General features: G+C 44.5%; 1 pseudogene; it reads right to left on the bottom strand.

Annotated features, from left to right (window-relative positions):
• Positions 1 to 57,727: 57,727 nt before the first annotated feature.
• On the bottom strand, positions 57,728 to 60,143 carry LOC102115832 (developmental pluripotency-associated protein 2 pseudogene; annotated as a pseudogene).
• Between the last annotated feature and the right edge of the window lie 11,946 nt (positions 60,144 to 72,089).

The raw sequence follows: 72,089 nt of genomic DNA, 5'->3' as shown, positions 1-72,089 counted from the left end.
TTACAACCTTGGGGTAGAGCAAAGAGTACAGATTTTTTCTGTATCCCAAAGATGAGATACAGAAAACACTAACTATAAAATAAACATTTGAAAACTTAGACCTCATCAAAATAATAAACTTTCGCTCATCAAAAAGATCCCTTAGGAAAATGAAAATGAAAGCCATAGGCCAAGAGAAAATATTTGCCATACCTGTGTATTAGAAGATATTTTATCCAGAAAATGTAAAGAATGTTTGCAAATTAATAACATAAACTAATAAAAATGAACAAAAGACCTCAATGAAGTTTCATGAAAGAAGACATAGAAATGGTAAAAGCATATAAGAAAAGAGTTCAACATCATAGTCATCAGAGAAATGCAAGTTAAAACCACAAGGAGATGACTACTAAATGCCCATCAGAACAGAACATTTAAAAAGACTCACAACATCAAGTTTGTAAGGAGGCAGAACTATTGAAACTCATCACATTGCTGCTGAAAGTGTAAGGTGGTAGAACCACTTTAAAAAACTGGTTAGCAGTTTCCTAGTTTCTTACAAAGTTAAAGATAATCTATGAGTCAGCAACCTCACTCCTAGATAATGACCTAAGAGAAATAAAAACATATGCCCACAAAAAGTCTTATCCAAGAATGTTTATAGCAGCTCTATTCTTAATAGTCCAAAACTGGAAACAATCCAGATGTCCATCCAAATAAGAATGGATACCCTGTGGGATAGTCATACAACGAAATGTTACTTATAAATAAAAATAGAATGAACTACTAATAATCAGCATCATGGATGAATCTCAAAAAGTAATATTTTGAGTGAGAAGTGCCAGATACAAAACTGTTCATACCGTTTGATACCATTTATATGGAATTAAAGAACAGGCAAAACGAATTCATAGTAATAAAAATCAAAACAGTGATTGCCTGGGGAGGGTTGTATTGATTGGATGGAGGCAGCAGACTTCTGATGTGATGGGAATATTGTAATTCTTAATTACTGTGTGGATTAATGGGATGTGATACACCCAATTGTATTCTTAAAATCTTTACATCTCGGGCCAGGCACGGTGGCTCACGCCTGTAATCCCAGCACTTTGGGAGGCTGAGGTGGGCGGATCACGAGGTCAGGAGATCGAGACCATCCTGGTTAACATGGTGAAACCCCATCTCTACTAAAAATACAAAAAAAATTAGCCGGGCATGGTGGTGCACGCCTGTAGTCCCAGCTACTCCGGAGGCTGAGACAGGAGAATGGCGTGAATCTGGGAGGCGGAGCTGGCAGTGAGCTGAGATCGTGCCACTGCACTCCAGCCTGGGCGACAGAACAAGACTCCGTCTCAAAAAAAAAAAAAAAAAAAAAATCTTTTCATCTCATTGTTTGCACATTTTACATCAAAAAAGTAGTGGGAGTAGTGATGGAGAAGGAGAGCATGAGATGGTAGAGAAACAAAATTAAATTATCCTTTACTTGCAGGTGTGCATACACAACCACCACCACTACCACCGTGCGTGCACACACACACACATACACACACAGAAAGAGGCAATGCAAATATGCGTAAGTGCATTCATTGTGAACGGGGACAGTGTTGTACAGAGCATCATATGCTTTAGGTCCATTTGAATAACTGTCTTCAAATCTCATTATAACAAAGGTCCTTCCTCCATTCATTTTCTGTCTTTCTTGGGCTTTATTACCGAAATACCCACACATGTTTAAAAAGAGAGGAAACAGAAACATTAAATTTCACACTTCTCAGAATCCAAGACAAATTATTCCTTGTTGACATTTTTAAATTTCATTTCCTGCCACAATTCTCTTTGGAAAAGGAAACTAGAAAAGAAATGACTCTCAACTCGTCCCTAGCTTCCCAAACCTGGCCATTTGATTTGAACCTAGAGTTTGATAACAGAAAAATATATTTTTCAAGAATTAAAAATAGCTACTGTTCTAAATATAAGATAACTCCTTAACTGACTTAGTAGCACCTTTCCATTAAGACCAACCAAGTGATATTCTCAACAATGGCACCTCGTTTCATGACTAAAGTGTACTGGTCACATTAAAATGTAACCACATGGAAATGAATGTCCCCCTTTTCACATCTCTGTCCTTGGTTTCCATAGAAGAGGGCTAATTACCTTTTTAATAGCCCTAATTGATGGGCTTACAGATCCTACCTTTCAGTTCCACTTGTGTGCTGGTGAGAGTGGGGGTGGGGCGGCACTCCATCCTCCTGACCCCTCTGCTCCAGCTCTTCCTTGTTGGAAGCAGGTTTGCTGACTCGTGAAAGGCCCCTGCCTTGTGTTTCTCTGTTTGCAAGACTACCTGCCACCCATTGTGGGCTGACCAGGAAGCCTTCGCTTTGTCTTGGCCAATTGACACAGCTGCACACTCGGTAAATAGACTCAGATGTTGAGCTTTTGTTTGAAGGATCTTTTCAGATTAATGCAGAGAGAATTAGTTTTTAAAACTTAAGCCGGAGCCAGGATGAGTAGAATGGAGCTGTGAGCCATTGAATTCACATCCACAAAATGAGGCCAACTGTCTTACAAGGGTATTTATCCCCCGTTCCTTTTGGAGGTAACATTGAGGGGAGAGGCTCCCGCTCTGCCTGGCCTCGGAGTCTTTACTCAGGCCATTGTGAGGAGAAGATCTGACCAGCAATTACACGCTCCAGCTTCATTCTCCAAAGAGAGAGAGTCTGGCCCTTAGTAAGAAGATGCAATTACTGCAAAATGTTTGTCAACAATTAATTTGGGTTTTCTTATTTCCAGATGACAAGAGATTCTGATAAATGATGTAAGAGGATCCACGGCCTCTAGCAAAGACCATTTTAGCAGATTTCCAGACGGGGTCACGGTCTGGACTCAGCACTGATCACCGTCTCAGACTCTTCAGCCTTCATCATTTATACCACCCAACCCATCCCTCGCCAACATACTCATTCAGAACCATTCCCTGTTGAGACACCAGTAGCAGTCATAGGTCTCAATGGATGGCTGGTGTCTAGAGGGTGGGGCCATACCTTGGGGTCCTCCCATACCTACCACTTCACTTCACACAGGTTGGAATTTTAGTCACAGTTTTGTGATTAGAAACTATAGGACTTGATTCTTCTCTGAGACTTGCAGACTCATTTTCTCAAGCTATAAACTGGGGACAACTGTTCTTCTTTACTAACAGTTCTGTGTACTTAGGAGGCAGTTTGATGTTGTGGAAAGAAACTTGACTTTGACTCAGACAGGTCTGAGTTCAAATCCTGCCTCTGCCACTTACTAGCTGTGTGATCTTAGACCAGGCCCTTCTCTGAGCATAGACCTCCTCACCATGACAATTAAGATGTGATTGTCCCATGCTGTTGTCAGGGATTGAAAGAGTTTTCTCATTTCTATGTGAAAATGAGAAGCATATCATGTAGAATATTGTAGTATTCCCAGTATGTTAGCTCTTGCTCTCCAGGTCTCTGCTTTCCAAAGATGTTTGTTTGTTTGTGTGTTTGTTCGTTTGTTTTGAGACGGAGTCTTGCTCTGTCACCCAGGCTGGAGTGCAGTGGCCCGATCTCGGCTCACTGCAAGCTCCGCCTCCTGGGTTCACGCCATTCTCCTGCCTCAGCCTCCCAAGTAGCTGGGACTACAGGCGCCCACCACCACGCCCGGCTAATTTTTTGTATTTTTAGTAGAAACGGGGTTTTACCATGTTAGCCAGGATGGTCTCAATCTCCTGACCTCGTGATCCGCCCACCTCAGCCTCCCAATGTGCAGGGATTACAGGAGTGAGACACCGCGCCCGGCCAAGAATTTTTTTAAGAATTTTTTTTAAGAATAAAAAAGATGGAAAAAGCACCTAGTGAATTACACAGTATGTATATATGAAGCAAGATTCCTGCATGACACAAAGCATGCAATAAATTCTAAAGAACAGCTGTTGGTAGGCACTTCCAACACCAACCCTGTCAACCTCTCGTTTCTCTCCTGCCTCTCCAGTGTCTGAGTGGCTGTCACCCCACCCACTACCCATGCACACCCTTCCCACCGCTCCCCCATATACACGCTCACTAACGGAAAAGAACTGCAGACAAAGCAGAAGAGGTGAGTCCGAAGGATGCAGAGAGCCATGCCGGGGAACACAGGCATCAACATCCGAAAAGGTGACAGTTTCCTCAATGTGTGGACAGGGCGGGATGCAACATCTTTCCCAAAGGAAAATGATGGATGTAGGTAGCTTCCTCCTCCTTGCTCCCGGTTACGGGATTTAAAGAGAATGTTTATTCCTCTTTTACTTTATGGAAAATTACCAATCTGGATTCCATCTCCCACATTCTCCCATACAGCACTTTCTGCTGAAGAGTTGGGACCCCCAAGCCCTGCCACAGGCTTGCTGTGGGCTTATGGACCCCCAGTGGTAAAATAAGAACTGGACTATATGGCCTTACGGACCTCTCCTGAGCCAAGCATCCAGGCTCCTGATTCCCCCACAGCTTCCTGCAAGGAAGGATGTGGAAGCAGAAAACGTGGGCTTTGAACCAGCTCCCACTATGAGGAAAAACGCTGACGGAGCGCTGCGTTGTGGAAAGCTACGTCAACCCGCAGGTCGGGTCAGATTTCAAGTTCTGATCAGCATGCCTCTAGACTCTGAGAAATTAACACTGAAAAATAGGCCTCTGCTTTGGGACCTAATTAGAGAAAATATGGTTGATTGAATTTCAAAGAATAAAATACAGCTTCAAACTGTAGCCTCATGTCGCTTTCTTTTATGACATAGAAAAGAGAAACTTCTTCCTCTGATAGCAGACTCCTCCATGGGAAGAGCACTGAGAAGAAATGGGCCAGGTGCGGTGGCTCACGCCTGTAATCCCAACACTGTGGGAGACTGAGGCAGGTGGATCACCTGAGGTTACGAGTTGGAGACCAGCCTGACCAACATGGTGAAACCCCCTCTCTACTAAAAATACAAAAATTAGCTGGGTGTGGTGGCACATGCCTGTAATCCAAGCTACTCGGGAGGCTGAGGCAGGAGAATCGCTTGAACCCAGGAGGCAAAGGTTGCAGTGAGCCGAGATCGAGCCACAGCACTCCAGCCTGGGTGACAGGGTGAGACTCCATCTCAAAAAAGAAGAAGAAGAAGAAGAAGAAGAAGAGGAGGAGGAGGAGGAGGAGGAGGAAGGGGAAGGGGAAGGGGAAGGGGAGGAAGAGGAAGAGGAAGAAGAAAAAGAAGAAGAAGAAATGCACACGTCAGACTTGTGCAAATCACCCAACCTCTCTGATCCCCAGTTTATTTCTCTGAAACAGGAGATGGAATCCCTCCCCAAGGGCTCTTCTCTTCCTATGAAGAGAAGGATGCGACAAAGAAATAGAGAGAGGTTCGCTGCTGCTGCGTTTCCTGCCTGTCCCCATCCTCGCTATGGAGTGTTCATGTTCCTTGAACAAGCCCTGTCCGTCCACAGGGATACTGAACACGGCTCACCTTGGAAATGTTGGCATTTCCCAGTAGGCTCACATGGGAAGTGTCAGCACCAGGAATTGCCACGAAATGCACACGGAGACGGAAGGCGATTGGGAATAGCATTTGAGAATACTGAAGCAGGGTGCACTGAAGACCAGCACGTTGTGGTGAACGGAAAAGGATGCACCAGGACATGTGAAGGGAGCCTTGATACCAGCACATTCCACCTGCCTTGCTTTTGTCGTCAGGTTTAAAGAAGGCAGTGAAGCAACTCCAGGCTGAGAGGCAGGAGGCCTGGGCGCTGATTTCGCCTCTCCCTGCTTTTGGGTCTCAGTCTCTTCGTCTGTAAGAAGAAGGGGCCATCTCTCTCCAACATGCCAAATTGCTGCAGAAACCAGCTTCGTGTTTTCCCTCCTCATCCAGGGCTCTTGAGCCTGATTTTAACAACAAATTATAAAATCAGAGTCTCTGAGGAGCTACCTTTGGTTTTGAGGCTTTTGGCCTTAAAGCTCAGTTTCTAAATCTTACTCAGGTGGCCAGGCCTGATTCCTGCTTGGCTCAATCTGCCTAGAGGTAGGCAAAGGCGGCTGCGGTAGGAGACCAGGAATAATCAGTGTAAACTGGATTGGTGTGTCCTCTGGTCATGGGAAGCCTTCAGAGCCGGGCTGGAATTTGAGCTGGTCTTCAGGGAGGCATGGGTAAAGTCTTTGTGGACGAGCATTCTAGGCAAAGGCCATGCCAGTTCATGGTGCTGTGTACTTCAGACTGTTTAGTAGCTTCCCCGCTACAAAAAATAGTCCCCGGCCAGGCGTGGTGGCTCACGCCTGTAATCACTTTGGCAGGACGAGGTGGGCGGAGAGCCTGAGGTCAGGAGTTTGAGACCAGCCTGGCCAACATGGAGAAACCCCGTCTCTACTGAAAATACAAAAATTAGCTGGGCGTGGTGGCGCGAGCCTGTAATCCCAGCTATTCAGAAGGCTGAGGCAGGAGAATCGCTTGAACCTGGGAGACAGAGGTTGCAGTGAGGCGTGATTGCGCCACTGCACTCCCGCCTGGGCCAGAAAAGGAGACTCCATCTCAAAAAAAAAAACCTCCGCCAAGTGTACAGTGTTTAAACCCCATAGACATGTATGGTATGCTCACTCACAGGGAAGGGTGAGACAGCAGTTCTTTCATGATTTACATTTTTGAGCTGGCCGCAACTCTGCTGCTTTCAGCGTTTGCCCCAGGGTCATCTTTACCCCCAGCAGGCCGTCAGTGAGAGCAGAGCATGGAGATGGCCTGTGTCACTGCTCCCTTGGCCCGAACACCATTAGCTGGAAAGTCTGCCACACAGCCACATCTAACTGGAAAGGGGGCTAGAAAGCATAATCTACTTTTGTACCCAGGAAGCCTGTGACAGCACAGATTCTAGGGAACTGCCAGCTACCTCTGCCAGTCAGGACCATTTATTTCAGGCCAGGCTCCTTCTGAATAGAAAAGCAGCCAGAGGCCCAGGCGAGGCAAGTGAGGGAGGAAGGGAGGAGCGGTCAGCCTGCAGTGCACTCAAGCCATCCTCACTTTTTGGGTAAAGCCAGTTTCACTCCCGTGGATACAGAGGCCTGAAACCTCTGGGTGAGGAGGGCCTCCACATTTCTCCCTGTCTATGAGAAGGTGAGAGAGAAGGTTCGAGAAGACTTTTTCACAAGCAAACCATCAGGCCCCCCAGGGTGTAATTTGGAAATCCCCTGGCTTTCCCTGGCTTTGCCCTCAGCCCTTGGTCCCTCCTCCTACCCTGTTTTCAGCCCCTTTCTCTAGGCATGCACCGGTGACTGGGACTGTCACGTTGCCTGACACCTCCGCTCGGTGCCCCGCCCGTGGGCCACTTTGGGCCAGAGCTACCGGTGGGAGCTGATTCAGAGCCTGGCCCAGCCCTGTGGCTTTGATGGGATTTCATCATCCGGCCTGTGCTCCTTGGCTGGGAGCCTGGGGAGCTGCGCAGCCTTGCCCCGGGCTATCTGCTTTCAGTGGGAGAGGCCCTTCTCTCTGAATAGAGGAGGACCCAGAGGTGAGGAGGTGAGACTTAGGCTCTCTCGTCTCTGCAGCCTGAGAGCTGAGCCCACGCCAAAGCCATCTGCCGTCACCCAACTTTCCCAAGGAGCAGACAAGATAAAGGACAGACGGAATGAGCACTGAACAACTTGTTGATGATTTTATTGCAGGTTAAATCAAATGTCTCCAGTAAAACTACAGGAGACCTTCTTTAACCTTACCCAGCTGTAAATATGTATTAACTCAATTACTATCAGCAATTAAGGCCTAGTTTGGGAACAGTGGCCTGAGACAAAAAAGACATTATCATCCTGGGAAATGAATCCAGAATAAAAGGAATTTATTCCACCTTAGCTAATGAGCAGCTGTATGGGGATGGAAATGAAGGCCTTTGCCTCGGAATTGCTTTTGACCGTTCATACAGGGAGAGGAGAAGAGGTTCGCCTTTACGTAAAGCTCTTGGAAGCACATTAGGGACATTGTTACAATGCAAATGAGGAAGACTGTTGTGTTTGGGTGGTTTATGGGTTTAGTAAAAGGAGTAACATTTCAATTAGTGGGGAAGGAATGAGAACCTGCCTCAAAGAGGCTTAATTGGCAACTTGGCTTTCCCAGGGGGCTTTGAAGTAGCATCAGAGAAGGAAAGTTTTCAGAGATGGGTGGAGAATAGAGCAACTACAGGGCCCTTGCTGTGCCTGTGAGAGGGCAGATGGGGTGCTCAGAAGGTAAAACCCACAGCGCTACACAAACCCCAGCCCCGCGCGAGCGCCCGCTCCAGTCCTCCTGGCTCCTGAGTGGTTTTCTCCACGCCGCGTCACCCACCTCCCCCTCTGAGAGCATCGGGACCCAGCCGTTTCTAAAGCAGGCAGTCTCCACGAAGCCATCTCGCTTTAAAGACTGAAGCCCTAACCTCACCAGTGTGGAATTCCTTTTTTCCTTCTCAAGAGCCCCTTTTGCTGGGTCTCTAAGTTCAGTCCAGCAAACTGGGGAATTCAACTCCTAATTGCAGTGAGTTATGGGGGAGGGTGCAATATTGCATACAAATGTGTATTTTCTGTGCATGTGCGTTCAAGGACTACAAAGTCTGAAGACTGAAGATTCAAGTATGATTGTACCTTAGGGCAAGGGATTGCGCAGGTGATTCGTCAAGGTGGGGCTCTCAGATTTCACAAGTTGCAAAGGCATCCAGATCGACATTATCCTACGGTCTCATCTTGCCTTGCCATGGTATCCTCATGAGGTCTTTGTCAATGTAGTTCATGCTCACAAGTCACTCAAATCTTCATGTATCTTGACTGATTTGAGATTTTACTTCTTAATTCAGTCATTCACAGTGTTTGGCAAACTTTCTGTTTTCTAACATGGAGGAACTCTCCAAAGGAAATGTTGCAGATAATATGCCAAGATAGTTGTTTGCAATGAAGTTTGGAAGAAAATTCAGCTAACCCTGTGTTTTAGCTGCAAGATAGCACTCTGACTAGGGGTTTGGAGAGCTGTCCAAACCAAGCCTCTAAGTGGTATGCTGGTCTTTCTGAACTTGAGAAAAAAAACAATGAAGAACGTCCAAGTGACTCCACCAGTCCCTCAGTTCTCCGGATGTTGACTTTGGGGGAATGAGTTCAACACCCTTCCCATGTGCGCATCCGCAAACATAGATTGGATTTTGCTTGAGATCTTAGCATTGAACCCTGAACTAAAGGAGGCACTAAGCCACCATCTGAAGCAATCAGTCCCCAAAGCACAGGACTCTGAGCCAGGCTCTCTCCCTTTATCCTCCCCTCTCCTACGGGTGGCTTCTCCTGGAAGACTGGCTCATATCTCTGGAGCCTGTGGTTTGGGGATTGCCATTAGCCAACTACAACAAAGCCTGGAGAGTTTACTTTGGGTCTAAAATGAGAACTGGACCCACTCTCTGAGTAATGCTCATCACTCAGCAGGTCTCAGCCGGTGGCCTACAACTTTACGACTGACCCCTCTTCCCACCACCATGGGTTGCCGGGTAGAGCGATCACTTCCCTCCTAAGCCTCATCTGCTGCCTCCTCAAAGTTGCGATGGTTAGAAAACATGGCATCTGTATGCACCCTGCACGTTCTCGCATGCTGGGAAAGCTGAGCCGTGGCATGTTGCGTGGCATGTCCGATCCATCATGCCACTGTGAGGAAACAGGACGAGGACCAGGGAATCAGCGCAGCCTCGTAAGTTCCCGACTGCTGCTGTGAGTGGACCGGAGATGCTGCACCCGTGACCCAGTCTCTGCAGCAAGTAGAAGCTGGGATTGACTGGATGTGTTGGGACAGCACAGAATCCATTTCAAGTGCTGAAAAGGACCTTAATAATATTCTAACCAATATATGGATGGGAAACGGAGGCCCAGAGAGGGAAGATTCCTACCCAGGAAGCTGCAGGGAGTGAAGGGAAGAGCTGAGACCCAAATCCAGGTGCGGGTACTGAGGCCAGTGCCCTCCCTTCTAACATGGCTGAATCTCGGCTTCACTTTCCAGTGTGTTTTTGCCTTGGCTAGGGTGGACATGAGTTTGTAAAACTCTGCAAAGAGAGAGGTATGCTGAGGGGCTAAAGCCCATGAGCATTTACGATAGATCTCCCTAAAATGGATAATCAATCAAGACACTGTTGTATACTCTTGCCTCCTTGAAGGGGCATCTCGTGTACTTTCTCCTTGTTTCTCAGACCCCTTTACTGTAACCAAACCTGCCTCTGTGGTGCTTTGGTTAATGCTCAGGAGAAAATTCTCACATTAGAGCATTATTTTCAAAATGCTCTTTTCAAGGTCCAAAATATTTCCACTCCCAATAGCTCACGATCTTTTTCATTTTTTAATTTTAATTTTTCTATAATTTCAACTTTTATTTTAGATTCAGAGGGTATATATGCAGGTTTATTACCTGGGTATATTGCAGGATGGTGAGGTTTGCGGACACAATTCATCCTGTCACCCAGGTACTGAGCATAGTACCCAATAGTTCGTTTTTCAGCCCTTATCCCCCTCTCTCCCCTTCCGGTAGTCCCCAGTTTCTATTACCATCTTGATGTCCATGAGTACCCAGTGTTTAACTCCTACTCCTAAGTAACAATATGTAATATTTGATGTTCTGTTCTTGCATTAATTCACTTAGGATAATGGCCTCCAGCTGCATCCATGTTGCTGCGAGGACATGGTTTCACTCTTTTTATGGCTGTGTAGTGTTCCATGGTGTATATGTACTACATTTTCTTGATTCAATCTACCAGTGGTGGGCACCTAGGTTGATCCCATGTCTTTGCTATGTGAATAGTGCAGTAATGAACATATGAGTGCACGTTGCATAACCTTTAAAGGCAAAAAGACATGCTCTATTATCCCCATTTTTACAAAGAGGAAATGGATTTTCAAGAGGTAAAGTAACTTGCCAAAAGCCACACTCCCTACAAGTGGCTTATACAGACCTAGAGCCAAGTCTAGAGTGAAGTCCAACACTTTGCAGAACTCTAGCTTCCAGCAGGAAAAAACCTGACTTAGACAATACCTCATTATTTACTTCTCCTCTCTGGGGACAATGAAATTAATGTTCCTTTGAAACATGAGAGTTTGGATAGATGACCACACGTACTTGTCACCACCTCCTCTTCTCTCCCACACCTGGTGTACAGGCAAGGCATTGAAGAATATACTGAGTCATTGCGGTCCCCCATCCCTCCTTCAAAATTCCCTGCAGCTGATGAGACTGCTGTCCACAATCACAAACTTACCCTCCCCCTTGAGAGTCTGCCATCATCCACGTCTCTCTCAGAGCCTGCCTATGGAGGCGCTGGCCATTGTTCTTGGACAGATGGCTAGACCTTTCAGCCTCCTCTTTTAAAGAAACAGGATGCGGCCAGGTGCAGTGGCTCTCACCTGTAATCCCAGCACTTTGGGAGGCTGAGGCGGGCGGATGACCTGAGGTCAGGAGTTCGAGTCCAGCCTGGCCAAATGGTGAAACCCCATCTCTACTAAAAAATACAAAAATTAGCCAGGTGGCAGGCACCTTAATCCCAGCTACTTGGGAGGCAGAGGCAGGAGGATCGTTTGAACCCGGGAGGCGGAGGATGAAGTGAGCCGAGATCGAGCCATTGCACTCAAACCTGGGGGACAAGAGCAAGACTTCTCTCAAAAAAAAAAGAAAAAAAAAAAAAAAAAAACCACAGCAGGCAATCTGGGGTTATGCAGAGGAGATAAAGTCTCTTCATCAATTAATTTTGCTACTTGGAACATACGAGAAAAGAAGTGAATAGCAAAGGTGGAAAAGATGAGCTAAGCCAGAGTGTTCACTCCCAGGACTACAGTCTCGCCAGTAAAGTAGATAACAGAAAATATTTCAAAGATGAGACAAGCAGCAAATAAACCACTGGGAGAATAAAAAATTACTTCCTCCCAAATTTCTCTCCCCGCTCCCCGCAAAAAAAAAATACAAAAGATATAAGATGTGTGCTGCTTTGTTTTTTGTTTGTTTGTTTGTTTTTTGTTTATTTGTTTTGGGTTTTTTTTTTTTTGAGACGGAGCCTGGCTCTGTTGCCAGGCTGGAGTGCAGTGGTGCAATCTCGGCTCACTGCAGCCTCCGCCTCCCAGGTTCAAGCAATTCTCCTGCTTCAGCGTCCTGAGTAGCTGGGACTACAGGCATGTGCCACCACGCCCAGCCAATTTTTTTGTACTTTTAGTACATTTGTACTTTTGTACCATGTTGGCTAGGATGGTCTCCATCTCCTGACCTTGTGATCCACCCACCTCGGCCTCCCAAAGTGCTGAGATTACAGGCATGAGCCACCGCACCCGGCCCTCATGTGTGCTGCTTATATCTGACATAGGAGACATTGAACTCACACTCAAAATCTTGGGATACTAAAAGTTTTAAGAGAGAAATGAGTTCTGCCAGACTCAAATAGGATTTTCTGTAGAATCACATAGTATATGAAAATCTTCTTTTATTGCATCCGTTGGAGATGTGTGTGAGTATATGTGTGTGTGCGCGTGCATATTATGCATACAATTTTGTAGCTTAGTTCAAGCTGCTACCCATCTCTCATCTGGAAAATGGCAATGAGCTTAAAAGTGCCCCTGGCCTTGAGCCAGCCTCTGCCAACTGTGTCTAAGATGCACATCTCACCACTTCCTCCCTTTGGCTGACACCTGCCCAGAGCTCCCCACTGTCCACCTGATAAACTCTACTCTCTATAAACATAAAACCCCACCTCCTTCTTCAATCTTCCATGCTCATCATTTCCTGCCTTGCAGTTTATGTGCAAGCAACACAGGGCTCTTCCTAGTTTCCTGCCCCAGTGTCTTTTATCTTCCATGACCTTGCTTATGCTGGAATCTCTTCCAGGACGCAACACGCTTCTCCCACCTGGCCCCCTATTCTCCTACAATGCCCTGGGTGTATCTGTAACTAGCACTTAGAATCACCTGTTCTGGTGTCTGTGTCTGCTGCTAAACACACACACACACACACATACACACACACACACGCGCGCGCGCACCTTTTACTGAAGAATATCATATATCAAAAACCACCCAAATCTTAAGTATGCAACCAGTCAAATGTTTTCAAATTTCAACCAGCACCCAGAACAAAAAGCAGCCCCCATATTTTTGAGGTCAGAGACTGAGTTTTGTTCATCTTTGTAACTTTAGCACCACGTCCAGTGACTGCCATGCAGTATGTATCTACCAAATGGTTGTGGAATGAATCAATGAATGGTTATTTCACTGTCTTTTCCTTCTGTTTCACTCATTTACCTTTTCTAACTATTCTCACTTTATCTAAGTTGACCAACAGGATAATTCAGGATTTCTCGCCCAGGCTTTGAGAGCCTGAGTTCTGAATCCTGAGGATCGTGAAGAAACGTTAGTAGTTAGGGGAAGAAGAATGGGGAGCAGCTTGGCTGCTGACCACCAAACCCGGATAGGCAACTTGGTAAGATCTAAGACTGAGCCATAAGAGAAGATAAAAGTCTTTTCTCTTTATAAACTTCAAGCTGTAATCTCAGCTGCCAAAGCACGTCACAGTATCTACCGCAATTAAGAACCAATGAAGAGGTCACTAAGGAATAGAGCATTTTAGCCTCTTTGCATTAGAGCTAAGCAAAGGGAACAGGTGGCATTCTTTTCTTCCACACTCAGCTCCTGGTGCCAGGTACCAGCATCGCCTTAAGTTGACAGCTGACCCAGGAGGGGCAAAGGGTCTGTTTTCCCTACTTTCCGTGTAAGCAATCATAGGAGGTGTAGCATAAAGTGGGTGCTCCCTAAATATTAATGCCCCCATCCACACGCTTCTCTGAAAAGCCCACATTAGGAAGTAATACACCTACCAGTTAGTTAGCATGTACTATGTGCCAGGCATTTGATAAGTAGCCACTTACACACATTACCACATTTATTCTTCATAGCTCCTCTCTCAGGTGAGTGATATTATCCCCATTTAACAGATGAGAAAATTGAGCAATGAAAGCTGGGGTGTGACCTCATATCTTTGATTCCAAACCTGTAGTAACTACTCCATTATAAACAAACTAAATAACCTGCTTCCTCGTGTCCCTGCAACTGAGGAGAAGACCGGTAGTGTCGAGGCTGAGAAACCCTTGTCAGAGGACTCCCCAAAATGAACGTGGGGGCTTCAGACAGACTGGGTGGGCCTCCAGCCGGGCCGCACAGCAGGGTCAGGACGAGTCTGTCTGGCTGGCGTGCTTCACATTCTCAATCTCACTGCTGGAAACCAAAATTCAATGTCACCTGAGGCCGAAGCCTAAGTTCTTATGGTAGATTTTCTCCTGGAGAGTTAGAGTTTCTCATTTATGTTCACCCAAAACCTTACTTTGAAAGAACTATTTTGGAGAAGTTCACAGTGCACGCTATCGAAGCATTGAAAACATCTACTTTTTCCCAGGGGCTGTCAAGGGAGACAGGTCCTTCTGAAATGGAAGGGAACCGCTTTCCAAAGGAGCATTTCTGAATGAGAGATGAGCTAGGGTTTCCTCAGCAAAAAGCTCGATGTGGGGGCAAGCATCCCCTTCCCTGCCCTGAATGAACGGCGTGTCATCCCAGGACCTACCCAATACCCTTGGACAACCCAGGGAAAGGACTTTCCGGCACTGTTCAGACAAGCAGCTGAGCCAGGGGCCTGGCTAGTGCTCACCAGCATCTGAGCCCATTCGCTGGCTTGAAGACAGACACAAAGCCACCCAGATCCCAAGTCCAGACCTTTAATGAGCCCCTCCACTCCTCACCTCTCAGACATCCCCTGTTTACATTTTATTCGCCAATAGGCCTAATCCCCGGGCTCCAGTCTGCACTTTACCTTGTCTCTGTGTGTCCTCCAGATTAACGCTCATCAGTAACTGTCGCCACAGTGGGTAAGATCCAAGCTTGAGGACATGCCAAGCCCTGCAGCTCTGGTGCCAACCGGAGAAAATATGGAAAAGGAAACCCAAACATTTACAAACATTTCAAAATGTTTAGTTCAAGCCACCCCATGTAAATAAGAGAGTGCCCAGGAGATATTCATTTTCCTTGGACTTACATATTTTGTCCCAAATAAAGATTAGCTTAAAAAAGAAAATCCAAGTCACTGGCCCCTGCTTCTCTTTCGCTTCTCAGGCGCATAAGGTCTTTTTCATGTAGTAGGCTTCAACGCTATTGTATTTCTTCTGCGCTTTGAAACTGATCCCCTCTTTGATGGATATTAGTAGAACGTGCTTTCGTGTCTCCCTAATGAACTTTCACTTGGAAAATGCCCCAAATAAGGAAGATGCTAGAAATGTAATGATACTCTGTTTAAAGCAAACAGGGACCCTCTCTTCTGGTTTCCCCCACTTTGGTCCACCCCAGAGGAATACCCGGCCAAGAATCACAGAAGGGATCATTTACAGCTTTACTTTCAAGTTCCCCAGCTCCCTTTCAGACTGTGTTTACTCAGTCAAAGGCTTCAGACCAGCCAGGGTGGGTCTCCTGACAGCCCCATCTTGCTGGCTCTGGGATACTCTGATTAGGATTAAACACATGCTGATCTGTCAGAAAGCGATTGATCGAGAGACTTCTTTGTGATGCTCGTGGTAAGATGAGAGGATGGAAGAGTTCAGACATGGAGGCAATATTCTTTAGGGCACCCTTCAGCTCTTGTGCCTGGAGGAGCCCAGGATGGCAGTCCTGCAGTAATTACTGGCTACACGGAAAGCAAATCCACCCAAAATGGAAGACAGCTTGGAGCCACAGGAGAAACCCTTTAGTGGTGGTGTTCTTTATTTTATTTTTTTCTAACAATTGAAAATATCCTGTGGGGAACGGTTTTCTCGAATCCGATCAACATTAATTTTCAAATAAAACTAAGTATACAGGAAGTAAGTGATCAACAAAACACAAGGCCATTAGATGTGCCTACGTTGGTTTTCTTGTTTTTCCCTCAACGGATGATTCCTTAGAGAGAGATTAGCTATACTAATTAGCACTTTTGTAAAGAAAAGAAATTGCGTGAAGCTGGAAAATTTACAATAGATGAAGTATCGTTGTCGAAGCACCAAATTCTCAGTGTGACCAAGTAGGAAACCTGCATTCTTTCCGTTGCTGAGTCACTTGCTGGTTGTACAGGCACAGGCTTGGACAAGTCTCTGTCTTTTGAGTTTCTGCTTCTTCATCTATAAAATGGTGACATGCTTCCAGGTTCCATTCTTCACAAGTTTGTTCTGGGAATCAAACAGGGCCTGAGGGTCACAGCACCTGGGATCCCCAATCTTGACTGATAATTACCAACTGCCTTTGGAGTTCGGGCTTTAGAAGCTGAGGTTCCCCCTTTGGTCAGTATCACCCACAGGTCATTATTCAGAACTTCCCAGCTCAGGGATTCAGAATTTCTCACGGCTATACTTTTTTGTTCATTGTTCATCTTTTTTTTCCTTTTGTTTTTAGTTGACATATCATGATTATAGAGTAATCACATAATGGTTGACACATTTATAGAGTGTAGCGTGATATTTTGATTTATGTATACAGTGTGTAATTATCAAATCAGGGTAATTAGCATATTCATTACCTCAAACATTCATCATTTCTTTGTTTTAGGAATATTCAAAATCCTTTCTTCTAGCTATTTGAAAATGTACAATAAATTATTGTTAACTATAGTCACGCTACAATGCTGTTGAACACTAGAACTTATTCCTCCTGTCTGGCTATAATTTTGTATTTGTTAATCAACCTTTCCTGTCTTCCCTTCCCTGCCACCCTTCCTAACCTCTAATAACCACAATTCTATTCTCTATTTTTATGAGCTCAATGTTTTTTAGCTCCTACACATGAGTTAGTACCTTCAGTACTTCTGTGCCTGACTCATTTCACTTAACATCATAACCTCCAGGCTCATCCATGTTGCCATGAATTATAAGATTTTATTCTTTATTATGTCAGAATAATCTTACTTTGTGTATTTCTACCAATATATATTCCAATATCTATTGAGATGATCGTACTTTTTTGTCCTTCATTCTGTTGATGTGATGTATCACATTGACTGATTTGCATATGTTGCACCGTCCTTGCGTCTCTAGGGTAAACCCCACTTAATCATGGTATATTATCTTTTTGATGCACTGTTGGATTCAGCTTGCTAGCATTTTGTTAAGGATTTTTGCACCTGTGTTCATCGGGGATGTTGGCCTGTGACCTTTTCTGTTGTGTCCTTGTCTGAGTTTGGTATCAGGGTAATTCTGGCTTCATAGAACAAGTTAGAAAGAATTCCCTCTTCTTCATTTTTCTGAAATAGTTTGAGAAGAATTAGTGTTAGTTCTTCAAAAGCTTGGTAGAATTCAGCAGTGAAGCCATCTGGTCCTGGGCTTTTCTTTGTTGAGAGACTTTTTATTACTGATTCAATCTCATTACTTGTTATTGATCTGTTCAGGTTTTCTGTTTCTTCCTGCTTCGATCTTTATAGGTTAGATGTGTCCAGGATTTGATCAATTTCTTGTAAGCTTTCCAGTATGTTGGTTCATAGTTTTCATAACAGTCTCTAATGGCCCTTTGTCAGTTGTAATGTCTCCTTTTTTATTTCTCATTTTATTTAATTGTGTCCGGTCTCTTGTTTTCTTAGCTCATTTTGCTAATAGTTGGTCAATTTTATTGACCAAAAAAACCAACTTTTCATTTTGTTGATTTTTTTTTTCTTGGTCTCTATTTTATTTTCTTCTTCTCTGATCTTTTTTTTGGTTTTTTCCTTCTACTAATTTTGGGTTTTGTTTTTTCTTGCTTTTCTAGTTTCTTGAGGCACGTCAGTCACTAGGTTGTTTATTTGAAATCTTTCTACTTTTTAATGTGGGTGTTTATTGCTATTAATTTCCTTCTTAGTACTGCTTCTGCTTTATCCTATAGGTTTTGGTATGTTGTATTTCTATTTTCATTTGTATCAAGAAATTTTAAATTTCCTTCTTTATTTCTTTATTAACCTATTGGCTATTCAGGAGTGTGTTGTTTAATTTCCATGTGTTTTTATGGTTTCTAATGTTCCTTTTGTTATTGATTTCTGGGTTTATTCCATTGTGGTCTAAAAAGATGTTTGATGTGATTTTTATTTTAAAAATTGTTGAGACTTGTTTTGTGGACTAACTTCAATGTTTCTTCGTTGAAACAAAGATTTCTTGTCTAAATGATCTGTCCAATGCTGAAAGTGGGATATTGAAGACCCCAGGTATTATTGAATTGGAGTCTAGAGTCTCTTTAGCTCTAATAATATTTGCTTTATATTTGTGGGTGACCCAGTGTTTGGTGCACATACGTGTATGGTTGTTATAACTTCTTGATGAATTGATCTCTTTTTAATTATGTAATGATCTTCTTTGTCTCTTTTGATGTTTTTTGACTAAAGTCTATTTTGTCTGATGTCAGTTTGGCTACTTCTACACACTTTTGGTTTCTATTTGTGTGGAATATTTTTTCCCATACCCTTACTTTCAGTCTCTGTATGTCTTTACAGGTGTATGAGTTTGTTATAGGCAAAATGTAGTTGGATTTTTTTTTAATTGATTCAGCCAGTCTACATCTTTTAATTCAGGTTTAAACCGTTTACATTCAAAGTTGTTATTGAAAAGTGAAGACATACTCCTGTCATTTTGTTAATTATTTTGTGATTGTTTTGTATGTCTTTTGTTCCTTTATTCCTCTTTTATTGTTTATCTTTGTGTTTTGGTGGTTTTCTGTAGTGATAACATTTGATTCCTTTCTCTTTCTCACTTGTGTGTCTGCTCCACAGGGAATTTTATTTTTTCATGTGGTTTCATGATGGTAGATATCATTCTTTTGACTCGAGGTGTAATAGGGTCCCCTTAGGCATTTCTTATAGGACCAGTTAAGTGGTGATAAATTTCCTCAGTGTTTGTTAGTCTGGGAAAGACTTTACTTCTCCTTCTTTCTTGAAGGATAGTTTTGCTGGATATAGTACTCTTAGATAGTAAATTTTTTCTTCCAGCACTTTGAATATATCATTTTATTCTCTCCTGGGCTCTCAAGTTTCTGCTGAGAAATCTGAAGTTAGTCTGATGGAGATTCCCTTCTATGTTACTTGACAGTTTTGCTGTTTTTAGAATTCTCTGTTTGTCTTTGATTTTTGTTAGTTTGACTGTAATGTGCCTTAAAGACATTTTGGGTTGAATCTATTTGGGGATCTTTGAGCTTCCTATATCTAGATGTCTGTATCTCTCCCAAGTCTTGAGAAGTTTTCATCTATTCTTTCATTAAATCTATTTTCTATGCCTTTTCCCATCTCTTCTCATTCTTAAACTCTCAAAATGCAAATTTGCTTAATCGTGTCCCATGTGTCACAAAAGTTTTCTTCATTCTTTCTTATTTATTTATTTATTTATTTATTTTGTCTGAATAGGTTATTTCAAAAGACTTGTATTTAAGTTCAAAATTTTTTTCTCCTGCTTGGTCTAGTCTATTGTTGAAACTCTTAGTTGTATGTTTTACTTAATTCATTGAATTTTTCGTATCCAAGGTTTCTATTTGGTTATTTTTTATGCTATCAATCTCTTTGTTGAGTTTCTCATTCAGATCATTAATTTGTCTTTTCTTGTAGATGTATCTATAGTGTCAATTGAATAGGATGCTTTGGCTTTGGTTCTGAGTGGGTGCAGTAATGTAGCCTTTGTATTTTTTTGACTGTAATCAACATCAGTGGTGCCTCTGAGTGCCTCAGTGGCCTAGGCTACAGTTGTTTGTAGAGGCTGTGGCATGGCTTTGACAAGGATAGGAACACTGGGCAGCCCAGTTCCTGGGCCCCTGGGGAGTGCCTGCGGGTGCACAATGGCTCTGCTACTGAAGTGGTTGAGGTTGCTGACCATGGCATTTGCAAGCCCCAGGTAGGCCAATCCCTGGGAAGCTTGTACAGGTTTTTGGTGGTTCTACTGCTGGGGGAGGGGCGGCAGGGTCAGGGGCAGCTGGCAAAGGTGGGCCCCAGGGCAGTTGGCTCTCAGGCTCTGGAGAGTGTGCCCACTGGCTCCCTCTATCCTGGGGGCAGCCTCCCTGCTGTGCTGAACTACCGGTTTCCCAGGATGTAGGACATTGTATGGGCTCGGGTCCAGGGTCGCAGCTGCATTGCTGAATCCAGCTGCCTTTGTGACCCTGCAGTCCTCTGGGTGGATGTGGTGGGATGTCAGTGAGGCCCTGGTGTGAATTTCCTTTCTGGAATAATGCAGTCATATGGACTCCAGGTAGCTGCCTATACTGGGCTCAGGGCCTGTGAGAGCTGAGGGGCTCTCTTGTAGCCAGGATTGCAGGTATCTGTGGTGGGAATGTGGACTTCTGGGGGTCTCCCACTTACCTTTTCCCTGCAATGGGCAGTTCTTCCTGGCTCTGAGCTAATCCTGACTGGCTGCTTCACTTCCCTCTCTATGTTGCCATCCTGAGTTTCCATGCCTTAGAGGGTCATTGTCACTTCCTTGTTAAATTTCAGTGCTCTCCCTTAGACACTCTATTCAAGGGTGGTTATCTATATGTTGGTTGGTCCTTCTTTGTGAAGGAAACAAGTGCTGAGCACCTCTAGTCCACCATCTTGAGGATGCTCAAACTGGGATCTGGTTTCAACTTAGTTTTAAGGTTTCGTAGGTTTAGTTATGCCATCAAATGAATTCTCACACTGTTACCAGGTCTCTGCAGCCAGAGTCACCCAGTGCTCCCTGTGAGGTGCTGCTCCTCCGCCATGTGGTACTGTCACTGGCCCCTGGGCTTTTGCTCATGTCGTTGGCTCAGCCTGGGATGCCCACCTCCCATTTCCCTCCTTGGTATTTCTAAAGTCCACTCTTCTCGTAAAGCTCAATGCAGATGCCAACTTCTCCATAAGCCTTCTCTGATTCTTTTTCTCCCAATAAAAAGTGACCACATTGCCTCTGAGCCCTGGCAGCACTTCACTTCTTGTAACTTTCAGCAGTCTTTGTCCTCAGTCATTTTCTTGCTTCATGTGGCCTCTCTCCTACTATATGGCTTGAAGGTGGGGGCTGTGTGAGCAGTATTTCAGTATACAGATGAGCATAGCACCTTATGCCCAGTGGGCAATTATCGTCATTATCATTATTATTATTTTGACGGAGTCCTGCTCTTGTCACCCAGGCTGGAGTGCAATGGCGCAATTTCAGCTCACTGCAACCTCCACCTCCTGGGTTCAAGCCATTCTCCTGCCTCAGCCTCCCAAGTAACTGAGATTACAGGTGCCCACCACCATGCCCAGATAATTTTTGTATTTTTAGTAGAGACGGGGTTTCACCATGTGAGCCAGGCTGGTCTCAAACTCCTGACCTCAGGTGATCCGTCCGCCTCAGACTCCCAAAGTGCTGGGATTACAGGCACGAGCCACCGCACCTGGCCAGCAATTATTATTTCCTTAAGAATGAGAACCATTGTGTTACAGTTCTTATCCAAATTTTATTTGAAAGCAACTTCAGATAGTCTTCACGATGCATAGTACCATGCTCACTGAAACTTGTTCATATCCGACCTGTGTTCTCACTTTGCAGTTACCAAGGATTGTACAAAGTGAGTACATGGTTTCCATATGCAGACGTGATCCTGTGGAAAGTGAGGATTACTTGTATATCTAAACAATAAATGTGTAACAAATGTAATCCATCTAATCACATGAAAAAAATGCCAGGAAGTCTCATGCATTGAAGGCAGCCAGTCAGGTACCGTATATTAAACACAGAACTCATAGACAGTCTTGTAAATCAGAGCCCTGGCAGAAAACAGCAATGAATGTCCAATCTCAGAGAGGAAAGGGCTTTAGCGATTGAAGAACTATGTTGTTCCCATTCAGAACCATGACATTGGCTTATGCCAGGCTCTTGATAGAGGCTATGTATGGATACAAGAGGCAATGTGAGATACGTAGCTTACACGCTGAAACACGATCATTTCTAGGATATTTTAGTAGCTTCTGAAGACAATGAGGCAGAATATTTGTAATCCGTATGGTCCCAGGAATGCCTTAAAGCCCCCTAAAATCAAATAAACATCAGCATCGCTGGCGTCCTGCTGCTTCCCACAGTGAATGCCGTGACGGGCACAGAGAGACTCACAGAACAATACATTTTAAGCCACTAAAGAGCCATGAAACTGCACAGCAAATCTGTTTCAAAAGCTAAAATGCTGAGTTTATATCCTCTACAAAAGAAAGGGACCCAGGAAAACAATTAGAAATGATGGAAGATGATCATAAACAGAAGTTTAAGCAACTTTACAGGGAGCCAGGCTGCCTGGGAATGCTGAGGATCAGCCAGAGGGCAGAGCACAGGATGCAGAGTGAGGACCTCCAGGTTTGGGAGTCGGCTGCTGAGCTCCAGGAGGCTCCAGAGACACCGCTGCACTGGGTCTGGGTTCTCAGCACCTTCACCAAGGGCCAAGGTGAAGGCTGAGGCATGCTCAAAGTCCACTGAAGATGAGATCAAATGGAATGAATGTGGGCTTTGGAATCTGCAAACCAACTCAGTCTCTCAGCTGCGGTCCTTGGCAGGTTCATTAACCTCTCTGAGCTCATTCTTGTGTTGTGAGAAGAGTCATGGCCGGGGGTTTGGAACTTTTTGTGACAGTCCCAGAGCCAGCCTAGCGTGCCAGCAGCCTTGAGCAAATGGCATCCCCCTCTCCTCTTTTTCATTTCTTCATCTATAAAATGGAAATTATAACCCCTTGCCATTTCCAGGGTGGTTGTGTGGACTGAATACAGATATGTGTGAAAACACGTCAGTAAAACTCTGAACAAGTATAAGAGATTCTTAACACCATTGTCAATGGCTATTTGGGAACCAATCCAACTCTACTTTTCTGAATAGAGACAAGAAGTTAGACAACTATGAAAGAAACATAAGACCCTGTTACCGACTGAATTGTGTCCTCCCAAAAGACATCCCCAGTACCTTTGAATGTGACCTTACTTGGAAATAGAATCCTAGTAATATAATTAAGTTAACATAATCAAGTTAAGGATCTCTTCTTATAAGGACATCAGTCATTGAATAACATCTGCCTCGCCCCCACCAATCTTGGACGGCTTCATTTTAATTTAGGATGGACCCTAATCCACTGAGTGATGTTCTTATAAAAAGAGAAAAGTGGGCCAGGCACTGTGGCTCCTGCTTGTAATCTCAGCCCTTTGGGAGGCCAAGGCAGGTGGATCACCTGAGGTCAGGAGTTCAAGACCAGCCTGGCCAATGTGGTGAAACCCATCTCTACTAAAAATACACAAATTAGCCAAGTGTGGTGGCGGGTGCCTGTAATCCCAGCTACTCAGGAGGCTGAGGCACGAGAATTGCTCGAACTGGGGAGGCAGAGGTTGCAGTGAACCAAGATCATGCCACAGCACTCCAGCCTGGGCGACAAAGTGAGACTCTGTCAAAACAAACAAACAAAAAAAAAAAAAAAAAGAAAGAAGGAAAGAAAAGAAAAGAAAAAAGAAAATTGGCATAGGAAGACACAGACGCACAGGGAGAATGCCAGGTGAGGACAGAGACAGAGATCGGAGTGATGCAGCTGCAAACCAAGGAAGGCCAAGGACTGACGGCCACCTCCAGAAGCTAGGAAGAGGCAAGGAAGGTTTCTGCTCAACCTCAGGGGGAGTGCGGTCCTGCTGACGCCTTGATTTCAGACTTCCAGCCTCCAGAACCCAGACAGAATAAATGTCTGCTATTGAAGCCACCCAGTCTGTGATACTTTGTTATGGCAGCCCCAGGAAACTAACACAGACCCCCAATCTCCTCTTCCCTGTTCAGTAGATACATGCTGTAACACTTACCCTGGAAGTCCTCTCCTAACTCTTAGAACGGAGTTCTCCCCATAAAAAGGTTTATACTTCTGTTTCTAAAGAGCTTTGCCACCGTTTCAGCAGCTTCTCCTAAAATCTCTTTAGGGACCTGCTTATAACTCATCTTTGGGGTTGGTGCTCCTGGAACCACTGTAAGCAGGAGATCGTCTGTCTGCTGCTCCTGGGAAGTGAAGCTTCTTGGACCAGCTGCAGAGCAAGCAGCACCCTGTAGAAAGGGTATAGAAGGGGCAGGAGCTGTCACAGATTAAGGACACCATGATGTACTTTGAAGGGCCTGCCGTAGACTTACCACTTCCTCTCCCCTTTTGCCTCCCAGAAAGTGGGTCCATAGAGCCTTCTTTTAGCTCAGATCACAACACAAACTAAATCTACCTTGCTTGGTGCCTGCACCGAGAGGTCAACCCCCTGAGTCACTGGAATGATCACTGGATTGTGAGTCAAGAACCCTGTGATCCATTCCTAATTCTACCACTCGCCAGCTCTACCGGACTTTCTTCATCTATAAAATGGGTCTATCACCTCCACCGCGCAGGGAGGGTGTGGACCACAGGTCAGACAGGAACGTAGAAGAGCACTGAAAATGAAAAGTGGTGAAATCATTATCACCATCATCTTCCACCAGTTGTCAACGCCTGGGGGTTGGGGGGAAACCTCACAGAGGACCAGGAAGACTGGATCAAAGTGTCCAGCTGGTAGAAGAAGACTCAGCTGTAGGGCCTGATCCTCTGGCATTGGCTGCCCAGGGAGAGAGCAGTTGAGATGCATTCTCCTGGTGGGTAATAAAATGAGTTTACGTAGGGAGGAAGCAGGATGTATAAAGCCCAGGAGCCCGATCTGTTTCTGAGATCAAACAGAGCAGCATTGTGCCGGGGTGTGGAGCTGATGTCAGCGTCTAGAATGCTGGTTGGAATCACCCTGGTTACGCAGCTGGACCGGAATAAGGCAAGTCTGTATCTGAACTCATTAATTTTTACAACCAACTGAACTGTTCTGCCTTTTTTTTTTTTTTTTTTTTTTTTTGCCGGGGAGGGGGTAGGGGGAGGTGGTGCAGGAGGAGAACAAGGGAAGAAAGGCAAAGGGGAGGAACTAGTATGTATGGAGCAGGGGGCTTCCCACCAGCAGACACTATCTCATTATTCCCCAGCAAACGCCAGCTTCGAACCCCCAGCCCCTGGGACAGTCAGGCCTAGCCGCGGCGGCAGGTCCTGCCAGGGGAAGGAGAGAAACGGGCCAGTAAGACATAAGGATAATTAGAGTGGCACAAGCCGCTCCTAGGCGTTCAGGTTATGTCAATGTTTCCATTATATGCCTCACTTTTCAGGGGTTTATAACGGAGCTGTAAAAACTCACGCCAGCTGAGAATTTGGCAGACCAGGTCGCAGCAGCAACGGAGGGACTGTTTTTTTAATTTAATTCAGCTGCTTGTAACTTGGAGTGGGGGAGGACGTGGTGCACTTGGATAACTCAAAGGGGCTGGTTTGAAGTTTGGGGCACTATTTTGCTGTGTGATCAGCCCTCCTCCTCCTACTGTCATTTCTTTGTGCTACAGGAAAAAGAACCGCATTATATAAATGCATCCCAAACGCTTCCCAAGCCAAGAATGTACAGATGCTTTCCAAGTGCCAGCCAACTCAGCTTTTCCCCATTCCTAAGAAAGTATACAGGTCAGCCTCTTTCCAGAAAATGTGCAAACCATCTCACCCAAACCTCCACACCAAAAAATTATCAAGCTTCTGCAGATGAGCTGTTTGGGGCTCAATCTGTCCTATGATGGGATGATACATAGTAAGAGCTATTCCAGACAAATCCCAGTATTTGGGACGGTCCTTTTGCACTGGTGTAACAGGATTTGACTTTGTCGATCAGTGTTATCCAAATCTCATCCGATGGGCTTGTTGGCCTCTCAGGCACAGAGTGAAGACAGCTCTTTCTCTCTAATTTAGCCCAGAATCTCTGGTTCAGTCAAAGTTCCCGAATCCTGCAGGATCTTTGACAGTCCAACGCACAGGTCCTTCCACACAGAGCATGGAGGCTTCTTTGATTTTCCTGCCACAAGTCCGCTCTCTCTCCTCTGCTCTCCTAGCTACGCTCTTCCTATTACACGTATCCTTGGACTGCTGTGTCATATTTCAGTGATTTTTGCATGTCTTATGTCTTTTACTGTATGGTGAGCCCCTTATGACAGGGTCCTGAGCTTATTAGTCTCTACTTTCTCCAATGTGCCAAATTTAGGTGAACTCGGCTCAGGACATGTGGGTGGAATTAATTACTAAATAATTAATGAATGACAATCAGAAGCCAAGTGGCAGACAGCAGAAGTAAAAGTAAATGTTGAACAGACAGGGACTTATCAATTCCTTCTTTCTTAATAGAAAACAGCATATCGAATTAATTTCTTACCTTGCTACTGACAGTAATACTAAAAAAATGATAAAATGGGGGGAGGGAATCAAGATCCCCAACCAGAATATAGTAACACGATGCAAACCATAACGTGTATGTTCACATGCTCGTAACTATGGTAACATAACAGTTATAAAAAGCAAATAAAAACATGTATGTACCTCTACACACAACTCTATTAGCAAATACCTATAGGTACAATGAGAGAAGCATATTTTATCGCATGCATTGATTTTCCTCTCCATTATAACTTAGTCCCCAGCCTCTCATGCTTTGAAAGTGCTTTATAAACTATGAATAAGTAACTGTATACATCAAGAGGGATGACATTGCAGCACTGTAGCACATAGAATATCCAATAAAAATTTGCCTCATGACACCATTCACAATAGCAAAGACTTGGAACCAACCCAAATGTCCATCAATGATAGACTGGATTAAGAAAATGTGGCACATATACACCATGGACTACTATGCAGCCATAAAAAAGTATGAGTTCATGTCCTTTGTAGGGACATGGATGAGGTTGGAAATCATCATTCTCAGCAAACTATTGCAAGGACAGAAAACCAAACACCACATGTTCTCACTTATAGGTGGGAACTGAACAATGAGAACACCTGGACACAGGGCAGGGAACATCACACAGGACCTGTTGTGGGGTGGGGAGAAGGGGGAGGGATAGCATTAGGAGAAATACCTAATGTAAATGACGAGTTGATGGGTGCAGCACACCAACATGGCACATGTATACATATGTAACAAACCTACACGTTGTGCACATGTACCCTAGAACATAAAGTATAATAAAAAAAAATTTTGCCTAATGAATGAATGAACAAATGGGTAAACTACTATGGTAATTTAACTGAAATAATACTTCATCAAATGCTAAAGAAAATATTGTTAGTGATGGTAACTAAGTTCCATCATAAATACCCAGCTCTGATCTAAAAGTTAGTAATGATAGGATTTCAGTCTTCCTTAGGGGTTCAGAAGACGGTGACCAAATGTCACAGTCATTGGACATGCATGTTCGTGTGATTGAAAGACTGGTCTTTCCAACAGATTTGCACTGACCTGGACAGTGTAAGGTAGCAGAGCTGGGAGGGTCCAAGTATGATGAAGGGTAGGTGAAAAAAGATGATCAAAGTCAGACGCTGGGATTGGTTTTATAAAGGAGCCTGGGATGAATTGCATTTTCTGGAAGATTTCTAATATTGCGCTATAATTTCTGTTTAATTAGAATGTCAAGGTCTTCAAAAATTAAGGAGTATAGCTGAAGCTCCTGTCTCTAAGTTAGGACACTGAACTAACTTAACTGCCCACCCTCAGATCAATCAATGGCCAAGAGAACTGAGATTACTATGACGATTTAGACCCATTATCATTCATCTTCTGGCACTGAGATAGAAAAAAATGCCTAACCCTGAATCAAAGCATCTCTCTGTACTGCCAGAACAACTCAGGACTCTGTTAGCAGGGAAAAGGGGATGGTTGTTAGGAAGCATCCGACAAGGTCTGCCCCAGGGCAAAATAAGAAAAACTAGATGCTCTCAAAATGTGGTTCCCATACCAGCAGCATCTGGGAACTTCTTACAAATGCAAATTCTTGCCCCCCGCCCCCTCACACCCAGACTCACTGAATCAGAAACTCTAGGGCTGGGGGCACACAAACTGTGTTTTGATAAGCATCCAGGTGCTTCTGATACTTGCTCAGGTTTCAGAACCACTGGGATAAAGTCTAAGAAAATGCTTAGCAATCAAGCCAGACGACTCAGTGACATTATGGAGCATATGCTTCATCAAAGCCCTCTTATGAGAAAGGGAGGGGAGGATGGGGAAGGGAGAGAAAAAGAGAAGCTGACCTTTATTGAATGCCTACCAAAAGGTGGGCAATGTCCTTGGTGCCTTCCCTTATCTCCTTGAACCTAATTCTCATAAACCACATTTTCCCAGATGAGAAAGCTGAGTATCAGAAGGGTTAAGTGACTTGGTCTGGCAAATGACACAGCTCAAATTCTAAGTTTGGTCTGATTCCAAGCCACTGCAACTCCAACTGTTATACCTAATAGGGAACAATCCTAGTAAACTTAGATTTGCTCAATTTATAAAACTACAATTTAGAATAAAATGTATCGTTTTGTGAATAAGCATTAGAGCCCTTTGCAGTTTTACTCAGATCTATATCCCACCATCACCTTCACCATAGCCCACAGTCCACACTCACTCTCACACACACATCATGTCACCTGAAGGTCTGCACTCAGTTCCTCTTTCCTGGAATGTTCTTCTTGGTCTATTCTGTCTGTTGAACTTTATTCTTCTATAAACAATGACACAACTAAAATTGGCTCTCCCTGACTATTTATAGTACAGTGCGTGAACCAATTTGCCACTCAACAATTGTCTGTGTAATAAATAAAGGCAAGACTGCTTCACTTGAAATCTTCCTCTACCAAGAAGCACCTTCAAGTTTTCCTTTCTAACCGAATGGCATTTTGCTCGCATTTCTAATTTCTACATCTGTCCTATGATGGGATGATACATAGGCTCCATCTCCCAACAAATGTGTAAATTCGCAAAGCCAAGGCTAGGTCTTACTCATCTCTCCAACCTCCACAGCAGCCAGCATAGGGTTTCACTTTGAGTAAGTGCTCAAAATTACGTATGTAATTACATAGACAGGATTGAACTATATAACATGAAATGTACACCTCCACTTCAAAGAATAGGATTTTTCAAGTAGCTGATGAATTCTACCATTTTAAGTAAACAGAAGCACATTTCATGCTAACACTGTTGATGAAGGAGCAAGCCTTTCCTTTGGATCGTTCCAGTGGATTTTGCATTGCCTTGTGCTTAGCTAATCTAATTCTGAGAATACAGTGTCACTGTTGGATGTTGAAATGGAGCCATTTGGGGAAGCTGAATGGAAAACTTCCCAGTAGGAATTATTGAGGCACCTGTTGAATTACCCATAATAAATGATACCGGCCAACTCACAACATAATCTCCTCGCACACCCTGTACCCTGATCATTCTCTCCCTGCTTGAACTTTTTGGATGACTTTCAAGAGTGTTTGGAAGTTAAATATATCCAGTAGCTTCCAAAAAGGATCAAGGGACAACTTTAAAAGTGACATTGAACCACAGATAATGATATTTCTTTATAAAGGTCTTTAAAAGAACACCTTTCTACAATAAATTTTGAGTGTCAGGGGAATGATAGGGTTAGAAGGGGGTAGAGAAAATATGAAAATGGTTAATAAAATCTGGGACTTTCTAGGCAGATAACACAACAGGTTCAAAGAAAGCTTATAAACATAAATATCAAAGAACGTAGTAATAATGTGTTCAATTACTCTTTCACTCCTTTTGTCTCCTTAGTTATTCTTCAGTATTTCCTGGGCTTTCATTTTCAATAACTAACCAATAAGAATTTATCAATTACTTTCTATACCATAAGGCTCAGCTTGAGAGGCAAAAAGAGAAAGAAAGGATGGCTGTCATCTCTTATGTGTTTTTACCTTTTAAGGATGTAGAAATGCTTTCACATTCTTGATCTCATTCCATGCAAGGTACTACTCTCATTGTAAAGATGAGTAAACAGAAGACCACATGCTTTACAAGGGGCTGAGTGGGGGCTGAAGCTCAGGTCTTCTGACTCCAAGTCCTGTGCTGCTGCAAAGATTCGGATGGTTTTTAATACATTTATAGCATAAATATATGCTCTCACAATATGAAAAGCCTTAAAGGATGTGTTTTATAGACCTCTGGGTAACAAGGCATTGCATTTAAGTCTTTAACTTCCTCTCCACCAATATCCCCTCTGAAACAACCCAGAGAAGCATAAAAAAGAAAAAGTTTTAGTGGAAGGGAAGAAAAAGTACTAAAGCAATGTTGGGAACAAGGCAAGTGCACCTTCCACGTGGTAGAAGTTGGCACCATCCTTTTCAATATGGCTTAGATGGGACCAGAGGAGGGGAGACGCTGTGGACAGTCTTGCAGCTCTTCTTCCTGGAAAACAGCAGTGGTTATAGGAAGTAAGGGGCAGAAGGACCTTGAGATCCCCACCAAACATGACTTCCCCGCTTCAGTTTTGGAAGGCTGAGGGAGTGTTGTGTGCAAATTAGGTAAGAAGACCAGGACTTGCTTCAACTGTAGATGAGAAGCATTTGAAAGCAGTAGCAGTAGGAGACCCCTGCATAAGCACAATGACTCCATTACACAAATATTATGCAAGGGAGCCAACTTCACATTGTGGACAACAACTCAAGGAAGGAGATGGAAGAAAACACAGCTTCATCCTAGTGTTAAGTCAGGCAGAAAGAAAATGAAATGCAGAAAGTCCGCACAGGACCCAGCAGCTGCACCACTGGTAGAGAAGTGTGCAGACAAGGCGCCCCAGTCCTCTCCCTGAGCCTGCGGTAATTCCAGCTCCCTCCTTCTGCCTCTGTCCCCTATTGTCTGCCCTTGACCCTAGCTTCTTCTCTACTCTCCTCCATCTGTTACACGTCTTAAGCAGTCATATAAATTTACTTCCATCAAAAAAAAATGTACTCACACTGTTTTTGAACAAACAGCAGAACCAGACACATCTTTTTCTTATTTCTTATAAGTAAAAGAGAACCAACATGGGGATTATATAAGACAGAAAACCCAGACTCAAAATGCAGAAAAAGATAGTATCTGGCTGGGCACGGTGGCTTACACCTGTAATCTCAGCACTTTGGGAGGCCGAGCTGGGCAGATCACTTGGGGTCAGGAGTTTGAGACCAGCCTGACCAACATGGTGAAACTCCATCTCTACTAAAAATACAAAAAATATTTAGCTGGGTGGTGGTGGCGCACACCTATAATCCCAGCTACTTGGGAGGCTGAGGCAGGAGAATCACTTGAACACAGGAGGCAGTGGTTGCAGTGAGCTGAAATCATGCCACTGTACTCCAGCCTGGGCAACAGAGTGAGACTCCATCTCAAAAAAAAAAAAAAAAATGTACTCACACTATTTATGAACAAATAGCAGAATGAGACACACCTTTTTCTTATTTCTTATAAGTAAAAGAGAACCAGAATGGGGATTATATAAGACGGAAAACCTAGGCTCAAAATACAGAAAAAAACAGGGTCTGGCTGGGCATGGTGGCTTATGCTTGTAATCTCAGCACTTTGGGAGGCTGAGGTGGGAGGATCAGTTGAGGTCAGAAGTTTGAGACCAGCCTGGCCAACATAGTGAAATACCATCTCTACCAAAAGTACAAATATTAGCCAGCCATGGTGGCACACACCTGTAATCCCAGCTACTTGGGAGGCTGACGCAGGAGAATCACTTGAACCCAGGAGGCAGAGGTTGCAGTGAATCAAGATGGCACCACTGCACTCCAGCCTGGGGAACAGAGTGAGACGAAAGAAAGAAAGAAAGAGAGAGAGAGAGAGAGAGAGAGAGAGACAGAAAGAAAGAAAGAGAAAGAAAGAAAGAAAGAAAGAAAGAAAGAAAGAAAGAAAGAAAGAAAGAAAGAAAGAAAGAAAGAAAGAAAGAAAGAAAGAAAGGAAAGAAAGAAGGAAGGAAAGAAAGAAAGAAAGAAAGAAAGAAAGAAAGAAAGAAAGAAAGAAAGAAAAAGAAAGAAAGAAAGAAAGAAAGAAAAGAAAGAAAAGAAAGGAAAGAAAAGAAAGAAGGAAGGAAGGAAAGAAAGAAAGATAGAAAGAAAGAAAGAAAGAAAGAAAGAAAGAAAGAAAGAAAGAAAGAAAGAAAGAAAGAAAGAAAGAAAGAGAAAGAAAGAAAGAAAGAATCTTTCTAAAAAGCAAACATGAATTACACAATTTAGAAAACAATTAGGAAACCCAGATTTAGGTTTCCATAAAAATTCCAATAAAAGATAAATCAAATGATGAAAAATGAGAGATAAAAGCAGCAATGAACAGGGCCCTGGCTCAGCAGAGGTGAAAATTCACAAGAGGTAAGGAAACTAAAACAGAAATAGTAAATTATAATTTTCACTCAAAGCGAGAAAAAGTAAAACAGGCAGTGCAACAAGACAAAATTGGCAATGCAGGAGAGAAACCTGAAAAACTGCCATGGAATAAGGAGGAGAAAGACAAAATGACTCAAAAAATGAGAGAAAAATTGTTGGGTTTGAAGAAGAGATCATATAGAAATCACAAACAAGAGATGTTCCTGAGGCGTGGGGAAGAGCAGAATAAATAAAACAAAAATAAAATAAAATATAAAAGAAGGAAACTTTCCTGAGCTGATGTTTCCACTAGGATCAGGGTCAGCTATCTGTGACAGCTGCAAAACTAAACCTTAAGGAAGGCTGTGAAATAGTTTTTATTCCCTGCAGCTATGTGTCCATAGGCATATCAGGGATTATGTTTCTAAGAAGAAAACTATGGATTTGGGGGAACCACTACCAACCTCTACCATAACTGAATAAAAATGTACATTTACAGATCAAAAGATCTCCCTAAGTACCTGGCAAAATAACCTCAAAGACTTCAACTAGCAGATGAACTCAAGTTCAAGAACTATAAGAACATTTTACAATTACCTAGACAGGAAACAAGTTAGGTTACCTACAAAGACAGAAATATAGACTAGCATCAGATAGCCCTATAACATTAAACATCAGATGAAAAGGGCGAAATGTTCATAGTTTTGAGTGCAAAATTGCCTGCCAGTCGAGAATTCTAAACTCATTTAAGTTGTCATTCATGTCTGAAAAAATTTCTTATATTTCTTTGCATTTTCTTACAAATTTTTTCAATTATTCAGAGATTCCTAAGCCATATCACTCATATTATTTTTGAAAAAACTACTTACATCATACTCCAGCCAACTCAGAAATTATTCAAAACAAAAAATGGAGAAGTTCTAACGAAATGGAACTTATGGTTATTACTTTTGTTTGTTTGTTTGAGACAGGGTCTTACTCTGTTGTTCAGGCTGGAGTCCAGTGGTGCAGTCTTGGCTCACTGCAGCCTCTGTGTCCTGGGATCAAGGGATCCTCCCACCTCAGCCTCCTGAGTACCTGAGACCACAGGCACATGTCAATATGCTCTGATTAAAAAAAAAAAAAAAAAAAATTGTAGAGATGTGGTCTCACTATATTGCCCCGGCTGGTCTTGAACTCCTGGGTTCAAGTGATCCTCTTGCCTTGGCCTCCCAAAGTGCTGAGATTACAGGCATGAGCTACCATGCCCGGCTGTCACAGTGGTTACTAAAAATCAATTAAACATCATCTAAAGTATGGTTGCAAAAGATACTTTAAATACAAAACAGTAATTCTTGAAAGAGAAAATAATTTTTAAAATAATAAGTGGCATACATTTGTCAAAATTCAATGGATATACACTTAAAATTTGTGTAATTCATTGTTTATAAATTTTGCCTCAAAGAAAAATACTGCAAGCAATTATTAAACTCTAGTTAGTGATATTTATGCAGAAGTATTCAAGAAGCATATTGATATCTTTATCTGTTTTACATTGCTATAAATGAGTAGCTGAGACTGAGTAGTTTATAAAGAAAAAAGGTTTATTTAGCTCACAGTTCAGCTGGTTGAGGGACTGGGCATCTGGTGAAAGCCTCAGGTTGCTTCCATTCATAATGAAGGCAAAGAGAAGCCAGCATGTTCAGAGACCACATGGTGAAGAAGGGAGCAAGAGAGAGGAGGAGGGGAGCTGCCAGGCTCTATTTGACAACCAGCTCTCTAAGGTACTAACAGAGCAAGAACTCACTCATTCCTCCCCACACCAGGGACAGCATTCATCTATTCCTTAGGGATCCACCCCAACAACTCAAACGCCTCCCATTAGGCCCCACCTCCAACACTGAGGATCAAATGTCAGCATGCAATTTGGAAGAATCAAACATCAAACTATACCAATTGATATTTTCAGTTTACTTTGAAATGCATTTGTTTTCAACAGGGTTGATAGATGGACAGAGCATGATACAGCAAGTATAGGAAAATGGCGATGGTAGACACATGGGTGTTTACTGTAGAATTCTTTCAACTTTTCTGTATGTTTGAAAATGTTTGTAAAACAGTATGTTGGGAAAAAAGGTAACCCCTGAGTCTAAAATCCAAAATTAAATACATAAAATAAGAAACTGAGTGAACTTAGGAAGGAGAGGAAAATAAAAGGTTATTTCTTAACCTTGCATAAGAAACAATCAATGGGTAGCCCATTTTTAAAAACAAAAAATTGGGAAAATATAGATTCACGTATTTTTAAAATTTTCAGGGCAATCCAAAGAAAATTTTAAAATAGGACCTATACCTTCCATATCACTAGTGGAAAAATAGAAAATGAAAATACAAACAACATAGTGCAAACAATTTTAAGCAAAGAGCAAGAAAATATTTTTAAAATCCAGAAAGCATAAGCAACTGGACCGAAGTTAAAACGAAAATGCTAACTATGATAACAAATATAAGTGGCTTTAACTCCCATATTTGAAAAACTAAACTTATCAATATGCTATCCCAAGATGTATACATCAAAGAAATAAAAGTATTAGAATAAGAAAGGATAAGCTAGCAAACACATCACATGCACAAATACTCAATTTGTAAAGAAACAAGGATCACAATATTTTGTATCAAAGTAGAATTTAAAAGGAAAATCTTACATGAAATTTAGATAAATATTGACAAAGTGAATAGCACATGAATAACTGCCATGACACTTTATATGCCACATAATATAGAATAAAAACAAATAGAGCAAGAATGCGTGGAAATTCAGAAAGAAATTGATAGAAATGAATTAGCAATGGCAGACTTTAAGTCACTGTCTTTGACAACTCGGAAAGGTAATACACATACAATAATATAATAATAAGTTAAGAAGCACCCCAGGCATGTTTCAATCAGTGCGAGTTGATCAGGACAATACCTTCGCTCATTTAAGAGGCTGCACTTTTTCTTAATAAAAACGGACATATGTGAGCTTCTTTGGCACGCGTCTACCATGGATTTACACTCGGCTTATGCTGTCTACACACCCCGTTTGCACGTGTGCTGCCAACAAACCATTCTCTCCTACACATGAGATTTAACCAGACCCAAAAGCTATAAAGCCTGGAGAGGTTTCATTGTTGATTTGGAAGGAGAACAAACAGTATGGGCTGTAAGAACTGGAAAAGATTTCTTTTGACTATTAAACTCTGAGCTCTTTCAAAGCAATAGATTCTAGCTATAGAGCAGTTAATAAAATGAGGAGGTTCGGGATCTTCCAAGCTATGTTTCATTTCCTAAGCCTAGATCACGCTTCTGCAACCGGAACTAGAGATCAATGGGAAGAGCAGCAAGGGTAAGGGAAAGATGATGGATGTGCCTGAGGATGTTTTGGGGGGTTGGTAGTAATGACAGCATAGTCCATTGGGGGAGCTCTGTGGGCTGTTGAACATGTGGAATAGGACCTGGTTGGAAACGTGGATTGGAGAGCGAGCATCACAAAAGTGAGTTAAAGCCCCACCATTCAAGTTACTTCGAGGATATAGGATTAACAAAGCCTTCTGAAGCCAGATGACGGAGACATGCAGGCCAAACAGGGAAGTCTGTGCGTGATGTGATAGGCAACATAAAGCCAGCAAAGGTCTGGGATCAGGGAGGTCATTGTAATTATCAGGAAATTCACATCAGATTAAGGCCAATTTTGCCTCCCCACATGTCTGTCAGCTGACACTTCTTCTGCCCTGTGAGAAATGCAGAATGCATCTGCTCCCCCTTCCACATGACAATAGAGAAAAAAGCAGGACTAACACTTTGCCTTTGTGCAATTCACAGGAATAGCAGGAAAAGCCTTTTGGGAAGGCTCAATACTCACAGAGAAAACCACATTAATCATCAGCCTAGGAAACTGGAACACTCCACAAAACCATTGCTATAGATTCAATATTTACACAAAATCTGGAGGTTGAAGTTCTTCCTTTCCTTGCCACAGAAAGGAAACCATGAAAAGCTGCCAGAAAGAGAATCTCAGTTCCTATTTACACTCGCCAAATTCATCAAGGGCAACATTCTCATCTTATAGATAAGGAAAACAGAGTCGCAAAAAAGACAAAGTGTCTTGATCAGTAACATGTTCATACACTTTTCCTGACCACACACATTTTGAGGTGAGGAAACTGCAGCCCCAAGCGTATAATGCCCTGCCCAGCATCACACAGCGAGTGAACATCCAAGCAAACAGTTATCCCCGTTTGCCCCGCTGCTCTACCCCACGGACCAACCAAAGCAGGCGAAGCAGAGAGAAGAGGAGGAAGGTAGCTGTGCTGTGTCTGAAGAAGAAAACCAAAATAAGTCTCATTCAATCCGGTCTTTGGGATGAGTAAAACCCTTAGTAATAGAGGAATCTGCAGACATGTAGTTGGGTTTTGGTTGAAATCATCGGGACCCTCTCTACTGTGTTTCTCGGAACAGCATCTTTGAGTTTTCCACAAGGGAGTTTCCCAGAGGTCTTATTTACAAGTATGGTTTTGCTGGAGCCCAGCCCAGACTTCCTGGGTCAGATTCTTAGGGTGGGGCCCTGGAATCTAAATTTCTAACAAGCCTACCCAGTGGATTTTATACACACTGAAGTACAAGAGCCACTGTGGCTTACATTCTTGACCAGACAATATGCAAAGAGTAAGTTCAGATCTCATCCCCAAGGTGGGGGTCAGACCAGACAGGGGTCACCGTCCTGCTTGTGTCCCCAGGCCCCACATGCCCTTTCAGCCCCTGCTCGTTGCTCAGCACAACCCAGCCCAGAATTACTCCCCCTAAAAGACACTTCTCTGCCATTTTAATTTCCAAAACCTGTCATAAAAGCAGCTCTTCTCTTCTAATGAGGTAATTGGTGCCATAATACCATTAGGAGGGCGCCCCTGGTGTGCAGCTCAATTAAGAAAGGTGTATTAAATGATTTACATTTCTTTATTTAGCTGAAACACTAGTTCTAGACTTGCTAAGTAATAGGATGTTGTTAATGAGCCATAGCATGGGGCTCATTTAATTCAATACTGTAGCTTTCTAGCTAATTGAGGCATTGTTCTCCTTTACCCCACAGTCCAATTTTTCCTCTCCCAATGCCAGGGGAAGAAAGAAAAAGGAAAAAAAGAAAAAAGAAAACCATTCAAGGGTCAGACAGCAAAAGTAAGAACCTCCATAAAGTCTGATTCCCAGCCAGGTTATGGCAGCCCAGCCTTCCAGGGAACGAGATTCCCTATGTTAAGAGCTGACTTTGCAGGTTCATTCTAGGCCTAAGCTGAACCCAGAGGCCTGAAGAGCCCCAGGCTGAAGAACCTGGTTACAGTGTCCCCATCCTGTGAGTTCTCCTCTCTGCAGGAGCCCAGGGGAGGCCTGACTTGGGGTCATCTGGCCTTGTTAGTAAAAGTGTGGTCCATGGGCGAGCATGACGTGGCGGCTCACTGGAAATACAGAACCCATGTCCCACCCAAACCTACTGCGCCAGAATCCAGATTTAACACGACGCTCAAGGGGTTCTCATGTGCTGCAAATTTTAAGAAGCACTGGTCTAGATCCTTCCAGATTGAGCCACAACCTCCCAGGCCTCCCTCGGTGAGAGTTCCCTACTAGAAGGTAGCCTATTCCCACCCCACAGAAACATTACTCTTTTAAAATGTGGGACTATTCTCATGGAGGAAAAAAAACTTTTTTAATGAAAACAGAGAGACAGAAAGAAACCCAGAGAGAAAGAGTAAAGGCCAAAAAAGGGTTGCTAAACTTGAGAAGTTCAAAAGCCCATATTTCACTTTGCTCACATAACCACAGACCTCTCCTGCATCACACCCAGACACTGCAGCTTGGCCTCTGCCAAGCCACAACTAATGGAAAGCCAGGAGAGCCAGGAACTCCAATGCAGAGACCAATCTTCCAACCTCAGGAGCTCAGTGTGTGGGAGCAGCCAGAGGCCTTAGAAGTTATGTCTCACTCCCTTCGTCCTTCAGAACGAGAAGCTGAGTCCTGCAGGGTAAGTGACTTGTCCGAGCAGCCCAGTCTCGTTAGGGGCAGTGCTCGCTGGGATTGGGCCCAGGTCTCCTGTCTCCCGTTCTCTTGCCCTCACACAATGAGACCTCAGAGAATCTGTGCAGGGATTCTCTTAAGATCAATATGCAAAAGCCATTTCACAAATTTGCACAATATGAAACTATATTCTTCCAGAGCAAATGTGACATTACTCAGTTGCAAACACTTCTGTGGACAGGTAATGTCAAGGAACAGGTTTGACGGCTGGTCTCCAGATTACAGATTAGCTGGAATAATGGGCAGAAAGTGATAAATAACCTGAGCTTCTCTCAAAAACTTGAACTGAACTCAACACTGCAGATGTTTTATCTGTTTTATTCACAACTTTTTATTCTCTTTTCTTAACTGACTGCTTCGTTCCTTCCATCTTTTACACCTGTACATTATGTGTGTGAGAAGACAAGTACCACCAACTCAATGGAGTCTCTCCACAACTGACTATGAATGGTTTGGCTGAATGCCCAAAGTCACCATTTATTTTTTTCTTCAGATAGACAGCCAAACTTGAGAACCAAGTCAAAATAACATAAATGCCCCCTCAAAACCAAAAGTCTCAACCACCAACCCATCACCTAGCAGACCACAAAAAACTCAGATCCAAAATAACCAAGTTTCCCCAGTGGGAAAATCCACAAAAGAAAACCCACTGTAAGGACGGTGCTTCACAAAATCCAGCTGGATAAACCCCAATTCTGAAAACCCCCTTCTTCTGTGACCTCCTGAAGCCAAACCACCGTCCCATCTCAATGCCCTCTGCAGCCACCATCACCGGAAGTGTCAAACATCAGTCTCACACTCATTCTGCCATGAACGTGATGTTTCTACATCCAGGACTTCTGGAATCACCCCTTTTTGTGGTATTTATTTGGATCCTGAGCACCCTGCCATTTTTCTAAACTGAAGGAAAGGGGAAAAACAGAGGAGAAGCAAACGAACGTTCCCCACAGCGATGTGAGTGACTGCTGTGTTTCCATGGTTTGCTCTCCACTGTTCTCGGTGACCCCTGCAGATTTCCCTTATGAGTTAGTGTCCCGGAATGTCTCTTTATTAGGTGTCTGGAGAAGTAAGGCTGTCCTGATGCCAGCGCCCCCACACTGAGGACTTTATTAGTTTTTTAATTTTCTGTCTGGGTGCTCCTGCTGCATCAAACTTTCCACAGCTGTTAGGAGCTATTAAGTCCGTAGCCTCATCAGGCCCTTTCCCCACCCCTGCCCTTCTGAAGAACATGGGAAATTTCTGGACACGCTACGTGGAGCCTTTAAAATACGGATACTTTGTCTCTCTGGTGAGAACGTGTTGGGGTCCAGATGGGGAGAAGATGTTCTGCCATAAGAAAATCTGGTCTGGTCCATGCCTTGGCTTAGCACAGGGCTGTTCAGGCAGTGTGGGGACCCTACAGGAGGGAGGGGCAGGCAGAAGTGAGAACCCACTCTTTTACCCATTCTGCCCAGCAAGTAGGGGACCGGAGTTGCCGGGGTGTGGGGGAAGCGGGCAGCTCAGACTGTTTTTAGACTGACTTGGAATCTGGCCAGAGCTCAATGCCCGGTTCAAAGCGTTCCCTCCTGAGTGGACATTATAAGACCTGCAGCGAAGAATAAAACAGAACGGCTTGCAAACATTCCCCTTGTAGGCGCACAGCTGTGGTTTTGTACAACAGGCCAGTGCTATTGCTCCTGTCTCCCCTGAGAGGGGAGCACGAATACCCAACCACTCCCAAAGCCCCTCCCTGCCAGCATCCCTGAGATGCCCGGGCAGCCAAGATGAGGCCCAGCAGTCCATGAGACTCCCAGTGTGTAAACCCAAGAGCAGGTGTGCACGTGCGTGCATACACACACACACACACACACACACACGCACACACACAGCAACCTGGCTCTTTCCCATAGCACCCATGCATCTGGAAGGCAACACAATCACTCGGCCAACACAGGCAGGACAGAGTAAGGGCCTTGAGGGTCCAGAGAATTCTTAGCCTCGCTCTGGCTCCAGCCTGCCTGGCAATTTGCTTTCCAGCGACTGCCTTTAAGCCTCCCTTTGAGGAGACTTATTTGCAGGGTGAAAGAAAGCCTAGAGAGAAGAAAAACCTTTGGAGATACCCGCCTGGGGAACAATTTTGCCTCTGAGAGCAAGTTGGTATTTGGGGTTAATCCCTCTGTGGAAACACTGGGTTGAAAGCCCAGAGGAGGTCAGGGGTCTGATTACGGCTTCTGTTTACATATAAACTTCCTGGTCCTAGGAGATAATCAGAGGGGTGGGGGAAGGGAGCAGGGAAAAAAGGAAAGAAAGGAGAATTTTTTTAATTAAATGGCCTTCCCTCTTAAAAATAAAGTCAACAAAATAAGGAGGAGCTTGTGGAATCAAGGTTTGATTTGAATGTCTATGTACAAATATTTCTTTTACATTTTTAAGTCATGATTTACATAATGGAATTGAAGCATCTTCTGAAACAAAACTTGAAATACTGATACAGGTTGATATGCATAGGTATATTTTTTTAAAAAGATAAACAATAGGAAAGAAACTTCAGTCAGTTATCTTCTGAGAATCAGAGGGACGCATAGACAATGAAACTAGTCAATGTGCTCGGTTGTCTTGGATTTTTTGAGATTGGGTTCTGGTTTGATTCTTGTTTAGCTTGGCCAGAGAAAAATCATCATGAAGACTCTACAACAGGCAAATGAGCTGAAAATTATGGTACGAAGGACAATTTGAAACTACCATAAACATAAACATATAAGAAAAGTCTAAATGACAGTATTAAAGCCAAATAAACCCATACTTTCAAAAGAATCAAGAGGAAAAAATACTTCTTCCACATCCTCTAAAGAAGGCAAAGCAAAGCTATACAGCTGAGGAGGGGCGGAAAAAAGCACAAAATGGTTATTTAAAGGGACAGTTAATCTTTAAGATTTAGAGCTTGAGCAACTTTTTAGTAGATGAAATTTAAAAGGCAAAATAGTTTCTTTTTTGTTTATTTGGAGAGAGAGAGAGACAGGGAGTTAAGAGTCTGTCCCGGATATACTTAAGAACATTAAACAAAATATCCGTGAAGAAAATGTGGCAACTCTATTGCCTGGGACATTTAAAACCAGAGAAGACTTGGGTGTGTAGGATTTACATCCAAAACAGTCTATAATAAAAAAGAGATCCGAAATACTTGATCACTAGTTTCCTTTTGTGTTTTTCACTGGTGATTTTTTGAGGCTTTTGCAAATATTAAAGATAATTCTCACCATATACTTATGTCAAATAAAAAGAAAGCATTTCTTCCATGAATCTTCTTTCCACTTTGAGTTTCCAACTGAAGAATTTTGGAAAGCCAACCAGTGACATTTTGACAGTTAATTTACCAACAGAAGTACTTTTTAAAAAGTGAACAACAGTTGAAGTCAAATTCAATAGGCTATTACTTACGCCTTCGAAATTTTTTTTTTAATTTGTAATTCTCTTATTTTTCTCAATGAATTCTGTGATCTCCCTAAATCTACTTGGTTTCTTGCCTGCTTGGCCTTTTTCTTTTTCTTTTCTTTTCTTTTCTTTTTTTTTTTTTTCTTTTTTCTTTTCTTTTCTTTGCTTTTTTTTTTGAGATGGAGTTTCACTCTTGTTGCCCAGGCTGGAGTGCAATGGCACAATCTCGGCTCACTGCAACCTCTGCCTCCTGGGTTCAAGCAATTCTCCTGCTTCTGCCTCCCGAGTAGCTGGGATTATAGGCGCCCGCCACCATGCCCAGTTAATTTTTGTGTTTTTAGTGTAGACAGGGTTTCATCATGTTGCCCAGGCTGGTCTTGAACTCCTGACCTCAGGTGATCCACCTGCCTCGGCCTCCCAAAGTGCTGGGATTACAGGTGTGAGCCACCACGCCCAGCTGGCCTTTTTCCTCTTTTATTTCTCTCATGAGGATGGTTTCCTGATATTTTACAACACAAATCCCTTCGGAGCATCTAACAGCAGAAGGTGGCTGTTTCAGTAGCAGGAATAAGAAGAGACGAGAGAACAAAGAGAAAGAATGACACAGACAAACAACTCAGCAACAGGCCTCCAAAAGTTCACACACTGAGGAGGCCCAGAAAAGCTGTGACTGAGACATTGTGAAGAGATACCTACCGCAAAAGGTTTGTGGGTCTTAGGGGCAACCCCTTGCAGAATTATTTTTGAAAAGGTGAGGCATTTCGCCAGGCTGAGTATGGTGGCTGAATAAAGGGGAAAGAATCTGGGACCCAGTGGCAAATATCAGAGGTTGTCAGAGAGCAAGTGGTGAGTCAAAGGGTGACATCAGACTATGTTATGGGCAGGGGCAGAATTTAACAATGAGCTGCCGTCTGGGCTTCAAAATGCCAAGTGGCGGGACCCGAGGTCTGCGGTGACTATGGCCAGGATCATAGAATGGATGCCCCAAACCAGGACCCTTTGGGGAGAAAAAAGAGGGAGTTGATTATAATTATACTGGCGCAACCTGTGTGAGCTCGGACTGCCCTAGGCAAGTCCAGACATTGCTGACCCTCATCCTGAACCACCCGCCTACCCCCAAAGTCTAGGAGACCAAGCTTGGCTGCCCTCAGCATCTCCTCCAGACCAGGCTGGGCCCTTAGCTGTGCTTCCTCTTCCCCAGGGGAGGAACCTCTGCCAAGGCCAGAAGTGGAGGAAGTTCCGTGGTCAAATGGGTGTGGGAAATGGACTATTCCACTCTTACCCCTTCTTGCAGATTCCTAATATATATCGTAAATTAAAGATGCTGAGAAGACCTGAAGTAAGTTAAACTGCTGAGCATTGTGGAGCCTCCGATTTCCCCAAAGGTGCTGGACACGAGGAGATCTTTTTCTGCTGAACATCTAGGACATACAGGCAGAAACTGCTTTAAACCTTTGGAGGCAAAGTCCAGAGGGAAGGTCTGGGATGACAGGTCAGGTCTTGGTCTCTCGGAGGTAGAAGCCTGCAGAGTACACGGGAGCTTCTAGCATCCCTCAGGATGGCACCAGCAGATGTTCAGCTGGGTGAAGTAATATAGGAACCTACCAAGGCATAGCCTAAAACCCTGCAGAAACACGTCTGAAGTCATCCCACGCCATGAACAGGAAACCTTGGTGTTCACAGAAACATAGGCAGGCCTCCCTGCTCCACTGACGCATCCCATCAGATGGGATGGGATCCACGCCATCCCATCACACAAGGATGGTTATAAGGACTGCATTTGACATCCAGAAATGGTAAGCCTGACCTGAACTCAGGCTAAGACACAGAGAACCTGTTTCCCTCTAAGCATTTCATCCACCAGTGACCTGAGGCCACACTTCATATATCCTGCCATTTCTCTGGTATGTCTGTCCCGAGGGGAATGCTCCAGACTGTCTGGGCGATAAAACTGCAGTCAAGTCCTCTCTAAACAACAGGTCCTGATAAGGGCGGTGATGAGTGAACACAAAGACCAGGAGTCAAGGCAGAGGTTGTCTGGGCTCCAGGTGAAACCCACGTCACAGGCTGTGGCAGGGCAGTACCGACAGGCACTCCATGAGACAGACGCAGCTGGTTTCATAGACACAGTTCTCAACCGGATTATTGCAAAATTGTCTGAGTGCATTTCCTTGTGACTGGCCTACTGCTATTTCTGTTTGTTCTCCATGTTGCAGCGTGAAGGATTTTTCTAAAACACACACTCATGCAGGTCTTTCAGAGCATCTCACAATGAGATGACGAATCCATCAGTGGGCAGGGAAGCCCTACATAAAGGTCATGGTGAAGTGAGGGGTTTGTAGAGATCAACGATTTTCATCAACAAAGTCCACACTTCTGCACATGACTCCCAAGGCTCCTTATGAGAGACACGACTTCCCAATCACTCCTCCTCTCTCTGCTCCCACCCCCTCTACTACATCCACTTACCCCCAGCTGCTCTTTGATCTCTAAACATAGCGTTATTCTTATAATCCCTTCTTTTCCCAACAGTGTTCCTTGGCCCATAATAGCCTTGTCTCCCTAGCAAAGTCTAACTCCTGTCTTTAAGACCCCCCTGAGATTTCACTGTCTTAGCCAAGAAGACTTCACCACCACCTCTGCCCCTCCTCCACATAAGCCGAATCCAAGCCTTGGTGGGCCGACATCACTTTCCTTGACTCTGAGCACCTGAATGCAAGAAGCTGTGGGATTGATTTCTTTGTCCTCCATGCCTTTCAGGTAGTCACTGCTAATGTGAAGGCGTGGACTAATACACAGAACCTTGTAGGATGGCATGCAAGATTCAGACAGTTTTCCTCAGGCGTTAGCATTTTAAGTTTAAAATAAGAGGAACCAGAAAAATGACTTCGTGTTGGAATCTGAAAAGAATGATCAGGCCGGACGCAGTGGCTCATGCCAGCACTTTGGGAGGCTGAGGCGGGTGGATCACCTGAGGTCAGGACTTCGAGACTAGCCTGGCCAACATGGTGAAACCTTGTCTCCACTAAAAATACAAAAATTAGCCGGGCGTGATGGCGGGCACCTGTAATCCCAGCTGCGCAGGAGGCTGAGGCAGGAGAATTACTTGAACCCAGGAGGCGGAGGTTGCAGTGAGTCAAGATCATGCTATTGTACTCTAGCCTGGAAAACAAGAGCAAAACTCCATCTCAAAAAAAAGAATGATCAAAATGCGTAAAATGTGGAAATGGACCAGGGCTTTACAATCATGTTTGAGAAAAACAATGCTTGTTGGAATGTATCATCCTGTCAACTCATTTCCCAAAAGAACTTGGGAAATTAAAAGAACTAAGACACTTCAAAGGGACCTAAAGCCCACTTCCCTCAATATCCATAATCCACATGAGCCCGTCAGGGAGAAGGTGTAAACACTGGGATGGGCAGGTACCGTCAGCTCCAAGAGTAGAGATTTCTAAGAAGGAGGAAATATGGGAAACGGGAAGAGGCAAGGACTGAAGTAAGAAAAAGAAAATCAAGAATGACTGCATCTAGGAAGTAAGAAGAAGACCCGAAGACTTAGCGATAGTCTTGGTTACTTACTCAGAGCTGCAAGTAACCGCGATGTCCGTGTCAGGAAGGAAGGACCCAGTCCAAGGAAGTGCATATGGTCCAAAGAGCTAGGATACGAAAGTAGGAGGCAGGGAGGCAGCTCTCTTCAGGATGTAAAGCTGAATAAGCAACCCTGTATGTTTGCAGTTCCCTGGTTAATTTCCAGCCATAAAAATATGCCCCAAGATTTATAAAAATATCCCTAAAACATTCCACATGTTTCTCAAGGCAGAGGGTAATTGTTATGAACAAATCCACACAAACTCTTGTGCCAAGAGCAACAAATTGAGGATAAGGAAGGAATAGGAAACATGAAAAAGAGGGCTGGTCAGAAACCAAAATGAATGACAGATGTGGGCCATCCTGCCCTCCCAGCAAAAGCAGAGGGCACCTTACAGCACCTCGAAGGCTTGTTGCTGTGGGGAAAGATCCAGCACAGCCGTCCTAAGGGGTATTTCCACGGTGGAGGATGCTCTGGCAGTGCGGCTGCAGGAACCTCAGGTAGGAATGACACCATAACCCTGCAGAATCTTCCCTTGACATGGCAGCCTCTGGTTGTGGAGGGAGATCTTCCAGGCCAACCCAGCCTGTCCCGGAATCCCCTCCACACGGGCTGCTTCCTGTAGTTAGCCAGTTTCTGCCTCGCCACTCTCAGGTATGTTGACTTATAGAAAGCTCACCCCATATTCAGCCAAACTCTTCCCTGGAGACTAGGAGAAGAGCAGGAAGAGTTGGGGGTGGGAAGTGTACTTTTCCCCATGAGACTCCCTCCAGGTACATGAAGTCTAATGTTCCAAGCTCAACATCCCTCAGTCCCTTTACTTTCTGTGACATGAGTTCCAGTCTGCCACTCTCCTAGCCAGTGACCTGGGGACATGCTCAGGTTAGAAGAGAGTGTGGAACTCCCGGGCCAGGCCTCCCTCCCTCCACCACTCTGTAGCCGTCAGAAGACTGTTCTGGTGCCACACCAGCTGTGTCTCCATGCATGCGCGCACACACACACACACACACACACACACACAGAGTGCTAGGCCCTTGCTACAATGTTTAGTCACATGGAAAACAACTCCCGAGCTACCCCTTATCTGCCCCCCACAAAAAAATTCGTCTGAAAAATTTGTTTTGTTCCTTGCAAAAATCCATGGTGAGGATATCAGAGTCCCTTGTGGCTGCCACTCGGTCAGTGTCACCCTTCCCTCCTTCCTTCCTCTCCACTTTGGTCCTTCCTGTGCTGAGATGGAGCCTTATCAGGGCCTCTGCCCCATCTTCAGTTCTGTATACAGTTGTACTTTTCACCTCCCAAGGGTGCCCCTCACTCCTAATAAGCACGGCCAAAGAAAGAAAGTTCACAAGGCATACCATGGAACACTGAGGGGCGCCGAGTCAGGAAACATTTAGTTCCCACCTAACTAAAATAAGATCTCAACCCACCCAGGCTGGAAACGGAGGGAGGCTCTCAGCCTGGTCAAAGGGGCTGAGTCCCTGAGCCTCTAACACCTGCTCCTGGGCTCCTCCTTCCGCTTAGAGACCCCTGAGGGCACCTCAGGTTGGGAATCCAGCCACCTCTTTGAAGCAAATCCAACCCCGGCCCTTCAAGGCTGGCCATGGACAGAGTCTTCCCACAGGGGAGCAGCTGGAAGGAGCCAGGGCTGTAAGACCTAACTGCATGAAAAAAATGGCTGCTTGCTTCTGCGTAGTGTCTTGCAGTTTACTGACCATTTTTATGCTGATCATCTCATTCAGTTCTCAGCATAATCCAGTGATATGGATAGGACTGGAGTTATTTTAATTTTCCAGATGGGGAAGTTGAGGCCTGGAGAGAAAACGTGAATTCCACAAATCTGTGTAACAAATCAGAGAGTTTATTTTAGAACCAAAGTCTCTAATCTCTTTCTATGAGTATTGACACACTAACAGTCTTAAAATGCCCCCTGCCCCCGCCTTTAAATACTGTATGCATTCAGCAAGAGCCCAGTGAAGGGCCCCAAAAGTTGAGACTCAAAGCGAGCAGCCCCTGTCCTGCACTTCAGCCCTGAACCCACGATGGCACAGTGGCGTCCTCTGAGTACAGACATCTGTATGAGCCCAAAGGAGCACATGGCCACACCCTGGGGCACTGCAGGCCCTGCTGATGCGGGAGGAACATTCCCACGGGTGAACACAGTCTGCACCAGGCTGTTGCTCTGGGAGATGAGAGAATCAGCAAGCAAAGAGCTGCCGGCCCTGCCCAGTCTCTCAGGGGCAACAGCCTAGCCCCGAAGCTGGCAAGCGCCCACCGATTGGGTGTGACTCGGCAGGGTGCCCAGTCCTGCAGCCCGTCCAGGTCTCAATTCCTGGTAACACCCTAGTGCTTCGCCCTCTTGCATATGGGAGAAGAGTCATCAATCTGGCTACAGCCCAACCTCAGCAGCTGATTGGAACGGGAGCAGAAGTCTTCACTAGACTAACCCTTTTTCCACTAGCTTGTTCAAACGTGAGCTTTAAAGCTATTATTTCAAAGGACTGGACATTAGCCTCATAAAATATGTCTCTTTTCTAAACAAGCACGTTTTGTCATCCACAACAGGAACACATTTAGCACCCTTCTAACTGACAACCTGGAAAGAAACTCCTGATGTCATTCAGCAAAAGCGTTTACCAGGGATTTCCTACATGCCGTCACACAAACATTAACCGACGGGCTCACCACGGGCAAGACACTGTGCAAAGTGGGATGTAAAGATACCAGATAGAGGATTTGGCTTGCTCAGTTCAAATCCCAGCTCTTGTATTTAATCGTGGTATGACCTTGGGCATGTTACTCAACTTCTCTGTGCCTCAGTTCTCTTATATGCAAAATGGTGATTCTAGGACCTAGCTCACAGAGTTACGAGAATTCAATAAGATGGTCACATCTAAAAATACTTTAAACAGTGCTCTAAATGCAGAAAGCCCTTGATAAATGTAGCCATTGTGAAAGGTATATTTTTACTTCTTCCTTTCAATATCCCAATGAGATGGGAATTGTTACTATCCCCACTTCACAGATGAGAAAATTGGTTCAAGGCATTAAACAAGTTTGTCAATGTCATAGTGCTAGTAAGAGGCAAACTCAAGACCCTAAACAAGGTTTGCCTGAATTCCATGCTCTTATTCACTGTACTGAACAATGCTACAATCAACTTTTCCCCCAGAAAATGAAAGAAAAACACACACGCTAGCATGCGGGCACCACAAAAGCTCTAATATAAATTTGGAAGCTTCCTGGTCCCTGAAACCCCTCCACCCCAACCCTCGTAGAGCCTATGAAAGATAGGTCAAGAAAGTTTGCTTCAAGAATTTTCTTCCCCCACCCTCCCCCAAGTTTTTAATTATGAATAATTTCAAGCATTAAACAAAGTCAAAAGAATAGAACAATGAACATCCATGTAACTGCTACCTAGACTTAACAATTCTTCACACTTTTGTGATCGTAGACTTCTCTATATTTCTGCCAAAACGTTTGAAAATTGTAGACACCGTAACATCAACCATAGCGTCACCCTTCTCTGTGATTGTTTGTTATAGTAAAACGAGTCTTGATAATAGATTCTACCAAATTACTGTTCATATTCTTGGGTGTAATTTGCTTGTTATTATGACAAAGGCCTTCATTCTTAGGGGCACACGATAATAAGGTTAAGGATCTCCAGGAAGACCAGCCTGCATTATCCAGGTGGGCCCTAAATCCAATGCTAAATATCTGCTAAGAGACACACAGAGAAGAGACACTCGAAGAGAAGGAAAACGCCCTGTGAAGGAGGAGGCAGCTATTGAGATGACGCAGTCACAAGCCAAGGGATGCCTGGGGCCGCCAGAAGCTGGGACCAACAGACGGCTTCTCCTCCAGAGCTTTCAGAGGGAGTGTGGCCCTGCTAACACCTTGGGTTCAGATTTCCGGTCCAGAACTGAAAGCAAATACATTTTTGTTGTTTTAAGTTCTCAAATTTATAGTGATTTGTTGCAGCAGCACAGTCCTAGACAACTAATATCCCCTCGTCACGGGGTCCCTGATACATCTTTGGAGCGAAGCGTGTGTGCTGAATTGAAAAACTGAAAAAGCTGAGAGTGTGGCTTTATGTCTTTTTCATATCCCACAGCCAGGGAAGCATCTCCAAAGGCCACTGGACTCTGGCTAACAAATATGACACCAGAATAGGTGTCAACTGAACAATTTGTTCTTTTTAATGAGGTGTTTGAACCCCACTCTCTATTCATTGTTCTGTCCTCCTTGATTTTACTGTAAGTGACTGAACTGACTTTTGATGTATTGCCAGCACACAATAAATTATGAGCCTCTTTCTTTAAGGTTGGAGAGGGGAGGAACTCTACTTCCCTGTTCAGTTATTTCAGGCAAGGGTGGGAGCAGGTTTTCTGTGCCAGCAGCATCCTGATTATGATTCAGGATGTGTGGCCGAAGGCAAACAGTTCCTCTTCAAATTCAATCAAATAGGAAGGAGCAAAGGCCCAAACAAGAAAAGCCTGGTTCTCTTTGTGTGCACAGCCAAGGGGTCCTGGGAAGCTCGTGAGGGATGACGCCCTATCTCGGCAAGACTGAGCTTACAGCGGTATTCAAGAAACTTCCGCACATATTTGAAATGGGCTTCCAATCCTGGCCTTACAGAACCACATCCTGGACAATACCAAATCCACTACAGGGGAAGTTATTTGCAGGCTACAGGGGCAGAGGTTAACCAGGATTAACACATCTACTTTTTAGTCTCTTCTCCCTAAAAAGAAAAACTATTCTATATGCAACTTCTATGCTGTTGATTGTGGCTCAAAGGGGCCCAAGTGACTACTTCCTCTTGTAGATACGTGGTGCAACTCAGAACAGTGATTTTTCACTCAGTAAGCCATGACCCATTAGTGGATTGAGAGATCAATCTAGCAAGAGGTGCCAGTAATTTTGCTTAAATGAATAGAAGAGGATAGGAAATACTTGAGTGCATCTTGCATAGTAAGGGTAAAAATTATACCATGAAATTCTTCAGTCTCATACAGATGCTCCTCAATTTATGATGGGTTCATCCAGATGTAACCCAAGGACCATGCTGAATGCATATCACTTTTGTGCCATTTTAAAGTTGAAACATCCTATATGGAACCACTGTAAGTTGGCGACTGTCTCTACGTGTTTGGGTCACTGGTTTGTATTAGAAAAGATACTCCTCACTGTGAGTCATGATCCAAAAAAGTAAGAAAGCCACTGGCTTAAAGAATCTGTTCCACCGAACCAGAAGGCACTCTGTCCCCTCAGCCCAGCCTCCGTTCCTGAGAGCGCTGTTTGCAGTTGCAATAGGGCGCTCAGTTAACAGGGAGAATTCACCATGCACCTGAGAGGGGTTGGCATCTGAAACCAAAGTGTGCCCATTCCCTGGCAATCCACTGGCATGTCTTTCTCCTCTTCAAGCCCTTCCATGCCTGAGGCTCATCCTCTTGGTTCCTGAGATCCTATTTCTATACCATGGTAGAGCCTCTCGTAGTTCACTTCCATCTTGCTGGGACCCACTCTTCCTCCTCTGTAGCCCTAGAAACTCCATAGCCTTTTGCAATCACTGAAACTGACCCACCACACGGGGAGTTCCTAAAGTCTTTGGGGAAGGAAGGGACCGCCGTAATTCCCTTCATTAACCATCTTCTTTGTATTTTTTACTCCAATGTGTCCAATTTCTCCTTTGCCATTTTTCCAGGAAGACGGCTGCCCTGGCCTCCATTAAGAATTCTCTTTCATGCAGCAATTTGCAAACTCTGCAAGCCTTTTGGTCTAATACTGTGGCAAATGTTGCACCGTGGTGTCCTGTCTCCTGCAGGGCCGGCCTCAAGGACCTGCTATGGGCTTTCCAATCACACATAGTTAAAGACTGTAACTAGAGGCCAGGTGTGGGAACTCATGCCTGTAATCCCAGCACTTTGGGAGGCCAAGGCAGGCAGGCAGATCACCTGAGGTCAGGAGTCCAAGACCAGCCTGGCCAACATAGTGAAATCCTGTGTCTACTAAAAATACAAAAATTAGCCTGGTGTGGTGGCTGTAATCCCAGCTACTCAGGAGGCTGAGGCAGGGAGAATAGCTTGAACCCAGGAGATGGAGGTTGCAGTGAGCAGAGATTGCACCATTGCACTCTAGCCTGAGCAACAGAGTGAGACTTCATCTCAAAAAACATAAATAAATAAAAATAAAAGACTGTAACTAGAGCTTTCTGATAAAACTGGATCTAAGTTTTGATGCTGTTGCTTTGCTGGCTATTGACCCTGAGCAAATTGCTTAACTTTTCTAAGCTTCATCTGTAAAATCAAGATAATAGTACCCATCTGAAGGGAGTTGTTGGAGTCTACTTTTTAAAAAGATTGGTTGAAGTTTCCGTGATGAATTCTTCTTGGACATTTTATGAATGGACTTCCACAAAAGGCTTTACTCTTTCAATGTTTTTAGAAATCTGTATTACCCAGGAAAAACATATAAAACAGAGACAAAACAGAGAAAACATACAAAACAGAGAATATATTTTCAGAAATATATTTCTGAAAAAAATGTATGGTCTAATGAGTCAAGTCATTCCTGCCACCTTTGAATTACAGAAAGTAAAAAGAGAGAGGGAGGGAGGGAGGGGGAAGGGAGGCAGAGAGGAAGGGAGGAGGGAAGGAAGGAAGGAAGGGAGGAAGGAAGGAAGGGAGGAAGGAAGGAGGGAGGGAGGGAGGGAGGGAGGGAGGGAGGGAGAAGGAAGGAAGGAAGGAAGGAAGGAAGGAAGGAAGGAAGGAAGGAAGGAAGGAGGGAAGGAGGGAAGGAGGGAGGGAGGGAGGAAGGAAGGAAGGAAGGAAGGAAGGAAGGAGGGAAGGAGGGAAGGAAGGGAGGGAGGGAGGAAGGAAGGAAGGAAGGAGGGAGGGAGGAAGGAAGGAAGGAAGGAAGGAGGGAAGGAGGGAAGGAGGGAAGGAGGGAGGGAGGAAGGAAGGGAGGGAGGGAGGGAGGAGGGAAGGAGGGAGGGAGGGAGGGAGGAAGGAAGGGAGGGAGGGAGGGAGGGAGGAAGGAAGGGAGGGAGGGAGGAAGGGAGGGAGGGAGGGAGGAAGGAAGGAAGGAAGGAAGGAAGGAGGGAAGGAGGGAAGGAGGGAGGGAGGGAGGGAGGGAGGAAGGGAGGGAGGGAGGAAGGAAGGAAGGAAGGAAGGAAGGAAGGAAGGAAGGAAGGAAGGAAGGAAGGAAGGAAGGAAGGAGGGAAGGAAGGAAGGAAATTCTACATTTGGGCTGACCTCCTGTGACTGTACCAAAGAGGTTTTCTCACTCTTGCGTTAACATCAGACCATGTGCATCTTCCTGCCAGCAGCATCGTCTGGTTTGGCAGGCCTGCAAATCTGTTTCAGCACAAAGATCCGCTTAATGGAAAGTGTGTTGCAGAAAAAAAGAAAAGGAAAAAAAAGAAAAACGGTACTCACATTCCCTTGTGCACTCTTTATCAAAGGAACAAATGGTACAATAACCCAACATAACCAAGGTTGTAGTTGAAGAAACTGTCTTTTACATCTGGGACTAATCTTTCTTCTAAGGTGGCCATGGATGGTGTGGCATCAAAAGGCATGCAGTGTCTTAGAGTGGTTTTTAAAACCTTTAGCAGTGCCTCTGTAGCACACAATAGAAAAAATACTAACACTTCCATTTTTAAGCGGTTAAAAACATAAACAGGTAATTCAGAGAAAAAGGAATAAAAAGTTGACAATGAATATATTAAAATGTTTAAGTTCACTAATGATCAAAGACATCTGTAAAAGTAAAACCAGAACTCCATACACTCTAGCTGAATTTGTAAATATTGAAAAATACAACTAATTTTCGTGTAGGAATGACAAATCAGGCATTCTCTGCTGACAAGACTAGAAAGGATGAGCCTTTCTGAGAGCAATTTGGCAATAATTTTAGACATTTTATACCCTTTGGATAGTAATTTAAATTCTTCAAATACATCAAAGAAAAATAATCAGATACATAAGCATGGTGACATGTAGACATAGCTATAAAAAATCTCCATTACAGTAATGTTTATAATAGTGAAAAACTTGACCACAACCTAAATGTCTAATAAGAAAACTGGCAAATAAAGGATGGTTCATCAATATGATAGAATATTATATAGATATTTAAACTATGTTTTCAAAATTTGTAACAGTATGGGAAAATGGGGTATAAAACTTTGCAAGTAGACTCTTCCACATTAGGTAAATAAAGGCATAGATAAAAGAAGGTTAAAATGAAATACACTAAAAAATCAACAGAAGTATCTCTGGAGGGTGAAATTATAGGTAAATTTGTAATTGTCTGTATTTCCAAACTTTTGAAATTGGGCATATATAACTTTTATCATTATGTGCTCTACTCACTACCATGTTATCCCAGCATTCTAGCAGATGGTAGGGTGACTCATGGCTGGACCCTTAGCTGTCCACTCTGCATGCTGGACAATGTGAAGAATGTGTGTACCACAAGCGATCCCAGGCCTCAAGGGGTGTAACACATACAGAGATAAGCAATGCTATTATTCATCTTAAGGGGGTTGTCAGAGCCTATTGTGGAGGATGCTGGGGAGGGCAGGGGTGCTGACATGACCTACCATATTTCCCCATTCAGCTGCTGAATGTTGGCTGCAGACAGCTCACAGCTGAGTCCCTCTCCAGGCAATATATAATTATGATCTGCACAGAGCCTTGCACATAGTAGGTACACAATAAACTAACTTCAGTAACAGATGAACAAAATAAGCAGTAAATGCTACGACAATATGACACGGACAAGAATCCTACGGCCTGGAGGAAAGAAAAGAACACAATTCAGGGAAGGGTCCATAGAGCAGCTGGTACTTTAACTGGAGCTTAAAGGAGAGGCCAACTGTGTGCACCTGTGGAGGAGAGGGGAGGAGAGGATCTATGGTAGACGTAGTATTTCTCATGGGCATCCCAGAGATACTTACTGTGACTTCATTGGCGTGGTAGTTCCTGTGTGCTCATTTCAAGCCACGTTAGAGCCTCCCTAAATGATTATCTTTTTGCTGGAGCAGCAAGAAACAAATGGAGGCACAGGACTGTTGGGCCACCCAGCAAGTAGCATTTGCTGTTCAAGGCAAGAACAATGGCCTCTGCATGTCCATCCCTCGGTCAGGATTCCATCTGAGTGCTGACTGTGGTGGATTCTGAGGGGCCAATCTTACTGAATCCCCTTCACTGATACCACACTTCACGTGTAGCCAGCACTTCCAGATACAGCCTCTTGCTTAATCTCCTACCATCCCATGTAGTCTGCTCAGCTTACAGTAAAGAAAATGGAGGCTGACTGGAGTGAAAGGGTATGTTTAAACTCAGAACTGTCTAGTGATAAAAACCAAAGCTTCAGTTTAGTCTAGTGCTTTTCCCCTAATGCAAGATTAAGCTGTGATACCTTCCTGGAAAAATACTCTTCTCAAAAAATGTTGCCTATCTCCTCCTTTTTGCATTAAAATAAACAAATGAACCCATCCAATCCTGTGCACATCTCTCTTGTTTTGAGGTCACTATGTACTTCAGTATTTTGGGGTGTCAGATAATAACACAAGTGAAGTATAAAACATGGTAGTTAAGGATTTTCAAAAGGAGTGATCAGAATTCACTCCATACATATATTAATGCTCCTTAGTCAATTCCCCTTTAGTTCCACCAAATTTCCATAGAAATCTGTGAAACAGAAAAGAGTAAGAGTTATTGAGAGAGAACTGCAACATAACCTGAGTGGGTTTGTCTGGACACTAAAGTCTGCTCTGAGCTTCCAGGTCACTAGGGGAAAGTCAACAAGTATTTATTGGAAGCTACTAAAAAAAATATGATACTCAGTGATTAGTGGAGATTTTCATATAATCTGCAAGGATTTTTATAAGCAAACCATTGTAGATAATAATGAAGCAAGAACTTTCTATTAGAAAACAACTCTCTCGTTGCCAGTATATAAATATATATACACACACACACACAGACGCACAGACACATATATATCCTAAGGCAATTAGAAGCCAAAATGGAATCGGCCTCTTGTATAGTCAACCTTGTGCAACAACAATGCAGGAAGTGGTGAGAAGACAGGGCATATTCTAGTAAGTGGGCTTAATATTTTTAGTGAAATTTACCAAAATTCATAAGGCTGTATTAGTTTATTTTCTGTTGCTATCATTGAATACCTGAGACCGCATCACTTATAAAGAAAAGAAATTTATTTGTTACAATTCTGGAGGCTGGGAAGTCCAAAAGCACGGTGCTGGCCTCTGGTAGGGCCTTCATGCTGTGTAGAAGGCATCACATGGAGAGTGGCCAAGACTATCTCTGTCAGCTCAGGCCTCTCTTCTTCTTCTTATAAAGCCACCAGTCACATCATTGGGGCCCCACTGTGACGACTTTATCTAACCCTAACAACCCCCCAAGGCCCTACTTCTAGTCAACATAAGAATTTGGGGGTTATATTTCCAACACATGAAATTTAGGGAGTGCATTCAAACCATAGCACTGTCTAAGAAATCTAAAATACTCATTTAAAGATGGAAAAGTTGAAGCTAGGAGAAGAGACTTGGCCCAGATATATTTGGATAACTGTAGCTTTAGTATCTATACCAACATTCTTGAGGAAGTCATCAAGTATTGACAAAAAAGGTTCTACATGATCCATTGTTTTAAAAAAGAGACAGAGTCTCACAGTGTTGCCCAGGGTGAAGTGCAGTGGCTATTCACAGGCATGATTCTAGCACATTGCAGCCTCCAAGTCCTGGGCTCAAGTGATCCTGTGGCCTCAGACTCCCAAATAGCTGGACTATAGGCACACACCATGTACCCAGCCATGATCCATTTTTATGAATAAAAAACTTGTGGGTTTCACATGAACATTCAAATATTTCACTTGCTAGAAAGATGATGAAGAATTTAGTTTCTTAGCTGTATGAAGGTTTCTGCCCGCCTGGCCTGATTTACTCTGTTAATCTGTCCACTATATGTTTCTTCGCAGATAATATAATGGTGAGTGCCTGCCTCCTTCCCAGATATTAATATATTTTTCTAAATTCTGAATTAACAAGATCCTAAACATAAAGGGATTTGTCAGTAGAATTCGGTTTTTGGTTTGTTAAGGTTTGCAGAGGTTTTTTGGTTTGTTTGTTGTTGCTGTTGTTTAATCCAGGGGTTCTCTTTTTCTCATCTTATTTAACCCTAGATAAGAAGAAGTTAAAAAAAAAATCCTGCGTACAGCTACTGTCACAAAGCCGGTGAATCAAAAACCTCCCCCAAAGCCTATATCCCTCCTCTGAGTGGTTGGCCTGAATTTCTAGAGTTAAAAGATTTCTTTCTCTGGGTCCTTTGAAATAACCATAATTAACACTTATGTAGAGGCTTATCATACAATGGTATCATATAAAACAGGAGTCAGCAAACTATGTCCTGCAGGAGATTAGCAGTTGCAACAGAGACCATATGTCCCATAAAGCCAAAAATATTTACTGGTTGGCCCCTTACATACAGTTTGTCATGCCCTGACATTCATGATCACATCGATCCTCAGAAGCACCTACCTAGAAGCCACTTCTTGTTTTGATAGCCACAAAGACTTCAATATGAACAAGTATTCGAGATGACTTCTGAAACACTAGCTGCAAAGGATAACAATTTAGGGGTGGAGGGTGGAAAGGGGCAGGGGACGGTAGAGAGGAGGATTAGAAATTTAACCCCAATAAAGAAAATTAGCCACATGGAGAGAAAACAGAGAAAAAACTCAAAGCTCTCCTACTGAACAGGACGCCCAAATGCCGGACTGTTGTTCCACATGCCTCTCCCCTTTCCCATGTTCCCCCTAAATTTTCTCATGCTTATACAGTGGTGTGTTGAAGCCAGCTTCTGTGCTCATGAGAGGCAACCGTGTGCGTCCTGTTCTGGCTCCACGTTCAGTGACATCACATTGGTGGTTTGACATCAGCCATGATAGAAGTATTTATACCACACAAATCAGCAAAAGCTACAAATCAGGGCTTTTCTCCCCCGCTCCCTCCCCACAGGGCTGACTGTTAAACATTTCCTACCACACCATGGCAGATACATACATACATACGTACGTACATACATAACATAATTTCAAATAAATGGCACTATGTCATACGTGATATTTCCCTCTTCAGCTGCTGAATGTTGGCTGCAGACAGCTCACAGCTGAGTCTCTCTCCAGGAATTGCCTTAAGCTGAAGGCAACTGCCACACCTCAGGTCTGCTTCCCTCCCTGGGGCAACCTCCTTGCAACTACTCCTCAAGGGCAAGGTAAAGAGTGAAAAGGCCAGACCCATCTCAATGCAGAGCAACTCCAGCTCCAAAGCTCCCCCTGGGTTCAGCTGGGACTTCTGTTGCAATTGCATAAGAGAGAGAGGGAGTGAGAGAGAGACAGAGACAGAGAGAGACAGAGACAGAGAGAGACAGAGAGGAGAGACCCATTTGTCCACAACCAACTTCTCTCTTCATCTCGTTTCTTGAGTTACCTATTTCAGTTCATTTTTGATTTGCTTAAGGTTCTTTCTATAGTATTTTTCTCAGATGGGAATACTGGATGATACACTTTTTTCTTTTCAGTGACTTTATTTTAATGGGTTTTCAGACTTACAGAAAGGGGCTCTTTAGATGGTACTGTGTCACTGGTCAACCATCTTCACTATGGAGTCCTAGTCACTCTGATTTTGTTTTGTAGATCATGAGGATTCATTCAAATCGTCTCCTCTACTGTTCCTTCATAATAGGTTACGTGGTCTGAAAGTACATCCCTCCTTCTCTAGTACATTGTATTAAAAGAGGTTGCTGCTGCTTCTCCATTGTCATTAATCTTTTCATCTTCTTATTCCTTTTAGCAAAGTCGGGGCATAACATATTATCTTCTATGCCTGGGGATGGGAAAATGCAGGCAGGTAACAAGAAGAGAGAAATCATCCTCCTGTGAGTGGTAGGCACCCAGGCCTGACCTGCATGAAGCTGCAGGCGTACCCAGCCCTTTGTGTCTGCTGAGAGACATCTGCCATGGACCACACAGCACCTGACACCAGAGGCTTGCATCGAAAAGGCCTCAACAGAAACAGGAATGGAACATGAATTCACAGCCTTCGGCTGAACAGCTCTTGCAGCAATTCTTGCCCATGATGCCAACATGGTTCCCCGCGCTGAAATTATCACTTCAACTGTATTAGTCTCTTCTGTTCTTTCATTCGTCTCATAACTTTTCTGAAGCCCCTTGCTCTCTCGGTCACTGCCTTGTGTTTCCTCGAACATCGCTGTAATCTGGTCTCTTGTGGCGTTTCAGGCATATCTTGCTGTTGTTCAGGATAAGCATGCCTGCGGAGCCTCAGATAAACTTCTATTTTCTTGCCATTGGTACTCAAACCAAGTTGTTGACACCAGTCCCGCGAAGTGTCCCGACACACCTTACTAATGGGAGGCAAAGTGGCCGGCAAGGGAAGGGCTGGTATTTTGCATCCAGCCTTTGGCGGAGCTGTAAATTGTTCATTTGTTTGAAGTAGATGACCTTGATTGTATTTCTTAGGCTTCTCCAGTGTGACAGTAGAAGTTGAAGAAACACTTGGGTTCCGTTGGTTCCATATTTGGGTCATCTTTAACTGGCACCCATGTCAAAATCACACTTTCCTCATCAGCTACTTCCCCCCTCAAAGAAATTCTTCTTGCTGCTATCCAGATTTGAGTCTGACATATTCTGCAACACCCCTGTCTTGTCCATTCGGTGATACGATTTTTAAAAATCAGTCTGTGTGTGATGGCTCATGCCTGTAATCCCAGCACTCTGGGAGACCCAGGCAGGTGGATTGCTTGAGTCCAGGAGTTCAAGACCAGCTTGGGAAACATGGCAAGACCCCCATCTCTACCAAAAAAATACAAAACGTAGGCAGGCGTTGTGGCACGTGCCTGTAATCCCACCTACTCGGGAGGGTGTAACTGTTTTTTTTTTTAAACCCTGGCCAGCAAAAGGTATTTCAGCTGACTCAAGTATTTTGTAGATATAGTTCCCCTCTCTCCAGCTTCCCATTATTGTAGGTGAGAAGCGTGACACTGCCTCTTTTCTGTTTCTTGGTAATTAATGTTTTTTTCTTTGTAGTAAAGGGTGTAAAAGTTTCTCTTTTTACCTGCTCTTCAAGAATTTAATTTGGATGGGTTTAGGTATGTGACTTTCAGGAACCCCACGAATTCTTCTTAAACCTCTGACCCAAGTCTTTTTCACTCAAAGAAGTTACCTTCTATCATTTGTTTAATGATTCTCTCTTTCCTGTGTTCATTTTTCTCTTTCTCTTATAACTCCTATTAGGTCTACTGGATCGAGCCTCCTAGTCTCCTCTTTTGCCCTTATGATTTCCATCTCTGTGTTTTTGTTCTGTGTTTGGGATATTCTTGCACTTGGCCTTCTCAGTCTGCTTTAATGTGTCCAATGAGTATTTTAGTCAAAGCTCCAGGAAGTCTGTGTTTCTTTGTTTTTGTTTGTTTGTTTGTTTGGGATACTGCGGTTGAATGTCCTTCTTACACTTCTGCCCCGGCTGTCTAATCCGGCAGTGTGATTTCCATGAAGGGCCGTTCGGCGGATGCTTCCTCTCCCTCTCTCTGCCCACTGAGGCCCTGTAGGTGCAGAGTTGTTTTTTTATATCTGTTCTTTGAAGTTCAAGGCCAGCTTCTGGGGGTTCTTTCAGTGATCACAGTCCTGTGAGTGGTGGGAGGGACGGCCCCTGTGGGACATCAGTGTAGCTGGATATAAGGGGTCAGTCCCAATTAAGGCATGGGAAGGAAGGAGGCCTCTCAGTCCCACCACGTCCCCATGTTCAGCTTCTCCTCAGCAACCTGGGACCAGGAAAGCCCATTCATGAATGTCAAGGTAGCCCTTTCCACGGGTCCACGAGTCTAAAGGAACCAAGCGCAGGGCTCTCCACAATTACAGCCTCTCCCCAAGCTTTCCACCCACTGATCCACAGGGGAGAAATCTCCTCCTCGGCTCTCTTCACCAAGTCAGAATTTGAGTAGAGGGCAGACAGGGCACCATCTAATGAAAATCTGTATCTCACCTCAACCCTTTCAAAGAAATCCAGGACACTCTGGATCTACGGTCCCTGGCGAATGCCTCCTTAACTTCTGAGATGGTTTAACTCTTTGTTCTCCACATCTGATTTCTTTGGATGAGTCCTTCAAAGTTATGTGCATTAATGACAGATCCTTGAATAAGTAGATTCACTTTAAAATTGTGTTCATTGGGGAAAAAAACTGGGTGAAAAGGGCGAGATTACAAAGCGTGTGTGTGTGTGTGTGTGTGTGTGTGTGTGTGTGTGTCTATCCCCCACACACGGATATATCACATATATGCAGAAAAGTGTTGGCATGGACAAACACCACATTGTCACCTGTAGATGATGAAGTTATAAGTACTTTTATTGTCCGCCTTTTTCTTATCTAACTTGTGTACTATTTCTTGTTTATGAAACATAAAAGAGCCGGTTCAATTGTTAATTCAGCAAAATGCATTATAAAATGTCATTTGACTTTCACAGGTATTTTCAGAGGGTGTGAGGAGTGAGATGGCAAACAACCCTCCACCTCTCCGTCTCAATGTCTGTCAGTGAGAGCCCACCTTGAGAGCCCCATGCTCTCAGCAGGCTCGCCAGGCTGTTGGTAACCTATAGAGAAAAGGAGGACCACAGGCAGTAGCTTCCTGCCCAGAGTCACCCAGGACAGCCCCCGCCCAAAGACGGACCCCAGCCTGGAATTGGCTCCAGAAGCAAAGGTTAGACCCCTCTGATTTCCCAGGTGTCCCCAGTTGTCTAGTCCTGGCTCAAAGAGGCTAGACAGTCTTTCAGAGCAGAACCATTTCCAGGTGCCCACTGAGTCTCCAGCACCAGGCACCGGCACTTAGCAGCCACTCGGGAAACTGGTTGAATGAATGATCTCACGGCCTCTCAGTTCACTTGATAAAATCAGACATATTAGTAGCTGTCATTGCTTACTCTTTGGATTTGCAATTCCCTCTAGGTGAGGGGTCAAAATTTGAGTTGTATAGGAAGATTTCAGCTCAACAAAAGGATTCACACTTTAATTTGTATAGGAAGATTTTAGCTCCTGCTGGTTCACACAAGAGGCTTCCTTTCAAAGAGCTGAATTCCCTATCAGTGGACATGACCTAGAAGGGGCTGGCTATCTCCTGCCAGAGGCGATATGGAGGGGTTCCGTGCTGGCTATGAAAAGAGTCCAGATGTGCTTTAAGCATTCCTCTAATTCAAACTCTATGACAAATGCAATTCCTGGTTCAGAAATCTTATGCAAATTTGCCTCTTCCTTCCAAAAATATTCTTTAACCCTGATGTCATTCCTGTACCTACTAAAACTCTCCTTTGAGGCAGCCAACTGTGATTCAAGGGAAAGGTTGAGTGTGTCCTTGTAACAACCATGAGAGCAGCAGGCCTCCCCGACCCAAGAAAGCCTCCTTGGGGCACCCTGGACAGGCCTGGGATCAGTTAAGGAGAGTTTTACAGAACTGTGTCCCTGGACTGTTCCACGGGTATTCGAAAGAACAAATCCCAAGGAAGATATATGGTAGGACAGGTGATATTTAAAGTATTAGCCAGAGATACAGAAGCACTAGCCACTCAGAAATGTGGTGACACCAGAGACAAGACACAGAGCAGGATCTGCTGGTCCTCTGCATCTGCTTGTTGGATTGTGAGGAGGTTCCAGGGTCGGGGCTGGGCAGCCAGTGCAGCAGGGCTGTGCTTGAGAAGCTAAGAGCAGCAGCCAGTTACCAGCCGGTTCAGAAGGCTTTCAACAGTTGAAGAACCAGAGTGGCCACACCAGCTAGAAATCAGCCCTGCTCTCCAACCACTTCTGAACAGGCTGACCTTCTGGCAGAGGCTGCAGCCCCGTTCCTGCAAGCCACATTTTATGGAGTTCTTTTATTAGTCTCTCATGTAACCCATAGCCACATCATAAAATTAAACACCCCATTCTGTACATCAAGTCCACTGACTTCTTGAGCCCTGATTAGCACGGGGCTTTTCCCTCTTGGAGTTCTATTAAAGTAACATTATAACAGACAGAAAAGGAGTCTTTGCTGGGAGCAGCCAAATCCGCAGACTGACTGAGCTTCTGCTGGAGTCACCATGTGGCACGGCATGTCCTCCTTTATTGGAAGCACGTTTGCCAGCTTCCTATCCATCACTCTCTGCCTCTTTCATTCCTACCCCTCCCCATCCTTCTGCAGTCATCCCTGCCCCCTCCCAAGCTCCTTCCATCTCCTAAGATGACTTAATGCCATGAGTGGTTAAATGCCTGCCTGGAGTCACTGTCAGGGTAGCCCCAACTCACCCCTGAGACTATATTTAGGCTGTGGGTGATCGCCCAGTTGGAGAGGTTATCTTTAGCCTGGCAGAGGTTGGGAGTCAATCTGGGCCATGATGTGAACAGCAGAGGGAGGAGGGAGAGGAAAGGAAACCAATACTCCAGAGTCTGCAACAGCAGCACTCAAGTGTACTCAGGTGGTGGAGAGCTAAAAGCCGAAGTGTGCTTCCTGAAACATGAGGCTCTTCCGGGAACACCCTGGAATAATGGTCTGTTTCATTCCATCCCATGAACTAAGAACAATTTTAATAGCAGAAAATATGGCTGCATTATGAGCAGGCAGTATAAAACCACAAGCACACATGTTTTTTTAAAAAAAAAGCCACAAACTCAGCATCACTGGTGGTTTTCAAGCGTTCCCATTCATATCTGTTTACTACTTCTTCATTAGTTTTGTTGCCTGCAGGTGCTAAAGGTTTAAAATGGAAGAAAAATGCATGGAAAGAATGTACATGGAAAAATTACATTACCTGAGTTAGGGAAAAGACCACTACTATTCGATTTTCAAGGTGGAACACCTCAGTCCACCTCAGGAACACCAAGGGCTGAGCTTGAAAAGCTCCCGGACCTGTTTCCAAACTATTCAAGAAAGACCGTGCACTTTTCCTCAGGGCACAGAAGTAACTTTCCCTAACATCATCCCTCCCTTCCAGTCACTAACTCTTCCCTGTTATCGTTTATATCCACGGCCTCTTGGTTGACCTTCCTTACAGAACAATTGATTAGAATCTTTTGTCAAAACAACTGAATACTTGCTAGTTATGATTAGGGGGAACGTAGGTCCCAGTGTGAACCAAGGCCAAGGAGCCTCCAGGGGTGGGGAGGGACTTGCTCTGTGGGGAAGGAGACCCGCCAGGCCCTTCCCTGAGTCAAACAGTCCTGCTCATTGGAGGGGAAGAGCAGTTCATGCTGAGCAATCCTCGGCCAGACATATCCGAGGTCTGTGAAGAGCAGCAGGACCAAAGGGGAAATTCGGAAGGATCATCTTGTGGAGGACTTTCAGGAAATCAGAGCACAGATGGTAGAGCTTTGGAACTGAAAGCTCACACAGAAGGAAGAGGATTGAAGAATCTTTTTTTTTCCCCCAGATTCCCCAGAGCTTTCACTCCATAGTGCCAGAGGGTGTCCAGCAGGAGCAGGCCCCTGGGAACTCCTAGGACAACTCAGAGGCAGTCCAGACGGCTGGGAGTCCTTTGCTATGGGCAGGCTCCGGGTACAGGGCTCCTCAGAAGGTCATCCCTACTCTGGTGGTGAGGCCTGGGGAAACTCAAGTCACTTTACCGTGTACTTCAGTAAGTGAGTCATCTCAGCCTTTTCTTCCCTAGATTGAATGATGCTTGTCCTATCAACTGGTTTACTAAGCACACCCTTTATTTTGCCGTTATATGAGTGCATTTTGGTCCTCTGTTCAACTAGAAGTTACCTTATTTTCTCTGTGACTCTTCCTCCTACCAGTGTACGGCAGAGTAACCAACAAATTGGACACTTATGAATACATTAATGAGAACCGACCCAACAAATAGTTTCCTGATCTCTATCAGTTATGCTCCTTATGATCCATCCTGACAGTGTACTGGCACGCGAGAAAATGGCCTAACGTTTCCGATACCATTTGTGACTAACCACACATCCTTAGATGATTTTTCCACCACCCTTGAGTCAGACTAGCCTTTTTCCAGGTAATATGTGAGATATCCAAATTTTATTACTCCACACTTTTAATTACTGAATGTCATTCAGAATGTGCAAGAGTAAGTAGTCCTCCAGTTCTCAAGTTCAATGGGCTTTATATCTCTTATCCAGAGCGCCGACAACTATAACAATGTCATCAACACCTGCAAATGTGCTCAGTTCACAACAACCTCATTAAGTCATCATAAGAAAATATAGAAATATTGCATATGCATGCATGTAGCATCTCTGGGGAAAGAAACTTCTAACGATGGCTGTACCTGCAGAAGGAGGTTGAGAAGTTGATGGTCGGAGGCAGAACGTTCACTGTATACATTTTTTAAATATTTTAATTTTTAGACCGTGTGCATGTATTGCTTTTTCAATTAAACTTTTTAAAAACTAGCTCTAAACAAACAAACAAACAAAAAACAAAGAACAAGACACAGCTCTGATCCCCTGGGCAGTGGCCCTGACAGCTGCCTAGAGTTGGTATTATGCCCTATGGTGTCCAATGTCTCCTGTGTCACTGGCCCTGTGGAATGCCTCACTGAATTCAAGATGGACTATGCAATGGCCTGCCTGGTTCCTAGCCCTCACAGCCCTCTCCCTGATAACTAGGGCAACATGACTTCCGCTTATTGACTCAGTGCTAGGCCCAAGCCCCAGGACTAATCCTGTTCCTAGTCTGGAGGGATTTGAAGGGCTTGCAGCTTGGGTTACTCTGTCTCAACCCGTCTGGTTGCTGGCAGTGTCCTGCTCTTTGTGCTGTCTTGGCAGAGAGTGGTGCAGACCTTGGTGGAGACACACATCTCCATTTTTAGCTTGCTTGATTATGAAATTTATCAAGGGGTAAAGAGGAGACAAGAGATACCTATTCAGTCAGCGGCTTTCCCACTCTCCTCCATCTATTCACCAAATGCAGTTACTAAGAACCTTCTATGAGTAGGATACTACACCAGCCTGGGCAGAAGCAAGTAAGAAGCAAATGAGTATACCAGTGCCCTTCAGGAGTTCAGAGTCTAGCAATAAAGACTCATGGTCTGGGTGCGGTGGCTTATGCCTGTAATTCCAGCACTTTGGGAGGTCAACTTGGGAGAATCACTTGAGGCCGGGAGTTCAAGACCAGCCTGGGCAAAAGAGTGAGCCCCATCTCTACAAAAATAAATTTATTTTTAAATTAAACTTATTTATTTATTTATTTTGAGACAGGGTCTTGCTCTGTCACTCAGGCTGCAGTACAGTCACAGGCCGGAGTGTGATCAGAGTCCACTGCAGCCTTGACCTCCCAGGTTCAGGCAATCCTTGCAACTTTAACCTCCCTAGTAGCTGGGACCACAGACGAGCGCCACCATGCCTAGCTAATTTTTTTTTTTTTTTAATTTTTTGTAGAGATGGGGGTCTCCTTACATTGCCCAGACTGGTCTCAAACTACTGGGCTCAAGTAATTCTCCTGCCTCAGCCTCCTGAAATGCTGGTATTACAGATTTAAGCCACCGTGTCTGGCCAAAAATTTTTTTTTTATTAGCTAGAGGCTGGGAGTGGTGGCTCACGCCTGTAATCCCAACACTTTGGGAGGCCGAGGCAGATGGATCACCTGAGGTCAGGAGTTCGAGACCAGCCTGGACAACATGGAGAAACCCTGTCTCTACTAAAAATACAAAAATTATCCAGGCATGGTGGCACATGCCTATAATCCCAGCTACTCTGGAGGCTGAGACAGGAAAATCGCTTGAATCCAGGAGGCAGAGCTTGCAGTGAGCTGAGATCGTGCCATTGCACTCCAGACTGGGTTACAGAGCAAGACTCTGTCTCAAAAAAGTAAAATAAAATTAGCCAGGCGTAGTGGCACACACCTGTAGTCCTAGTTACTTGGGAGACTGAGGCAGGAGGATTGCTTGAAGCCAGGAGGATGAGGCTGCAGTAAGCCATTATCACGCCACTGCACTCCAGTCTGGGTGACATTGTGAGACCTTGTCTCTAAAAAATAAATTAAATAAATAAAAAACAAAGACTGATGGAGTCCAGCTCAAGAACTTTAATGCAAACAGGCAGGTGTGAGGGAGGAGAGAAGGAAGGATTGCTTTCAATCACGGACAGCAAGACAAGGAGCAGCCCAGGAAAGCTTTCAGAAGGGGATGACATTGCTGTGAAGACTTCTGAGCTGAAGGGAATTCAGTAGCTGCAGATAGAGCCTTTCAGATCGAGGAGGTGGCCGGCGAAGGGGATCCCACTTTCACAAAACATAAAGGCTCTGCACTTCTGTTCCCCCACTCCTCGGAGAAGGAGGATGAGAAGAGCTGGGCCCCCAGAACCCAGGACCACATAAGAAGGTTTTTCTGTTTAAGACAGCCTTCTTCTCCACTATTTGTCTGGTAAATACCTATTCTTCAAGCCCCAGCCTAAGGACACCTCCTCTGGGAAGCCCACCATGACTTTTCCAGGCAGGGTTAGTTGTCTTGTCTGCTGCACTCCTACAACCCTCTGTCCGAGAGAGTCAGGGAAATTTAGAAGTTAGGCAAACAGGCTCTGCCACCATTCTGCCTGAATTCAAATCCTGGCTCAGCCACTGCCTTGCTGAGTCATCTGAAGCAAGGCACTCACCTCTCTGGGCCTCAGTTTTACCATCTGTTTTACCAACAGCGTAACGATGGCACTGTCCTGAGGTCACTGTGAGGATGAAACAAGGCAATGTCCCTAAAGCAAGCGCCTGCTGTAGTGTCTGTTCTTGTTACTCATAACCCTGGGCTGCTCTTACTGGACTGTGCTTGTGACCGTAAGAACCCTGAGGGCCAGGGCTATTCATCTCTGGATCTCTCTCTGCAGTGTTTAGAGGTGTTGTCCACAGTGCAGGTGTTCAATTTCTATCTTCTGAAGGACTGAACAAAACATGGCAATGAAAAGCAACAAAATGAATCAAGCCTTAATGCAAAGACACAATAAATGCAGGTGAAATGACGGGAAAGGAGCAAGGAATGTAGGAAAGTAAATAGGGGGAGAGGAGACGGTGCCACGACTTCAGAGGAGAAAAATTCCTATTAAATTCCTGTTCCGCCCGTAATTCCAGCACTTTAGGAGGCCGAGATAGGTGGATCACCTGAGGTCAGGAGTTCGAGACCAGCCTGACCAACATGGTGAAAACCCATCTCTACTAAAAACACAAAAATTAGCCGGGCGTGGTGGTGGGCGCCTGTAACCCCAGCTACTCGGGAGGATGAGGCTGGAGAATCGCTTGAACCCCGGAGGCGGAGGTTGCAGTGAGCCGAGATCACGCCACTGCACTCCAGCCCGGGCAACAAAGCGAGACTCTGTCTCAAAAAATAAAAAATTCTCGTTCATCTCTTAACCTGGGGACTGCCCATTTATATTTGGACGGTATTTTTCTCTGGCTTTCCCACTTCCCGGGGCCTTGGAGCTCCCTCCCCTGCAGGGCGGCTTCTCTCCTCCTCCTCCCTCCTCCCTCGCGCTCCCCGGGGAAGGGCCGCGGCCGCAGCCCTGACCTCGCCTCCCACGCGGGCCAGCAGCCGGCCAGCCGGCGGGCGGGGCAGGAAGGGGGAGCCGCGGCTCCGGGCACCCGAGATCCTTAACTGCAGCTTCCAAAGCCCTGGCTGATCCTAATCAGTGTGGGAAAGGAGCGCCGGGCCCAGCCCGCCGGCCGGAGACGCCGCCTCTTTTCATAAACTTTATCGCCGCGGTGCACAGGCGCTGATAAAGCACCGTAAATAAACGAGCGGGCGGGAGTGCGCGGCTGTCCGGAGGCTGCCTGCGCGCACGCCCTGCCGCGGCCTGCAGCTCCCGGGGGAAATGAATCACACGCCGGGCTGCAAAGAGCAGCGTGTTCTCCTCTCCAGACCAAGGCCGTAAATAATAATGCGTTCCTTCCCTACGTGGAGACCCTCACCTTTTGTTTTATGCATTCCATAAAAAGCCCAGGAGTTTTCTTCCGGCTGCCTGGTCTCCCCTCCTTGCCCGGGGAGTTAGGAGTGCTGTGTTCTGGGTTAGGCGTTTCCCTCGGGTGGAGCTCCTGGGCCTGGGTTGGGCCTGGGCGTGTGGCTCGGTGTTCGTAAGTCCCCTTTGGCTCTTGCACAACAGACCGAGGCTGGAGCAGGGCAGGGGGGCCGGAGTGGAGGGGTTTGAAGGGGGATGGTTTGACATCTCTGGTGGCTGGTGATGGTGAGCCCGGTTCCCGCCAGGGTGGCCACGGACGTGTGTGGGGGGATAGTCCGCTGCAGCTGAGTCATCGAGGAACCCTGGGCACTGCTGCTTCAGAGGCCAAGGGAGAGTGCACACCCTGGTCACAAAGAAAGAGGACTTTGCCCCAGTCGATGGAGTGTTCAGCAGGCCTCATGGTCCATGTCCGTGAGCTGCTGAAGTTTTGACTTGGGGGGGCCCAAAGTTAATCTATGGTACAATTTTGGGGAGTCGAGTTGGAGGACGATTCCATGAATATGAAGCAATCTAGAAAGTCAGGGGTGTGTGGAACAGCCCAAAGCAGGCCGGCTCTGTCACAAGGTCCAGTCTCTAACCCAACCCTGCTGCCACTCCGCTCTGTGGTCTTGGGCAGCCACTGCCCTTCTCTGAGCCTCAGTTTCCCCATCCTTATTATGATCTCTAAAGAGATCTTCCGGTTCTCCTGCTCACTTAGTGAGAAGTAACATCCTTGCTATAAATTCTTCCATTTCCGAGGTGTCGCAGCACAGGACCCTCTGAAGAAACACTGTAATGTCCACTTAGAAGAAACCGGGACATAGGCCTTTTCCGTAACCCACACCTCGTTAGTGAGATTAGCGCTGGAAATGACCTCTTGGGGAGGTTACAGAGGTACAGGAGCCCTCCAGCCAGAATAAAGTCAGCTTGTGAGGTAAAAAGATTTAAAAATAAAATCCAGTGCATGATTACAGCATGAGGTCACGGCTTCTCTGCGCCCCAAGGATAAGCTCCATGGCAGCTGGGGGTCTGCTTCCTGTGAGGATTCACTGGCTCCAAACATCTCATCCCCAAAAGTCAAATGTTTCCTTTTGGGGGAAGCAGGGCTGGGAAGGAAGGAGAGAGAGGAACCTAGGAGTCCTGACAGATTCTCTTTGGTTCAGCACTCCTAGAGAGTGTGGGTTTTGGGAGCTGACTCCTCCAGCCATGGCCAACAAAAGGAGATCACTCATGAAATAGAAATGAACAAAGGCGGCCAGGCACAGTGGCTCAGGCCTGTAATCCCAGCACTTCGGGAGGCCGAGGCGGGTGGATCACGAGGTCAGGAGTTCTAGACCAGCCTGACCAACATGGTGAAACCCTGTCTGTACTAAAAATACAAAATTAGCCAGGCGTGGTGGTGCGCACCTATAATCCCAGCTACTCGGGAGGCTGAGGCAGGAGAATTGCTTGAACCCGGGAGGCGGAGGTTGCAATGAGCCGAGACAGTGCCACTGCACTTCAGCCTAAGCAACAGAGTGAGACTTCATCTAGAAAAAAATACAAATAAAAAATAAAAGACATGAACAAAGGCCTGGTTCTTCTAATACCCATTTCTGACACCACATGTCCCAGGAAACATGTGGCCCCAAACAGGCTTCATTTCCTGCTCTCCGGACAGAAGGCCACTCAGTCTTGTTTCCTTTATTTGCATAATGTCAAGAAAAATGAGTCACGCCAGATTGGCATGTGTTAAGTAATATTGGCAAAAGGTTTCCAACTGAGTTTAGAGTATATTTCTTACCAAGGAACAATCACTCACTCAATTGCTGATTTATTACGACGTGACTGTGATTATCTCTCCGGGTCTCAGTTTTCCATCCATGAATCCTTGTGATTTTTAATTTTTCATGTAGGACTGTCATGAGAAGTAAGATTGTTAAATTTCCAGAACAGAAATAAGTAAGGGAAACATCTAAGTGTGACCCCTCCAGAATCGCTCTTGCTTCCAATTTTGTCTGCTGTTAATGGAGGTCAGCAACTAAGGGAAAAAAGGAGAAAACACATTAAAAAAAAAAAAAAAAAAAGCCTGAATGTAAAAATAATTGGACTAGCCTGCCAAGAATAGAAGCCCTAGTGTAGTGGTTCTGAAACTTTTAGAGTCACAGAACTTTGTAGAATCTGATGAAAATCACATCCTGCACACCCCCATGGACATACAAATATATACCTGTCTTTGCAGTCATTTCAGGCGTTCGTGGACCCCTGAAGCCCCACCTAAGGATGCTGTTAAGAACCTCTGCTCTGGAGAATAATAAAATGTTGAGCCTCTGTTTCCTAATCTGTGAAGAGGATATAGCACTCACTCCCAACCAGCTTCGTGGAAGAGAAGGAAGAAGCTACATAGACCTGTGCTGTTAAAACATATTGGTTCTCTGCCTGGCAAACATGTAATATTGATGCAGTTCTATTACCATCATCTGCTACAGTCATTCCCTATTCTGCTTCATGGGATGTAAATTTCTTTGTAAGACAGAAGCAGCCCTGTCTGTGAAATTCCCAAAGCAAACCCTTCTGGTAAGCCAGCACTGTAAGTTTTCATACTTGCCTGTTAGAAATGTAATGAGTCCCCACGGAGACCAAAGGGAAGGCTGGAGGTAGCTCTGCAGGCTCTCAAAGGGTAATAATTGCTGGGGCAGGAACGCACCAAATGATACCCTTGTGGTTTTAAAAGTCAATGTAACTTTCCAAAGAGCCCTCCTTTCTCCCAGAGTAGGTTGCAATATTTGAAAAATTAACAATATTTTAAAAATTCACCCACTGAAACAAAACGTTGAGTTTGGGGAAAAAGTTTCTGATGCATCAGTTAAAAAATAAAAGCTTTTCATGTATCAGTAATATATTAAATAGAATCATCCATTTGGTTCGAGGAACCTAACTGCAATTTCTGTAAATATCACCAGTAAAATAAAGGGATTGGATTAGACTTTGCTATCCTTTAATCTTCCTGGGTTTGCAGATCCTTTCAGAATTAGATATGAGATATAGTTTCTGGCCCCAGAAAATACACATTTACTAGACACGTAACTCTCACATAATTTTACTTGCAATTTGGGGGCTTTACAAAATCCTAGCAGTCCACGTAGACCACTAGGTTCATGAAAGCTAAACTACCCACGCTCTAAGGCCTCTTCTGCCTTGATAGGCTTCAGAGGATTCAGTTCCTTCGCCATTTTGCAGAGCCTCTGCAAAGACAGGAAGGGGCAAAGTTCTCCCTACAACTGCTGTGAAAATAACCATGCTTTAAACACTCAATTTAGGTTATGTTTAGAAAGCGTAGTCCAAATAAGCAGCTCTTCAGGACAATGACATAAAACTACAATTTGACGTTTTTTTTCCTGGAAGACAGGGAATGAGAAGGATGGGAGGCCTGGACAGTGCAAGATGAAGAATGGGATGTGGTCGGAACACGCAGACGGCACAGTCCTTGAAGAAGGGATTGTTAAGGGTCTTGAGAAGGCCTCGGCAAGCAGCAATCTTGCCTCTGTGGGAAGTGGTAAGGGAAGCTACGCGGCTTCTCAACACGCAGAGGGGTTCTTCTGACGGTACCTGTAGCAGGCCTCGCTGCTGGTCATAAACATTTACTGCCCCTCCCTGAAAGAGGATGATATTTCTCCTCCTCCTTGACATTAGGCTTGGCCATGCTATTTGCCCTGGCCAGTGAAATGTACAGAAATGACCTCTCTCACTTCCAGGCAGAAGATCTAAGAGCCAGCTCAAGCTTTACCATGTGCTCCTGTCCACATCCACGAGGCTGGCAGGATTCTAGGTCCACTGCGCCCTCAGTGAAGGGAACGTCGGGC

This window comes from Macaca fascicularis, chromosome 2 (assembly GCF_037993035.2).
Source record: "Macaca fascicularis isolate 582-1 chromosome 2, T2T-MFA8v1.1".
Taxonomy (NCBI): Eukaryota; Metazoa; Chordata; class Mammalia; order Primates; family Cercopithecidae; genus Macaca; species Macaca fascicularis.
The sequence above is the reverse complement of the archived record's forward strand: the minus strand, read 5'-3'. Positions and strand labels throughout refer to the sequence as shown.